Genomic DNA, 72089 nt, shown 5'->3' on the forward strand with positions numbered 1-72089 from the left:
AGCAACATTAGGGTTGGTGCAAGCATCGTAAAGAAGGACCATGAATTGTTCAGTAATTACTTGTAAGGGGTACCTGTATGGGATCTAAATGGTGCAAACCTCCGATTTGAAAGAACTAAAAGAGGAAACTTAGACCAGGGGCAACTAAATTTTTCACAGAGCTTTGCTATTTGGGTCTTAGTCATTCCTTTGGTTCTCGCTACTAGACCAGAAGAGTGAGGGTGATGAGGATGTGCCCCATTTGGGATAGAAGAAAAATTCAACATAGTGCTGGATGACTGGACCAGTGAAAGGAATTCCCCATCACTACTACAACGTGTTTGGTGCACTCCCGGGTTTCATTAGTTTCTTTGCTATCAAGTCTGCTGTACTAACACAATGACAGGGGATGGCTTCTAATCAATGTGCAAACCTAAACGCCATTACTCATACATATTTATACCCATTTGAGGGTGGAAATTAAGAGTTGTCTCTTCAGCCTCATTTCCTGAGTTCAAAGTCTAGTTCTGCCCCCCACATGATCATAGCAAGTGTCTCAATCTCCCTAGGCCTCTGTTTCCTCATCTATAAAACCAAGGACAGTCACAGGGACACATTAACAGAGTTACTCTGAGGATTAACTAAGTTAAAAATGGAACTTAATGCAGAACTAGAATTGGTTTATAAAAAGAGTTCAATCAGAATGCAATATTATTATAAGCCTGAAAATGTCATCATTTTCAGTCACCCTTGATTAGTAGTTCACCTGAAAATAGAATTCTAGATTCAATATAATTTTCTTTTAATATTTTGAGGGAACACAAGTGTTGTGAATGAGGAGTTTAGATGGATTTTCTTTGTAGCTAGCCTGCTGTTTTATTTCTCTTAAAAAAACCCACTACTCAGGAATAGCTTAGCATTTTCTCTTTGTACTCGAATTTCTAAAATTTTACCAGGATATATTCAGGTAATGTTTTTCTCTTTCATACTCATTAGTACTTGGTAAACTCTTTCAATTTGAGGATTCTGCCATGAACAATTTTCCTATAATTATTATTTTTTTCTGGTATGTTGCCTTTTTCTTCTTTTAGGCAGAGATGGAAATGTAGGTATTTATTCTTCATCTCCTCATTATTTTCTTCTGTATTTTCCATATATTTCCTATTTTCTCTGTGTTTTGGGAAAATAACAATAATAATATCTAATATTTCCACAATTTGATTTACAAGGTCACTAATTTGGTCTTTAACCTGTTCATTTCATTCTATTGTCTACTGTGTTAGAGTGAGTAGACTATAAATTGTTAGTCCGGGTTGACTAGAGAAACAAATCCAGAGACACTCATATGTGTGAGAGAAAACTTTATGTCAAAGAACAATTGTAAATTAAGAAAACATCCCAGCCCAGTCCAGATCAAGTCCATAAGTCCTATATTACCCCATATGTCAATATAACTAGTCCATAAATTCCTCTTTAGACTCATGCAGCCATGAAGTGATGTTGAATGCAGGAAGATCACAGGCCAGTGGGTGAAGTCTTGTGGATCCAGTGATGGAGGAAGCACTGGTGTGGGTCTCCACGTGGCTCCTCCAGGTCCAGAGCTCTGGCTGCATCAGTGTAGCTCCATGTGGCTTGTCAGCCGGAAGATGAAACAGAGTGTCTCCCATCTCCAGGAAGGAATATCAGAGTTCCCAGTATCCTCAGAAGAAGCTCATGCCCACACAGAGGCCTCTTAGGCTATGGCCTGATTGACAGGCTAGACGCCACCCCTTTCCAAGTTGACAGATTATGTAACTACCACACCTACCTTTTCTTTCTTCTTGCAGAAAATTAATTTAGAAATCATATGTTAATGCCCCTTTCTTATTCTCAGATTGATTTTTTTTGCAGTGTATTCTGGTTTTCTAGGTGACTCAAATACTGAAACACTCAGCTGTTAGCACTTGAATGTGGCAGTTCAAAGCCACCCAGAGGCTCCTCAGGAACCATGTGTAGTAATCTTCTGAAAGATCACCCCCTGAAAATCCATTCAATGGCACAGTTGTACTCTCTCTCTATGGAGTTACCATGGGTTGGAATCTACTTAATGGCAACAAACAACCAATATCATACTTGTTCTGTCTTCCAATACCCTCTTCAATTGTTGTTTGTTTCTTATTTATCTTATTCTTTACTTCCTCATCTGGTTAGTTTTCCTCAGATGTTTGAAAATACCACGCTGACAGTACAGGTAGGTGGTCTGGGCTTGTTTATAGTAATAAAGATCTGATTGCCTAAAACCCACTTTTCTGACTGGGAGGATTAATTTTGAGTATTTCTATATTGATATTAGACTGACATTTCTGCTTTTAAGAAGAGATAATTTTCTCCTCTTCTACAATTATTGATCTATTGGCTTTCAGATATCCCATCCCAAGTACCCATGAACTTCCTTTTAAGTTTCTAGATCTTGAGGTACAAGTAGGTTTCAGGTGTGTCCACCTCACTACAGACTAAAGCTAGATTCTTTAATACTAGGAAAAGAAAATGTTATGATTACATGATTATAAGCCTTAGTGACCTTTTATTTGCTCTCAATGTCATGACTGTGAATAAGCCATGAGCTAAGACACTTTATGGTAACAAAGACTTCAGTATGCTGATGCCTATCCAGGACTTGCAATTTGATAAAAATTTGGTGAAGCCAAATTGATGTGAAGACTTTGGAAAGGGCTTGTATGCGAGTCCAATGACCTGCAATGACTTGTATGCTGCGTATTAGTCTCACTGAGACCCTCATCTTGTTTTTCCTGTGCATATTTCCCCCTCATTTTGTTAACTATGTTATTATTATATTTGAATCCCATCTTAAAAAGATGTCCAAGAAGACAATATGTAAATATATTTTTTAAAATTTTGTTCTGAAATAGCTCAACTCTTGCCTTAGATGATCATACGGTTAAAATTTGACATTAATAGGTACCTATACTCTCATTCTATACTATACTATGGAATAATATGATGCTAGGGATGTCCAAAACCCACTTCTTTGTAACTGAACCTTATAAAATGGTATAATCAGCATTTTGTGACCCATAGGTGTAAGTTGCTATAGTGCAATTTTGAAAATCAATTGTGTACAATTTTCAGTAATATTGATTTTAACCAGAAGAATTATATATTTAAAGGTATTTGATATATTCTTCCTTACTTGGGGAGTTTATAGAATAGGGATTATAAGTAGAGCTGGTTTTATTTTTAGCCTGGTATCCAGTTAAAATACCTCTAAGGAACATAATTCTCTATTCACTAAAGTTGGCATATATTATAAATAGAATTATAGCATTTTTGTAGCCCAGTTTTATACTTCCAATATTTAAAAAAAATACAGATTCTTTTTTTGGGTGAGAGTATGTGGGACATGTTTGTGAAATTGTTTTTTGAGTAAGGAAATAAAAAATGAATCAAGATAGTGTGTTAGTCTGGGAACTTTAGAGAAACACATCCACAGAAGTCATATGTATGAGAGTTTTATATAAAGGGTAAGTGCACATCAAGAAAACATCCCAACCCAGTGTTGCCCAAGCCCACAAGTCCAACAGTAACCCACATGTCTGACACCAATCCACAAAGTCCTCCTCCATCTCACAAAACACACACTATGACACCGACTGCAGGAGGAAAGCCGAATCACTGAACGTGTACGCATCTCAGCACTGTCAGGGGTCTCCACACGGCTGCTCCAGCACCCAGGGCTGCATCAGGGTAGGTCCTTGCAGCTTCTCCTTGGGGATGTCTTACAGGAAGTGAGCCTTACCAGCTGAAGCAGGGAACTGGCTAAGGCAGCTGCACCCTGGTCTGACCATCGCAAAGCAAGAGTCTTGAGAACTAGAAAGGTGAGGCTCACTAAGCCATTTATCTCTCCACCCTTCGTTTAATCCCACATGTGTTTATTTTCCAGGTTGGCACAATACACTTTAACTAAGATAGATTCTTTGCTCTGAAAAAATTATAGCATGTATTGATATACAAACAACTAATTACAAATATAATGTGATAACTGTATGACTGTACAAAACAGCTTTGGAATATACAGAACACCTATGGTTAGAGCAGAATGAGTCTTTCAGTCTGAGGGTATGTTTTAGCTAAGGCTTAAAGCAGGAGAAGGATTCTCCAATCAGAAGGAACAACATGAGCAAAGGAAGGAAATGTAAGTGCTTAGTGTGTTCTGAAAATACAAGTCATTTTCTTTCGGATAAACTTGGATCGAAGTATATAGAATTGACACACTAGACCTCTCAATACACTTTCCTGAAATTTAAATTTACCTCCTAAACTGAAGTGTCCCTTCTTCAAAGAAGCAGAGCTTGCCTCTGAAAGATTACCGCGCAGATCAGCTGATTCTTTTATGAGCAGCGTTGTTGTCAGTGCCATTGAGCCAAGTCAGAGTCTGTGTACAACAGAACGGAGCACTGCCCAGTCTTGTGCCATCCTCATAATGGCCTTTTGAGCTCATCGTTGTAGCTCCCGTATCAGTCCATCTTGTGGAGAGTCTTACTCTTTTTTCGCTGACCTTCTACTTTACCAAGCATGATGACCTCAAACCTTGGACTGCTAACCACAAGGTCAGATGTTCAAAGCCACTTGGTGCTTCATGGGAGAAAGGCAAAGCTTTCTGCTCCCATAAAGAGTGGCAGTCTCTGAAATCCAGAGGCAGTTCTATGCTGTCCTATAGGATCAGAATGAGCTCAGTGGCAATGCATTTGTTCTTCTGACCAAAGTACTACCAGCAAAGTCTTGTCATTCTTGCTTCTAAGGAGCATTCTGGCTGACTATTCTTTTGGCAGGTTTTTGGTGCTTTTGATATCCTTTGCCATAGCCATAAATCAAATGGATTGATTCTTCCTTGGTTTTCCTTATTCAGTATCCAACTTTCACGTATATATGAAGCAATGGAAAATATATTGTCTTGGGTCAGGCACACCTTAGTCTTCAAAGTAACATCCTTATTTTTCAACACCTTAAGGAGGTCTTGAGCAGCAGATTTACCTGAGGGGATGTGCCATGTGGTCTCCTGACTGCTGCTTCCATGAGCATTGATTATGGATCCAAGCAAGACAAAGTCCTGGACATTGCCAATCTTTTCTCTGTTTATCAGGATGCTAGCCATAGGTTCACTTGTGAGGATTTGGGTTTTCTTTACATTAAGTGCGATCCATATTGAAGGCTGACCACCACTTGTTTGTCACATTGTGGGGGCTTGTGTGTTGCTGGGATGCTGGAGGTATCACTGGTATTTCAAATGCCAGCAGAGTCCCCAAAAATGAACAGGATTCAGCATAGCTTCCCGACTAAGGACAGCCTGGAAAGAAGGAACAGGCTGTCCATTTCTGAGCAATTAGCCTCTGAAAACCCTATTAATAACAGGTACATGCAACATAGTCTCCAAAATTCAACAGGCAAATCATATCAACTTTGATGGGAAGGTGAGTGGGAAGTATGTGGTGAGTTAAAAGGGAACATGTGTTACTGGGACAGAATTCCATTAGATGAAATGTGAAGACTGAATTGAAGGAGGTAAGGTTGAAGGCAGTGATCTCTTCAGAGATTATGCTATTACTCAGAGAGAGAGGATACGAACTGTAATAGGGGCTGCAGAAATATTTAAGAGTAAAATCAGTAGCACCAGTCATTTAATTTGACAAGGAAAATAAGGAAGAAGAAATATCAAGAATGACTTCCATACTTATGGCTTGGGAAACTGATTATCATTCATTGCGATGTGGTTGTTTGTTGTCATGGAGTCAGTTCCTACTTCGGGGACCTCATGTCTAATGGAGCAAATCACTGCCACCGTCTGTGCCCATGCCATGATCCTTCGGCAGGCTGGGTCCATTGTTGCAGGCATTGGGCTAATCTGGCTCACTGAGTATTTCCCGTGTCTTTCACGGACCCTCTCTCTAAGTTAGCAAACAGTAGAGCCTTTCCAGTGATTGGTCACCGAGATAGGAAATGCAACATCAAAGGAAAAGGGCAAGGTGGATTTTGGACACACTCAGTTGATAATGTTGGAAGAAAACCCACGCATCAATATTTATTGGAATTGGATAAATGTACCTGTCAGTTAGGCGTGGGATGTGAGCAAGTGATAGAGATTTGAGGTCATTAGCATTCTGGCCACAGTTAAAGGAAAAGGCATGAATTAAGTAGATTGCAGTGAATTAGAGAGTTGGAAAAGAAGAAGGATTTAGTTCTGCACACATAGTCGGGCTGAGTTGCAATGAATATGGAGTAAAGGTTTTGATCTACCATTCTGTGTACCCTACAGGCTCTCACTCTGCAGAAATGTACTTAGATCATTTAGACCAGACCTCCATCTCAATTTGACAGACATTCCTGTTGTTTCACACAAATCAGCATGTTATCAGAATTAAATTAGACATAATGTTTGAACTGTAGACTAACATAACTAATCCTGACAAAAGTTTTAGCTGTTGTTAACAGACTAAGGTTGCAAATACATATCTATTTGCATATTGAACATAAAGTATTGATATCACTTATGAAGTTATTGCTCTAAGCTTAGTCTATTGGGTCAGACCATAATCCTAAATAATACATTTTTAGTGTGGGCAATAGCCCTCCCTCTATGGCCCTGGTAAGGAGAGAAATATTGGTTCCTGGTGGGGGAATGGCAAAAACCTAGGTCCTTCAAAGCTCAACTCTACAAGACAGAACCTTCTTCCTTAGTATTTCATTTATCTCCTTAGGGAGAATTTAAATTAAATTAATTTTTTCCCTTAAGGAGTCAATTAGAAGAAAAAACTGAAACATTAACCTAGAATTATGAAGAAAATAACTTGTAGAAGAAATTACATCCACTGCTCACTTAACAACATGGTTAGGTTACAAAGGCCAGGTGATTATGCAGAAATTGATGTTAAGGGAAAATGAAGGATGACCACATCATTGCATAACTTCCAAATTTCATTTTAAAATAACTACCAAAGTCCTGAAATTCTGGCCCAGTCATGGTGACACATAATTTTAATCATCATAAACAGTGTTACTCTCACCTCCCACTTTGGCATTCATTAATTCCTGAGAGAGTCTTTAATGTGCAAAATAATTGGATAGTGGATGTTTTACTATTGTAAATGTGAAACGTCAGATAACAAGATAATAAACAATTGCAGAGTAGGTATAATTTTAGGTATTTTCCCCTAAGGTATCTGAGATATATTGACTTATCTGGGTTTTTCTTTTTTTGTTTGGTAAAAAAGTTAGAAAATGATCTCTTGACTTAATAGTGAAAATTTTGCAGTTTCTTGATAAAAAGTTATGGTCGTTACACAATCTGTTGTCAATTTGAGACTTAACAATGAAGGGGTGGAGTTTAGCCTGTCAATCAGGTTGCAACTTGACCTTATTTGGAAGTGCTAAGGAGAAAAATAGCTCGCTGGAGGTGGGATGCATGCTCACTCCTTGCGAGACATTACTGATGATGATGAGCCTGATGGAGCTACACTGATGCAGCCAGAGTCCTGGAGCTGGAAGAGCCAATGGAGACCCACACCAGCGCCGAGATGACCAGATTTTAACATTGGTAAAGTGGGACACGAGAGGGACACCATTGATAAAACTCATATCCTGGCAAAATAGCCACATGGCAGCCGAAAACGGTATACCCTAGCTTGTCGTGCATTCTTTCCAAAAATCGGGACTTTTTTAAAACGCTGCGGGACGCGGGAAAAATTGTTAAAAATCAGGACTGTCCCACCAAAAGTGGGACATCTGGTTACCTTATCACTGTCATTGATTCCACAAGACTTCCCACCCACTGGCCTGTTATCTTCCTGCATTTGGCATCATTGCATGTGTTGTGTGAGTCTGAGGAGGGCTTTATAGACTGGTGTGTTAGTCTGGGTACTTTAGAGAAACAAATCCACAGAAACTCATGTATAAGAGAGAGTTTTATATAAAGGGTAAGTGCACATCAAGAAAACATCCCAACCCAGTGCTGCCCAAGTCCACAAGTCCAACATTAACCTATAAGTCCAACACCAATCACAAAGTCCTCTTCCATATCACAAAACACACACTATGATGCCGACTGCAGAAGGAAAGCTGAGTCAGTGAACATGTAAACATCTCAGCGCTGGCAGGGGTCTCCACACAGGTGCTCCAACACCCAGTGATGCATCAGGGTAGGTCCATGTGGCTTCTTGGGGATGTCTTGCTGGAAGTCAGCCTTACAAGCTGAAGCAGGGAAATGCTAAGGCAGATGCACCCTGATGCAACCATCACAAAGCAAGAGATGTGAGAACTCGAAAGGTGATGTTCACTGAGACATTTATCCCTCCACCCTTCAATCAATCCTACATGTGTTTATCAGCCAGGCTGGCACAATAAACTAACTCAATCACCTACTTCACATATTTTTCCCAGAAAACAACCGAGTAAATACTGTGGCTTAATCTGACCTCTGGCTAGACAAAGAAGAAAAACTACTACGAGGGAGAGGTCAGTCTGGGTACTTTAGAGAAACACATCCACAGAAACGGATGTATAAGAGGGAGTTTTGTATAAAGGTTATGTGAGCATCAAGAAAACATCCCAACCCAGTGCTGCCCAAGCCCACAAGTCCAGCATTAACCCATTAACCCACATGTCCAACACCAATCCACAAAGTCCTCCTTCATCTCACAAAACACACACGTTGTCACTGACTGCAGGAGGAAAGCCGAGTCAGTGAACATGTAAGCATCTCAGTGCTGGCAGGGGTCTCCACAGGGTTTCTCCAGCACCCAGGGCTGCATCGGGGTAGGTCCATGTGGCTTCTCCTTGGGGATGTCTTGCAGGAAGTCAGCCTTGCAAGCAGCTACACCCTGGTACAACCATCAGAAAGCAAGAGACCCGAGAACTCGAAAGGCAAGGCTCATCCCTCCGCCCTTCAATTAATCCCACATGGGTTTATTGGCCAAGTTGGCACAATAAACTAACTAACTCAATTGGTATTGGACATATGGGCTAATATCATTCTTCTGGACTTGATCTGGACTGGGCTGGAATGTTTTCTGAATATTTCATTGCTCTTGCATACAGTGCTCTTTCTTATACACATATGAGCATCTATGAATTTGTTTCTCTAGGTCACCCAGACTAACACAAAAGTTAAGAGGAGATGTGGACATTTAACTATATTATTTCACCATTTGTCTGTCAGTTTGTTGTATTGTAGTGGCTTGTGTACTGCTCTGATGGTAGAAGTTATGTCATTTCAAATACCAACAAGTTCCCCCAAAGAGAACAGGTTTCAGCAGAGCTTTCAGACTATGCAGAAGGAATAGGTTGTCCACTTCAGAGGAATTAACACTGAAAACATTCTGGATGCCATTGAGACATTGTCCGATACTGAAGAACTCACGAATAGCAGCAGGAGTGGCCAGTTATAGTACCAGAAGATGAACTCCTCAGGTTGGAAGGCATTCAAAATAGCACCAAGGAAGAGCTGCCGTCTCAAAGCAGAGTTGACCATAGTGACAGAGCTGGAGTAAAGCCTTTGGAACCTCAGTTGCTCATGGAGTATGACTCAAAATGAGAAGAAACATCTGCAAACATTGACAAATAATTGGAACTTGGAATGTACGAAGTATGAATCTGAAAAATTGGAAGTGATTAAAAATGAAATGTAGCACATAAAACTCTCTATCCTAGGTATCAAATGACCTGAAATGGACTGGTATTAGTCTTTTTGAACTAGAAAATTATATGGTTTAATTATGCAAGGAATCCTACAATCAAGGGGAATGGCATTGCACTTATTGTCAAAAAGAATATTTCAAGATCTATTTTGAAGGACAATGCTGTCTGTAATAGGATAGTATCTATCCACATACAAGAAAACCCAGTCCATACAAGTATTCAAATGTGTTCACCAGCCACTAAAGCTAGTGATGCAAAAATTGAAGAATTTTACCAGTAGCGTCACTTTGAAATTGATAAAACATGCAAGCAATGATAATTATTAGTGATTGGAATGCAAAAGTCGGAACAAAGTGGAAAGAACAGTAGTTGGAAATATGACCTTCATGATATAAATGCAACTGGAGATTGCATAATAGAATTTTGCAAGCCTCAATAGTTCTTTGTCCCAAATACCCATTTTCAACCACACAAAAAGACTATATACATCTGGACTTCTCCAGATGGAGTTCACAGAAATAAAACTGATTATGTCTGTGGCAAGAGACGAGGCCATGGGCTGACTTGAAGCTGAAGAAAACAAAAACAAGTCCAAGAGAGCCAAAAGATGACCTTGAGAATATTACCGTTGAATTTTGAGAACATCCGAAGAATAGATCTGCTGCATCGAACACTTATGACCGAAACCCAAAGAGCTGAAGGATAACATCTAGAATGTCATACATGAAGAAAGCAAGAGATCATTGAGAAGACAGGAAAGAGAACAGGTCAAAGTGGATGTCAGAGGAGACTGTGAAACTTGCTTTTTTTCTTAGAGTAGCTAGGGCATAGGCAAGAAATAATGCAGTCAAAGAGCTGAACAGAGAATGTCAAAGGCAGCTTAAGAAGACAAAGAAAATCTTATAAAGAAATGTGCACAACTCTAGAGTTAGAAATCCAAAAAGGAAGAACATGCCTAGCATATCTTAAACTAAAAGAACTCAAGAAAAAGTTCAAGCCTTAAGCCACAATGTTGCACGGTTCTATATGCAAAATATTGATGGATGCAGGAAACATAAAAGAAAAAAGATAGAAAGAATACACAAAGTCACTGTACCAAAAAGAACTAGCCAACCATTTCAGGAGGTTGCATACGATGAAGAACCAATGGTATTGAACAAAGAAGTCTGAGCTGCACTGCAGGTATTAGCCAAAAAAAAGGTTCCCGAAATCGACAGAATACCAATTAAAATGTTTCAGCAAGCTCATGAAGCACTGGAAGCCCTCACTAATCTACTTCAAGAAATTTAGAAGACAGCTATGTGGGCAACTGACTGGAAGAGGTCCATATGTGGACCCATACCAGAGAAAGGTGACCCAACTGAATGCTCAAATTGTAGAACAATATCATTAATATCACATGCAAGTAAAATGGTTCTGAAGATCATCTAATAATGGTTGCAGCATTACATTGACAGGGAGCTGCCAGAAATTCAGGGTGGATTCAGAAGAGGACGTTGAACAAGGGATATTATTGCTAACATCAGATTAATCTTGGCTCAAAGCAGAGATGACCGCTTTTGTGTTTCATTGACCATGCTAAAGCATTCTATTGTGGGAACCATAACAAACTCCAGAAAGCCTGAGAAAGAATGGGAATCCCAGAGCACTTCGCTGTGCTCATGTGGAACCAGAACATTGATCAATAGGCAGTTTTGAGAACAGACCAAGGGACTACTGCATGGTTTAAAATCAAGAAGTATGGGTTGTATACTCTCATCAGACTTATTCAATGTGTATGCCAAGCAAATCATCAGAGAAGCTGGATTATATGAAGAAGAATGTGACACCAGGATTGGGAGAAGGCTTGCCAACCTGTGATAGGCAGATGACACAACCTTCCTTGCTGAAAGTGAGGAGGAATTGAAGTACTTGCTGATCAAAATCAAGGATTGCAGCCTTCGATAAGGATTACAACTCATTGTAAAGATGACCAAAATCCTCACAACTGGACCAATTGGGTAATATCATGATCAATGGAGAAAAGATGGAAGTTGTCAAGAATTTTGTGTTGCTTGGATCCACAATCATTGCTAATGGAAGCAGCAGTCAAGAGATCAAAGTACCCAGCACTAGGTAAATCTGCTGCACAAGATGTGTTGTAAAGCAAGAATGTTACTTTGCCGCCTATGGTGTGCCTGACGTCACCAAGCCACGATATTTCCAATTGCCTAATACACATGAGCAAGTTGGACACTGAAAAAGGAAGATCAAAGAAGAATAGATCCATTTGAATTATGGTGATAGTGAAAAATATTGAAAGTACTATGGACTACTGAAAGAACCAACAAGTCTATCCTGGAAAAAGGACAGTCAGAATTTTCCTTAGAGTCAAGAATGACGAAAGTTTATCTCACATACTTTGGACATGTTATCAGGAGAGACTACTCTCTGGAAAAGGACATCATGCTTGGTACAGTATATGGGCAGTGAAATGCAGGAAGAGCCACAAGAAGATGGATTGACACAGTATCTACAACAATGGGTTCAAATATAAGAACAATGTGAGGACGCCGTAGGACTAGGGGTCTATGAGTCAGAACTGACTCCATATCACCCAATAACAGCAGCAACAACTACATAATTCACCAACCACTTATCAGTATGTCTTCCTGTGATAGCTTGGTACTGATGAGATACTGAAAGTTAAACAATTAGAATTTAAAATATCTGCAGGGTTGCCCATGGAGACAGATTTCAGCAGAGCTTCTAGTCTCAGACAGAGTAGGAAGAAATACCTGGTAATCTGTTTCTGAGAATTAGTTAGTGAGGATGTTATGGATTACAGCAAACTATAATCCCGGATAATGCTGAAAGATAAGTCCTTAGTTTGAAAGGCAGTACACTACGATAGCTGAAATAATGGGTTTAACTTTCAAACAGCCATCTAAGATACAAGTATTGGTCTGTAGTCATCCATAGCAAATGAGAATGAAGGAAACCAGACTCAACTATTATGCGTCTAATAGTACAGGATGAATAATCAACATGTTTGCCAAAGGGAGTGATACTGCCCCCAGGGTGAGCACTAGAAGAATTGAGGCAGCCTGCAAAAGTAGGTAGCTACAATTTAATCTAAATAATGGGGCATAAACGCAAAAATTTTAAATTTCCAGGAAGCATTGAATAATTTCTGAAATGGGGTTAATAGGCCAAATAAGTTTGTGAATCTCTGATCTACATGAACATGACCTATTCTGAACCATGATGTAGATGGTTGCCTGGTTGCATTATTTATTGGCTGTTCTGATCGAGGAACATAGTAGATGATAAAATGGCAGAACAATGTAGAACAGAACCCCAAACTCCTAAAAGATAAACAAACAAAACAACTCCAAAAGATTCCGACTTATAGGACCAATAGAGACTGGAGGATTCACCTAGATTTGCAATACTTTTAAAACCTTGAGTTAAAGCTGACTCCCGAGGTCACCTCTTGGCTGAATAGAGACCATCACCTGTAAGTGCTGTGCTCCTTTAAAACACCACCAGCATGAGACCCCATAGCCAACAATTACTTTACCACAGAGAGGAGATGGTAAGGGGGCCCAGCCACTAGATTAAGGGGAAGGGAATAGCCAGAATGGCATGTGAGACTAAACTTTCTGTAAAAACTGTTGAATGATCATCGAAACTGTTATGTAAACACAATAAAATATTATTTAAAAAATAACAGACTCAAAATTATAACGGTCATAAATACCACCATAAATAGGTCTGCCACAGGATCAGGCAACATCTGGTTTAGTTAATACATAAGGCTGTCAGGAGTCAGAGTCAAGTCAAGGGTAACTAACTATATGGGTCTGGGTAGACTAGAGAAACAAATTCATGGCCACTCATACATGTATAAGAAAAAGCTTTATATACAAGAGCAATTGAATATTGAGAAAACATTCCAGCCCCGTCCAGATCAAGTTTATTAAGTCTGATATTAGCCCATTTGTCCAAAACCAATCTATAAAATCCTCTTCAGACTCATGCAGCACATGCAATGATGCCAAATGCAGGAAGATCACAGGGCAGTGGGTGGAAAGTCTTGGGGATCCAATGGCGGTGTAAGCATCTCAACGCTGGTGTGAGCTCCATGTGGCTGCTCCAGCTCTAGGGCTCTAGTGTAGCTCCATGTGTCTTGTCAACAAGAATGTCTCTCAGGGAGTGAGTGAGTGTCCTGTCTCCAGTGAACTATTTATCTCCTTAGCGCCCCCAAATGAAGTCATCAAGCTGTGACTTGATTGGCAGGCTAAACTTCACCCTTTCACTCTTAAATTGACAACAGATTATGTAACTACCACACTAACTAATTAACTAACGACATAACACTTGAGTATGAATATTTACTTTGGGAATTGGCTGGAGTTTTTTGTTTGTTTGTTTTTTCTTCCTCGTCTGATATTAAAAGATCTGATCCTTTCGGGTTTTTGCCAATATATTAAGTAACTCAGTATGTATGCATCATTCTACCATTAGCAATTTGAATGTTTGACTGTTGGGTTTAGGGATTCATTCCTTTATGAAGTAGTGTATGTACCAAGTAGGCCATTCTAATTATGAAAGGAGAGGGACAGCAGAGAAGGGGGGAAGGGAGATCCCGAATAGGGCAAGATATGACAAAATAACGAGGTATAAATTACCAAGGGCATATGAGGGAGGGGGGAAAGGGGAGGGAGGGGGGGGGAAAAAAGAGGACCTGATGCAAGGGGCTTAAGTGGAGAGCAAATGCCTTGAGAATGATTGGGGCAGGGAATGTATGGATGTGCTTTATACAATTGATGTATGTATATGTATGGATTGTGGTAAGAGTTGTTGGAGTCCCTAATAAAATGTAAAAGAAGAAAAGAGAAAAAAATGATTAGGGCAAAGACTGTACAGATGTGCTTTATACAATTGATGTATGTATATGTATGAACTGTGAAAAGAATTGTATCAGCCCCAATAAATTGTTAAAAAAAAAAGAAATATGCCAAAGAATAAAATAATACTATACATATTTTAATGTATTATATTTGTAAATTGTACTTATGTTGAAATTAAAAATATATATTACAATGCTAAAAAAAAATGAAAGTAGACACTGCTTCTGCATATCTTAAGCTCATAAAGAATTCAGGGGCAAGGCTGGAGAGTCAGAATTGATAGATTGCAAGCAAGATGAGGCACAGCCAAGATCGCGCTTCCCCTGTTTAGGACAGCACCATTGGAAGAGTCACTATGGACACAGACAGGCATTGCTGATGATGGCCCAAGTGTGCCATCAGAGACTGAAATGCCTCTTTAGATGCTGTTGCAGTGAAGATCTGACTTGGGCTGGCTTATTAAGTTTATTAAGTACAGCAAGGAGCCTATGCTGTGGGCTCTCTTTGCCAAGGAATATCTATTCTTCTAAAGTTCCCATCATGGAATGCAGGGCCCTGAATCACACCTAGCTTGGCATTTCCCCCCAATACAATGGGGGCATCTATGCTGAGAAGCCAGCCATGCCAAGTGCATCATACAGTACTAATAACTAACATTTGAGGGCCACATTGCAGGTTTTGAAATATATCTTCGTACATTGACCCTGTAAGTCTTGATTAGAAAATACTTCCAGATTTGAGATGCGTAAACCAAAGCTCCAAAAGATGGCAAAGCCAGGGTGACACAAATCGCTGTTGGTTTGAGTTCCTGTGTGGAGGTACCTCAGAAGAAAACACTTGGAAATCTACTTCCAAAAAGGTCAGTCATTGGAAACCTTAAGAAGCACAGTTTTCTCTCTCTCTCTCTCTCTCTCTCTCTCTGGCACAGTTCTACTCTTAATATACCTAGGTGTGGTAGTTAGCTTTTATGTCAACTTGAATTTGTATGAAAGTGTAGGGGTGGAGTCAAGCCTATCAGTCAGAACCCACAGATTCTGACTGACACAATCAGTGGGAGCCTGATGTTAGCTCTTGGAGGTGGTGGTGGTGGTGGTGGTGGTGGTGGTGGTGGTGTGTGTGTGTGTGTGTGTGTGTGTGTGTGTGTGACTTTTTCTACAAAGAGACAGTAGAAATTCCTTTTCCTTTGACCTCCCAGGGTTAGTCTGATGTGGACTGCTGACCCTGAGAGCCAACCTGGGCTGTAAGTGCCCACCATGTTTCCACTGTCCTTGGATACATGTGACTTTGCACCCACCAGCCTGTGGATCTCCCTGCATCCCACTTCACCTCTCTGTGTTATTGACCTGCAGCTATGTGAGTCTGAAGAGGGCTTTGGCTAGCATCAGACCAATGGACTTGAACTGGACTTGGTGGGGATGCTTTATTGATATAGAATTACTTCTTGATATTAAGTTCTTTCTTAATCTATATATGAATGTCACTGGTTTTGCTTCTCTAGACAACCTCACCTAATGAACACAATGAGGTTGCCATTGGTTGGAGTCACTGGAAGACAAGCGGTTTGGTTGTCTCCTCCATGTGTTAAGTGTAATCTGAATGCTTTCATGCACAGTGTATTATTTGGGTTTCACAAAACTCCATGACAGTAAAAACAAACCCTATGGCCAGCCTTCAATTAGCAGCCCAAGGCTTCCTCTCCAGCGTCACCAGGATTCTTCTGATCCCATGAGCATGCTGTCAGTGAGTAGCCTAGATGCTTCAGTGGGTTCTGTGACAAACTGCTAACCTCAATGTCAGTAACTGGACCCCACAGCCACCCTCAGGCAGAAAGAGGAGCCTTTCTGTTCTCAAAGATTCACAGCCTCAGAAACCCCACAGGGCAGTGACACTCGGTCCTCCAGGGTCACTAGGAGTCAGAATAGACGATAACAGTGAGTGAGATCTCCAATATGCTTCAGAGAGTAAACAGAAGCACCAGTAAGTGACAGAACAAATTTGTTCTTAAATCTTTGGACTCCAAATGGTATGCCCATCGCAGTGCCCAGTGAGGATGTCTTCCTGAGTGCCAGCTCTCCCTCTGTCTTACAACTCTTGGTTTCCTCGAGCGGGGACGTGGCACCAACAGATTATTTGGTTTTCTTTTTTTGTACCAGCTCCTATTGGCTGGAAGCACCTGGTAGCCTAGTGGGCTACAACTTGGACTGCTAGCTACTTGGTCAGTCATTTGAAACCACTAGCTGCTCCACCAGGGAAGAGTAAGACTTTCTACTTCCGTAAAGGTGTATGGTCCCAGAAATCCACAGGGGGCAGTTCTACTCTGCCCTATAAGATGGCTAGGAGTCGGAATTGACTCAATCGCAGTGAGTTTGGTTTTGGACTACTCTACGCGTGGGGAAGATGAGGCGTTCCAAATGGACTTGATGGTAGTGAATTTACTATTGTACTGCTCTTAGTAGTACAGACATATTTATTGAATACATTCACTTCAGTAATGTACCCCTAAATATGCTTGATACAAATATGTATGGATTGTTATAAAAGCTGTAAGAGCCCCCAATAAAATGATCCTTTAATAATTAAAAGAAGAAAAAGAAAAAAATGTACCCCTAGGCACTTGCCATGACAGGATTGTTCTTAAAGTTATTTATGGCAGTTTTCCTCTATAGCATTGGTCAATATGAAAATGCAACATGGGAGCAGATTTGTTCCTATAGAATAAATATTTTTTAATTATAGCTATTTTTGTATTTAATATGGCATAGAAATGTAAACATTGCCAAATGCTGAAGACACTCAAAGTGCCATATCTCAGTCACCTGCCACTCATTACTGCAGCTTCAACTCCAACTTCTGTACCCATGAGCCTCGGGAGACTTGTGAAGTCACTTAGGTGACTTCTGTTTGGGGTAGGCCATCTGGAGGACAGTAACCTCCGGAACAGGCAAAGTGCTTACCTGGAGTTACCTATCCTCTTTTTATAGGAGTCGGAAATGCTGTGAGGCCAGGAGGGCCTCTTCCGGAGGAACACCACTTATGCCCCAGGCACAGAAGTGAACTTTCTTGTTTACCGTGCTCTTCCTGACCACTGCCTTCCCGACTGTCACCACCACCACTAATTGCCATCAAGTAGCTTCTGACTCATGGCCGCCCCAAGTGGGTCAGAGTTGAACTGAATGGAAGTAGTTCACCCAAGCCCTTTCCGAGGTGCCTCTGGGTGGGTTAGAACTGCCAGCCTGATGGTTAGCAGCCAAGCATGTTAAACAACTTGCATTTCAGACGTTAGTCCAAAGGGATGGGGCCTTCTGGACTTCCGTGCTTCCCTGGTTTCGTTTATCTGTCTGGATTGGATCGCTGCCTGCCTTCATCTCTTGGATTACTCGTCGTTCTTTGTTCAGACACTTTTGCTCACTCAGGTTATCTTGTCAGCTTTCTCTTAGAGGTTCTCTGTTTCTAGAAGTTTGCGTTCAATAAGCCGGCACAATTGGATGTCTATTATCAGCTGGGAGAGAAGACATCGGATGATGCCAACACTGGAGTAGGATAAGGGCTCATCCGGAGCTTTAGACAAAAGCTAGGCAGACCTTCATTTGACTTCTTTTACTTTTGTTTCTAGCACTTCACTTTCATTTTATTTCAATTACATTGTTATTTCCTCATGACCAAGCAAAACCAAACCAAAACCCAGGGTTACCAAATCTATTCCCTATATAGATGTCCAAGACTACAAATCTTTTTTTTAATTAGTTGGGATTTACTACATATAACACATCATTCCATATTTCAATCACATCTAGTAGAGTTGTACAACTGCTACTACAATCAGCTTCCACCCATTCTTTCTCTCCAAGGACTCCTTGACATCATAAGACGACATGTCTTCACAGAGCAGACCCCCTCATCTTTCATGGCAGTGACTGGTGGATTTGAACCATAGCCTTGTGGTTAGCAGTCAAACAATTAACCCACACTTAACCAGTACAGCTCTTTCTGCAGGTCAGGACCAGAAAGTGCTCCATTCTGGGTGGAAGTGACTGACCAGCATTTAACAACAAGGGAAAGATATGTAATGTTGGAATAATGGTTAAGTTGACACGATCGTGAAGGCTCTCGAAACAGACACCATTGAGGGCTTCTATCTTTGATGTTTTCCTGGAAAACAGGCACACGTACTGTCAGCAAGTCTGTGGTCTGGTTGGTTTCCTGGGAGCAGATGCCGGGATGCAGAGAGACGTCTTCCCACCGCCGTCACTCGATTGGGTGGCCTCATGGCTTCTGTGCCTGTGGCTTGAGCAGCAGCTCACAAAGAAGCCAGAGCCCTACCAGAAGTGTACTTAGGCTCTGGCAGGTATGACACGCGCAATTGCGGGTTCATCACTGAGCACTTTCTTGTAACCACGGCAGTTTCCACTGCCAGCTGTGGGAGATCATTAAGCAGTTGAAAACTAATTGCTCTTTTCCATAGACACATCTTTGAGTCCTTATAAAGCCAAACTTTAGGGACCCAGCAGAAGGGAGAGGTTTGAGTGCTGGGTTAAATTGCCACTTGGAAAGAGGACTGCCAGAGCACTTTCAAGCTTTCATTCACTCATCAAATGTTCACTGAGTCCTGCCATGTGTCCGACTTCCAAATAAACAGGAACACGGCTCTGTCTTCATTTTAGCTAGTTGACATTGACTCTGTGAGTCACAATGTGATGTGACAAGAGCTATAACAGAATGTCAGGGCTGGATTACCCAGTAAGCAAGGTCAGAGCAGGCTTACTTGTGCTTACTTACCAATCACATGGGTTTCATCAGGTGATATAAGTAAGCAAGCACAAGTAAGCCAGTGCTTAGTACCTTGCTTATTGGGTAAGCCAATACTGCAGGACACGATAACTTATAGGGAGATGACACTTGGAAACAGCAGACTTCTCAGTCTCCGAGTTCACGTTTCCCTTGCCGATTCAGTCAAGCATTTGTCCTCAGGCAACACCAGAGCTTCAGCTGATGCTGGTACAGCCAAAGCCTGGAGTGCGGGTGGGAAGGAGGCTCTTGGAGAAGATTCTGGGACCAAGTCTGTGTTAAAGTGAAGTTTTGATGGCTGAATACATATTTTTATTTACAAAGAAATATTTTAACTAGTTTTATTTTGAACCATCAATATCTCCACTATTTAGACTAAGAGCAATATTCTATATACTTCTATATATGCACACGCACATATATTTGTGTACACACCCACCCACCCACCCACATTCACACCACATATACAAAAATATATGTAGTTTCAACCCTGAAACTTCCTTTTTACAGCATTGCTAAATGTGCAAGTACCAATTAGCTTAAATTATTATAAGAATGCCAATTAGAAAAACAACACTGCTATACTTGAATGTTTGTCTGTCTATGGCAGAAAGGTTGTAATTTAAGATATTGTGAAGCTTTGCCCCCTGAGTTAGAAGATACCCAAAATACAGGATGACTAATTAAAGAAATCTCCTAGAAAATGGTTTTTGTATGGGCTGGAAAGTTTTTGAAATTCAAACAGAATGAAAGATATTCTTTTACCATCTACTCATGACTTTAAATATATAGTTTGACCTATTTAGTTGGGGGATTAAATGCCTTAATGATCTATACATGCTAACAAAATAATTATTTTTCTTCAAAATTGAGTACCAGAATTATCTGGGCATTTAAAAAATATGCTTTCTTGGGAGGAGAAAGATGGCGGCATCCGCGGTAGCTGCTCCAGAATTGGGGCTTGCCTCGGCCTGGGGGCCGCAGGCCCTCACCCTCGATTGGGGAAACCGAGAAGTCTCCACAGGGACCACTATCATGGCTGTGCAGTTCGACGGGGGCGTGGTTCTGGGCGCCGACTCCAGAACGACCACTGGGTCCTACATCGCCAATCGAGTGACTGACAAGCTGACCCCGATTCACGATCGAATATTCTGCTGCTGCTCAGGTTCAGCTGCTGATACCCAGGCTGTAGCTGATGCTGTCACTTAGCAGCTAGGCTTCCACAGCATCGAGCTCAATGAGCCTCTACTGGTACACGCAGCAGCCAGCCTCTTTAAGGAGATGTGTTACCGATACCGGGAAGACCTGATGGCAGGAATCATCATCGGGGCTGGGACCCCCAGGAAGGAGGGCAGGTGTACTCAGTGCCCATGGGGGGTATGATGGTGCGGCAGTCCTTTGCCATCGGAGGCTCCGGGAGCTCCTATATCTATGGTTATGTCGATGCCACCTACAAGGAGGGCATGACCAAAGAGGAATGCCTACAATTCACTGCCAATGCTCTCGCTCTGGCCATGGAGCGGGACGGCTCCAGTGGAGCGGTGATCCGCCTGGCAGCCATTGCAGAATCGGGGGGTAGAGCGACAGGTTCTCTTGGGAGACCAGATCCCCAAATTCACCATTGCCACTTTACCACCCCCCTGAAGCCTGCAATCATGGAATATAAGAGACCTGCGCCCCACCCCCCACCCCCCAACAATGGAGAATTCAGTAAAGTGTGACAAAAAGAAAAAAAACACGTTTTCTTGGGCCCTTTTAAGACCCAGTGAATCAGATCACCAGGGGCAGGGGCAGGGGCAGATGCTTGTGGATTTTCAGACACATCTCCTTATGTAAAATCACATTGCTGGTGGAGTTAGATGTTATTAACATTTAATTCTATCAGGTCACGAGTGTGTTTGTATTGTTCATTTTGTCCCAAGCACCTGACGTATAATAAGTAGTCAACATTTGCCGGATGGATGGGTAGATGGATTGATGGATGAAAGGATAAATGGATGGATGGATAAAAGGCTCTGCTTCAAAGTTATTTAATGTTTTTTTCCCTCCATTAACTGCAGACCCAGTAACAAGAGGACATTTTTATTCTGCCATCAGGAAAGGGTTTCTATTCTTTGCGTCTGGCTGGCTTGTGCCCTTGTGAGATTCTTCTCATATTCTGGTGCGGCATAGCTGTCCCTGCATTCCCTTCTTTATAAAAATTGTTTTTAACTCTTCCATGAAGCAGAACGTTTCTGCCTCAGAAAATTTTCTCATTGGGGTTTTAGGAGTTTTATTCTCAATGTACATGCTCTCTCTTTAGCCTCCTGTACACAGCTGCAGAAAGGACTTTCTTCCTCTTTCTCTGTGGTAGGAAGCCACCTTTTGCCAGTCCTTCATCTTCCTACTCCGTGGCTTATGAAAAACGCCTTGCACTCATCCCCCAAACTTGTCCACAAAGGGCAAGGATAATTCACCTTCTCACCAGCCAAAAGCCGATGTCGCACGGCAAGAAGTCAGACATGCCTCCCCCCTCCATCTTTTTTACACTGTTCTGATACCAGAGAATTCAAAGACCAGCAATGGGAAACTTCTGCAAAAATAAAAACAGACAAAACCCCCTCAACAACCAAACCAACTAACCACCAAAATACATTCTCTCTCAAATGTTTGGTTTGTACATTTCTGTGATAGTCTGGGTACTTTAGAGAAACAAATCCACAGAAACTCATGGAAAAGAGAGTTTTATATAAAGGTTAAGTCGAACATTAACCCATATTGTCCAACACCAATCCACAAAGTTCTTCTCTGTCTCACAAAACACACACGTCGTCACCGACTGCAGCAGGAAAGCCGAATCAGTGCACGTGTAAGCATCCCAGTGCTGGCAGGGTCTCCACACAGCTGCTCCCTCCAGCCCCCAGGGCTGCATCGGGGTAGGTCCATGTGGCTTCTCCTCAAGGATGTCTTGCAGAAAGTCAGCCTTGCCAGCTGAACCAGGGAACTGGCTAAGGCAGCTGCATCCTGGTCTGACCATCAGAAAGCAAGAGACCTGAGAACTTGAAGGGTGAGGCTCACCGAGTCATTTATCCCTCCGCCCTTCAATTAATCCCATGTGTTGGCACAATAAACTACCTCAATTTAAAACCAAATTTTTATGACTTTTTCTTGACTATGAATTATTTGAAAGTATATTTTCAAAATGAAAGCTAGAAAATGATTGCATTGTTTTTAGAACCTTGTTGGTCAAATCAGGGTCCACTTTGAGCGGCAGCATCACAACCTACCCAGGGAACTTGTTCAAATGGCAGAGGCTCCTGCCACACCACACCTGCTGAAGGACAAGTGTCACTTAAACAAGAGGCCCTGTGTGCAGATTAAAATGCGAGATATAGCCATTCTTGGATGATTTTTGCTCTATTCCTGAAATACCATCTTAGCTCCAGTGGAGAGAGAGCAGCAGACTTACTGGAAATCAAAAATACATCCCCAAATTAAATGTATCTTAGCGCAAAGCCAACCTCTTACTTAATTTGACAATAGCTGTCAAATTCAGGAACAGAACAGGTTGGTCAATATGGCATTACTATTTAAAGCCATTTTGAAATGCTCATCCAGTGCTGTTAAACAGATGTGCAGGAATTAGAAAGTAAGAGGAAGTATAATCTCTACTAAGAGATTATATTATTACTTATTTGGGAAACTAAAACAAACAAACACTAAAATGAGCAAAAATCCTAAGGCATTTAGTTGGGTAATAGATTATAAAGTCAATATATAGAGAGCCATTATCTTCACATAGAAAAATAATAACTCGTTGGAAGAGATAAAGGCCCCTTTTACAATTGCAAACAACAAAACTGTAAGCAGCAGTTTGTAACAACAAAAGCCTGTAGACATAAGTTTAATAAGAAATGTCCAAAACATACACAAAGAAAATTGTAAAACACCCAGTAATGTAAAAGTAGACACAAATAATGAAAGAGGCCATGAGCTTGGTTAAGAAGACTCATCATTACAAAGCTATCTCTTCTGATAACATACACATATCAGTTCTTTTCTTAAAGCTGAACAAATTCATTATATATTTAATTCTGAAAAGCAGTTAAATTGAAATAGCCTGGGGAATTAAAAATAGAAAAACAATGAAGGGTGCCATATCTTAAACCAGATGCAAAAGCATATCACAAAATCTCTATATTTAGAAGGTGATCATTTTGACAAGTAACTAAACAGACAAACTAATGGAACTAAAAAGAAAAATCCAGAAAGAAATCTAAACAGGGAAATTTAGACCATGATAAAGGCAGCATCTAAACTTGGAGTGTGGGGACATTGGGTTTTAAATATGTGATGGATCAAAAATGGCCTCATTCTGGACACCACCTATTGATGTAAAGTCCAAAATGTATAAGACATCTAAATTGAAACATGAAACTGTACAAATACAAGAAGAGAATATCAGTGGATTCCTTTATAACCTGTGAATTAAAATTTCCCAAATTAACAGGAAAGTTTATAACTTTTGGCTACATTAAAAATATTCTGGGTGGTTAAAAACAAAGTAGAAAACCACGGAAAACAAAGTAAAAATACAAGTAACCTCAGGAGAAAATATGTTCAACTTCTAGCATATAAAATTGGGTAATACTCAGTACTTCCCACTTTTGCCTTGTCAATTAGCTCCCCAGATCACTCCTTTGAAAATGAGATTATAACCACAGGCACAGAGGCGTGGCTGTTAGGGACGGTCAAGTTGGTTCTGACTCATAGCGACACTGTTCACAGAGGCTAGAATTTACAATACAGCAGAAAAGGAATTATGGATGGAAGAGCCATATTCAGAAAATTCATTCATCACAAGGCAATTCATAGGAGCACTATGTGTAACAGCCAAATAGAAAATAACCCTTGTATTCACCAGTAAGAGACTAGTTGAATTATTCTGTGACATATTGACACAATGGTGGACTATGCTGGGGTCAAAAATATTAAGATGATCTCTATATACTGCTATAGATCTTATTAAGTAAAAAAAATAACAGCAGAGCATGTCTATAATATATTACCTTTTCTATAAATAGAGGATGGGGATATGAATTATGTCTTAATATTTGCATATATTAATAAAACAATGGAAGGATAAACACAAAAAGATGGCATCTGGTGGGAAGTAGGTAGGAAGGGAATAGGGTGGTAAGGATGCTAGAATTCTATGAACACTGACATTTTGACCTTAGAACCATGTAATGTTTTTAATCAATCTTAAATAAAAATGAAAACAACAACAAAAGTAACACTAACAAAAGCATCACTAAGAATTGAAAGCAAAATAAAACAAATGGATTTAAAGTTTCTGGATTTGCGTCTTAATCATATTGCTACTGCTGAGGGAAGAATTATATTATGTGTCTCATAAATGTGCAGGAGTCATTTGAGAATCCTGCGCTGGATACAATGATCCAATCACAAAAGGACAGAGACAAACAGTACACGTCTCCCTTATACAAAATGTCTGGAGCAGGCAACTGTATCGAGAAGAGTTGAACAGTGGCTGTGAGGGAGGCTGGAGTGAGGGAGCGCTTGCTTCAGGCGCACTGTTTTTCTGTTAAGGATGATGGAAAATGTGGAAGTGGATCATGGTGATGTTTAACAGCATGATAAACATAAATAACATCACTGAATCGAATACATAAACCATGTTTAAATGTAAAATGTGTTGTTATATATGTTTTTACTGCAATAAAATAAACAAGTCAACTAAAAACACTACACGTAATCTGAAAACATTTCTTAGGAAAATTCAATCTGTTCCCCTTATTTGTGGTGGTTATGGTCTTTAAACTAACTGCCAACATTGAATCAATCAATACTGAACTATTGATCCTAGGAGAGGTACCTGTGAGTCTTTGGTTACCACATTTTCATCACAATCAGTAAGTAAAGCCCCAATCCTACTGCTATCAAGTGGATTCCACCTCATAGGGACCCGATGTGCGATGTGCGGTTTTTTTCTATGGGAACAACAAGCCTCCTCTTTCCTCTTGAGAGCTTCTGGTTTGTTTGAACTATTAACGCTGTGATTAGCAGCCCAATGCATAACCCACTATGCCACCAGAGCTCCTTATTAATGCATGGCCCTGTTTACTTGTTTAAAGACACATTTAATATATGAGGATAACACAACAAGTATTGCTGAAAAACCACAGAAACCATTATTAAACAAAAAACCCCACCATGTAAAGTTATTTTTTAAGACATATGTATATCTTTATGTATGTGGGGTTTGAAGGCTGTGTTTCCATCTCATTAATACTTCTTTGAAAAGTTCTGTATGCTCTTGATTGACAACATGTCAAAATAGCAACTTGGGCAATTTCAAGGGACTCGAATCATGTTTGGTTTTCAGTGTTCTTTGAGTTTGGGAATAAAAAGAAGTCTGAAGGGGCAAGACCAGGCCTATCAGATGGACAGACTAGAGAAACAAATTCATAGAGACTCATGTGAATAATAAAGAGGTTTATATACAAGGGCAGGTAAATATTGAGGAAACATCCCAGCCTAGTCCAGATCAAGTCCCTAAGTCTGATATTATTAGCCCATATGCCCCACACTACACTATAAAGTCCTCTTCAGCCTCATGAAACACATGCAATGACACCAAATGCAGAATGATCACAGGCCAGTGGGCTGGAAGTCTTCTGGGTCCTGTGGCGTTGTAAGCATCTCATTGCTGGCAGGGGTGTCCATGTGGCTTCTTTAGCACCCAAGGCTGCATCAGGGCAGGTCCATGTGACTTCTCCGGGTCAGGACCCTAGGTAGTTCCATGTGCCTTGTCAGCTGCAATGTCTCCCAGGGAGTGAACAGAGAAGAATCTTCCAGAATTCTCAGGAGAAAGCCATGCCCACAGAGAGGCTTCATTGGCTATGATCTGATTGACAGATCAGACTCCACCACTTCAATTTTAATCCTCAAATTGGCAAACGATTCTATAACAACCACAAACGGGGGCGAGATATGGTTCCCAACAACAGTTCTTGCTATGCTCAAAATCAGCAGATACATTTGTATGACAGGGAAAATTTTCTTTGGCACAAATTCCTGGCCAAAACAGTTTTCTTAAAACTCCTTCATGCTAACTCCTGGGATCATCCTGTGTCCTTTGAGAAAAATATACCAACATTACCCCTTTGGAATTAAAACAAACAAACACACAAACAAGAACCATTTACTTTCTGCTTGCAATTCAACTAGCCTAGCATTGGTCCCCTGAGAAGGCCTTGTTTTGATTGGACCTCATTGTTGAAGGTATCCTAACAAAAAAAAGACATGCATATGTCTTACTGAGAGAATTTGTCCGCAGCCATCCACTGATCACAGATATGTTTAAGCACATTTTGTTCAAAGTGGACCCTTATAGGCAATACTCATATATTGTTGATTCATATACATTGAACTCAAGGCCAACAGAAGTATTATTCATACCTAAAAATAGCTTATCAGATCCACATAGTTTCTGTGTAAGGCGTCATACTCTTCTTGCTCCTCGAAGCACTAGATAGCAATCAGCACTACTCTTTAGGCCATTTTAGTTAGTGAAATCACAAACATATCAAAAATATGGTACAAAAAAGGACAGTTGCTTACAGTATGAGAGCTGAAACAAGAAGGTAGAGTCTTATCTGTTTGACTTCAGTTGGGAACATGTGTCAGGTGGTGAATCAAAATTTTCACCACTCTGAGCACAGCTGTGAATGACTGACAGTGGTTCTCAACCTTCTGCATGCCACAACCCTTTAATACAGTTCCTCATGTTGTGGTGACCCCCCGAAACATGCAATTATCTTTGTTGCTACTTCATAACTGTCATTATGAACTAGGAAAATCTTGTGAAAGGGTCATTCGACACCCAAAGGGGTCATGATCCACAGGTTGAGAACAGCTGCTGTAGAAGGATTTAAATTATGGGCTTGGGAACCCCAATTTGAGAAGCCAATTTTAGCAAGTAGGTCAATGTGCAAGTATTAAATCTACAAATGGGAAAGATGGACTATATATTCTAAAGAAAAAGAACTACAAAGAAACATTGTACTTAGTAAGCATGGTATTAGTATTAATATGTGTGTTTTAGGCTGAGTTATCTAGAGAAGCCAAACTAGAGAAGCATATATATAGAGAGGATTGGATTAAGAAAATGGTTCACATAGTTGCAGAAGTAAGCGGCTCCAAGTCCATGGGCTTGATTGGCTGAGGAACCTAAGATCAGTAGGCTGATGGCAGGTTTCTAGCTGCAGAGGTTGGATAAATACATCCAGGGTTGGCAGGAAAATATGCAGGATGTTGACTCTCAGCATTAGCAAGCAATATGCCAACTGCTGACTCAAGTCCAACAAATCTTAGGTCAACAAGACAGACGTTAAGATCCCAACTCTGTAAAAATCAAGGAAGTTTTTCTTTTTCTAATAGTTTCATTGGGATATAATTTCATATCTTTTAAAATTTAATTGTTCAAACATATTCAGAAGGGTTGTGCCATCATCACTGCAATCAATTTCAAAACCTTTTCTCGTTTCTCATACACATTTGAGGTAGTTAGTTTATGGTGCCAACCTGGCCAATAAACACATGTGGGGTTAACCGAAGGGTGGAGGGATAAATGGCTCAGTGAGCCTCACCTTTCGAATTCTCGGGGCTCTTGCTTTGTGATGGTCGGACCAGGGTGCAGCTGCCTTAACCAGTTCCCTGCTTCAGCTGGCAAGGCTTACTTTCTGCAAGGCACCCCTGAGGGGAAGCCACATGGACCTACCCCGATGCAGCCCTGGGTGCTGGAGCAACCATGTGGAGACCCCTGCCAGTGCTGAGATGATTACATATCCACTGACTTGGCTTTCTGCGTGCAGTTGGCATCATTGCATCTGCTTTGTGAGATGGAGGAGGACTTTGTGGATTGGTGTTGGACATATGGGTTAACGTTGGACTTGTGGGTTTGGGCAGCACTGGGTTGGGATGTTTTCTTGATGCGCACTTAACCTTTACATAAAACTCTCTCTTATTCATGAGTTTCTGTGGATTTGTTTCTCTAAGGTACCCAGACTAACACAATGTTTTTCACTACCAATTTCCCTCAATCTCCTTGCCATACTCCTACATAATTATTAATCCAGTTAGTCTCTATAGATTTACCTATATTGGATTTCATATACAGAAAATCATACAAAACACAAACAAGAAACAAAAGAAAGCAAAACATCCAGCAACAATGACAGAAAACACCTCAATAAAAAAGAAAGCAGAAAACATTAAAAACTGAAACCATTTTAAAAGGGGTTAAATGGGACATCAAATGGTGTTACATTTTAATCTAACTACATCTGCCATAATTAACTTTACAATTTTCTCTGTCATATAGCAAGGGTATTCACAGCTCTGGACTGTGGTGAGTGGATTCCCTGGAGGCTTAGTTCATGTGGGGATATTGCAAATGGATTCTGGGCTTCCAATGTCATGCATAGTCTTCCGCAAACTAGGTGTTCAGAATTTAAGCTCTGTTGCTGTTCTGTCCTCTGGATTAAAAAAAAATCATTTTATTGGGGGCTCTTATAACTCTGATAACATTCTATACATCAATTGTATCAAGTGTATTTGTACATATGTTGCCATCATCATTTTCTAAGCATTTACTTTCTACCTGAGCTCTGGGTATCAGCTCCTCTTTTTCAAACCACCCCCCTGCCCTTGTGACCCCTCATAAATTATAAATTATTATTGTTTTCATATCATACACCAACCACTGTCTCATTTCACCCACATTTCTATTGTTTATCTCCCTGGTGGGGTGGTGGTGGTGGTGGATTATGTGTCAATCATTAGGATTGGTTTCCCCTTCCTCCTCTTCTCCACCCACCTTCCCGCTTCTCTCTTAGTATCTCTACTCTCATTTCTGTTCCTGAGGGGCTTATCTGACCTGGATTCCACATGTCGTGAGCTTTTATCTTTACCAGTGTACATGCTCCAGTCTAGCCAGAACTGAAAGGCAGGACCAATGTCATGATAGTGGGTGGGGGGGGGGGGACGCCTCAAAGAACCAAAGGAATATTGTGTGTTTCATTAGTGCTCTACTGCGCCCTGGTGGACTCACCCCTTCCTTATGACCCTTCTGTGAGGGGCTATCCTATTGTCTACAGATGGGTTTTGGGTCTCTGCTTTGACCCTACCCCCCACTCCATTCTCAAAAATATATTTTGTTTGTTTGTTTGGGGTCTTCTGGTGCTTGTTACCTGATTCCGTTGTCACTTCATGATCGCACAGGCTGATGTGCTTCTTCCATGTGGGTTTGTTGCTTCTGAGCTAGATGGATGCTTGTTTACAAACTTCAAGCCTTTAAGACCTCAGACCCTATATCTTTTGATAGCCAGGCACCATCAGCTTTCTTCATCACCTTTGCTTATGTACCCATTTGTATTCAGCGATCTTGTTGGGAGGGTGAACACCACAGAATGCTAGGCTGTCAGAACAAAGTGTTCCTGTGGTGAAGGAAGGCTTGAGCAGAGGCCCAAAGTCTATTCACTTCCTCAATAATTACCTTATAAATATATGTACATAGGTCACTACCTCTATTTTTATGAATTAATATGTTTACACATATCAACACCTATGTTTATACCTCTGTACATAGCTTTGCTTCCTGGCTCTTTCCTCTGTCCTCTGGATTTTGATTTATTACTTATAATCCATGGGTCACACAAGCTGCTGTGCTTCTTCCATGTGGATTTAGTTGATGCCTCACTTAGATGGATGCTTATTTGAAGATAAGCTTTTAAGACCCCAGATGCTGTTCTTTCTCATCTGAACACCATCTGAGTTTTTCACCACACTTGCAAACAAACTTTCCAATCATTTTCGTTTATCTTGGACGTAGGTCACATCCTTGAGGAGATTCCGCATGGGGACAACTAGTTGTTAGCTGCCAAACCACAGAGAGCCTGGCCTAGCCAAGCTGACCCAAAGTCTTAATTATCACCATTGTTACTATTTTGTAACAATAGTGTATCCTTAATAAAATAAAGCAGTTATGCTAACAGCATTAGAAACCCAAATATCAGCATAAAGGGACTATTAATATAAACTTAAAACAAAACCCTATAATCAAGAAGGTGATATGAACTCACGATATATTTTTCTCTGTTAACAAACAAACAAAGCAATAAAACTCATTTTCTAGTTCTGGATGCTTGAAGAGTTTAGAAGCAATGATGTCTTAGTAGTAAATAGCATCTCAACCTCCATATTGTGTTCTTTAAATACTATTTTCTAAGGCTCTTTGGAGAAGTGACTCATTCCAAGTATGAAGCAGGACATATAAAGACTACTGGGATTTTATTACAAAAACAAACAAACAAAAAAATACAAGAACTAATTTGAAGGGGCTCACACTGGCCATAGGTAGGACATCTGCACATTAAAAAAGGAAAACGAATATTTTAAATTGGAAAAAAGTTAAGAAGCAAGTTTAAAAACAAAATGAGGACCAAACTAGTCGGTTAGTTTTTCAAATTGATAGGCACCAACCTGTTATTCTGAAAACCAATAAATGAATTATGTACTTTCTCTGTTCTGAACAAACTATATCAGTTACTAAATACTTTTCATGAAAGCATAACTTTTTTTAAAATTTATTTTTCTCATGCTCCAGGAGGTAGTCCTCTCTAAAAAGCATAACTTTTTTTTAATGACAAATTTATTACTTTTATTTTAAAACTTTACTAGGTGAGTGTTTACAGAGCAGATCATCAGTTTTATATTCTTGATTCAGGTCTTTCAGCTTGAGAAATGGTAAGTGTGTTTTTGCTCTTTGCATATTTCATTATAATACTCTTTTTCAGCTGCCCTTTGACATCTTCTGTTCAGTTATTTTAAGTCATCATTTCAAGATTGAAGTTTTAGAAGATGTTGTAAAACCTAGTTTGGTCTTTCAAATGACCTTTGCTTTGCTTTCTTCCACACGATATTTTTGATATCATCCCATAACTCACTTTGTGATAGCATAACTTTCATAGAGGAATCCCAACTAATGAGTGCTGGTACAATGATAAGATTAGGAAATCACCATTTTGCATCCAATAATAGAATAATAGAATTCTAATTCATCAGTGATCATCAACTGCTACTTTCATGGGGTAAAAAGTTAAGAATTTTACAATGGATGGCACAAGCTGACAACTTCTGAATGCACTTAACAAGCTTATCCCCAAAAAGAAAGACAACAAAATAATCAGTGCTTCCTGTTGTGATGCGATAGGAAGAACACGGCTTCACTTCGGAAGTAGGATTGCCAGAAAAAACCTGAACTTGAATCTAGCTCTAGCCACCAGGCACCAGAAATACAGGAAACAGAGCATGGCTTGGCAGCAAGAAAGCAGCCAAATGAGAATGTGGGAAGTTTAAAAAACTAGACAGCTTGGTTCTTTCAAAAATAAAAAGCACTAAAGGAGACGAGTGAGAAGGAATTGCTTTCAGTATCAAGAGACTATCATGGTTTGAAGTGTGCTCCTACAAGATAGGTGTGGTGAGCCCTAACCTCTGTGCCTGTGGTTACAGTCTCATTTGGGAATGAATTGTCTTTGTGATCTTAATGGAAGGATGAGTGTATGTTGTGTCTGAAATCAATTTCTTCTGAGATATGAAGGAGGGTAAACAAACAATTGAGAAAGAGAGAGGGCAGAAGCAAGAAGCCGAACTATATGAAGATTACCTAGAAACAAAGGTTCAAAGAGAGAAGAACTTTCTTCCAAGTCTGGTAGAGACAGACTCTTGTCCTAGAAATCAGCACCCTGAGTTTGAATGTCTAGCCGCCTAAACTATGAAAAAATAAACTTGTTTGTTAAACAGAACTGTGTCTATTTGTGGTACAGGCTGTCCCTGGATTGTGAGCACGATCCATCTGTAGCTGTGTTTTTAAGAATTTGTAGAGCAGCCAAAAAAGGTGGATTCGTTTCTTACTTAGCCTTTCCTTAGTGCACAAAGGGAGTGGAGGATTTCTCCATTATTTAAAATCTGTATGTATAACAAGTCAAAGGGATTCTGATGAAGCACTTGTTGATGGCGGGGGGGGGGGGTTGGTTCAATCATTTCAAAGTGAGGGAAAATTTATATAGTATTAAAGGGTAAGCAAAGTTGTCCATAAATCAGACGTTCATAATGAAACTTCCTGTACTTCTATTATAGGTGCATTAGATAAATAAGGAAGAATTCAATGAACCCAGTGTGATGTATAGACTTTAGCTGGATTCCTTGTCAAACAAACCAACTGTAAAAAGACATTTATGAAACAACAGGAAACTTAGGAACAAAGAATTAGTAGTAAATGCTGTGAAGAATTAATGTTGAATTTATTAGGTTTGATAAGGGTACTATGGATAGTAAGAGGCATGTTCATCTGACATGTATATTATATGTACATATATATCATCAAAAGTTTATAGGTAAAATGGTATATCTGATAATTATTCTAAATATGACATCAGGGAAAGGAAGGTGGTAGGTAGGGACAATTGTGTGTGAGGATAAAGGTGAAATATGATTGGCCAATCATTAATAGTGGCTGAAGATGGATTTTGGGTACATGGGGGTTTATTATATTAGTTTCTTTTCCTTGGCGCATATTTAAAATGATTTTGAAATGAACGTTAAAATGTGCAGGAAGACATACGTAAAATTATAGCCTTGCTCTAGATGCCTACTGGGCAAACTTCCTGTGTCCTTGTCCCTGCCTTTCAAACCTACTCCTTCACTCCCTATTCATCTTCTAAAACAATGGACTTCAGCACCTGATGGTTAGGGTCAAGTTGTGGGGGCAGCTGTGATTTCCCTCACACTTCACACTACATTACCAGCAAATTCCTCTTGACTTTATGTCCCCAAGCATTTCTCAATATTTTGGCTGCTATCTTGCTGGCTCAATATCACCATCAACTCTCAGTTGGACAATTTCAATAGCTCTAAGTTTCTATTTTGCTTCCATTCTTGTACTCTGTCTCCTCTGAACAGCCCCTATCCCTGCAAAAAGAAAAAAAACAACACACCCACAGCTATTGAGATAATTCCCCAGCCCACTACAATCCATTCTCCACAATTGGAATAAATTCTGATTCCCATGAGCTCCTCTGTGAGCTAGCCCTAGCTGATCCTTCCCCAACATTCTAGTTCCTCTTCCTGAAATGTACTGACCAAACAAGCAGATCTTCAATCAGATCGCAGGCCCGGATTGTTCCTTCATCCCAAATGCAATACCTCAATCTAGTGTTCGTTCACAAGACAAACGAGTGGATAGGACAGAGTACAACTGGTCCTTAACGTTCTTGAGACTGTAAACCTTTACAGGAGCAGACAGCCTCAGCATCCTCCGGAGGCGTGACCGGGGGATTTATCTGCACTCCTTTGGCTAGCAACCCAACACTAAATTGTTCATTTTCTTCTTCACGTGTGCAGTCACGTGTGTATTGTGTGTTGTTGCCCACTGGAATGTAAGCTCCTGGAGAGCAGGGACCGAGTTTTATCTACGCCCGATTCCGCAGGGCCAAGCACAGTGTCTGGGACAGGAGCCCAACGCATTTGCGCTGACTGAGTGAATTTGCTGCCAGAAGATTGCTGCCAGTGTGTGAAAGACTTGGAGAGGGAACCAGTCAGAAATTAAAAAGCTGAAAGGCTCCTAGAGAAGTCTACGTGAGAAGTTGCATGGGCAATTTTAGGCTCAGCTCAGCAGGAGAGGAGGCTAGAGAGACAGACAAGGGGGGGGGGGGGGGAACCTAAAGATCCGAGCAACGGATTGAGAGGACCAGGAGGAGCCAAGAGCTTTCAACTCTAAATAAGATGGGGTGGGTGGTGATACCACGGACAGTAATGGAAGCAGGAAGCTGTGTGGGATCGTGGGTTCTGTTTCTCCTATACGGGGATGGAGCGTGAGCAGGGCAGGTGATAGGAGGCATGTAGCCCAGGAGGGAGGTTACCCCTGGAGATGCTGACTTGGGAACAGTCTGCAGGAAAGTGTTAATTAAACCCGTGGGGCTCAGCGAAGCTCTCACAGGAGAGCGCGTGCTGCAGACCCGGAGGAAGCCAAGAGTACACAAGGTAGCGGACTGGCCCAAAGCTGGGGAGGGCGGGCTAATAAGGAACCATGAAGCCATAGCATCTTTGCTTTTTCTCAGTGAAAAGCTGCTCTTGGTTCTGTCTAGTCAGTCCAGCTACAGGACCTTGCTGCTCCACACCCTGCTTTCCCCTCTCTCTGGAGTCCCTGCAAGGTGCCTGGTGGCCTGGTGGGTGATGAGTTGGGTGGCCAACTGCAAAGTCAGCCATTTGCACCCACCAGCTGCTCCAGGGGAGAAAGCTGGGGCTGTCTGCTCCCATAAAGATCCACAGGGGCAGCTCTAGTCTGTCCTATAGGGCCCCCGGAAGTCAGAACTGACTCCAGGGCAGTGGGTTTGGGTCTCACTCTAACACCATCCTTCACTGAGTCTCCCCTTCTCACACACTGAGGCCTTTTCATAACTCAGTTCTCAGTGTGTTTTGCGAATTTGTCCTTGGTCGCTTAACAGGAAGAAGGTGGATCCTTAAGCGATACACAGCCATGGAGGTGGACATATCCGACCTCCTGGAACCTCCCTCGTGCTGTGAGTCAGGGGCAGACATGCCCCCAGAGTCCATCCTTCCTGGCCTGCTCTGACCCCAACTGTTCCGCACTGCTGTCCGTCTGTGCTGAGTTTATAGCTCGATGCAACGGCCACACAGAATGGACAGATCCTGCTCAGGGGGCTTTGTTAGGGATGTTCATAGGTCACCACACGTGAGGAGCAGCAAACAGTCAGGATACAGTCATTAGTGTCCTCAGCCAGCAGCCAAGTCTCTTTCAGATTCTCAGCCTCTCAGACCAGTGGTCCCTTGGCCTTTGTCCCCCTGCGCCAGAAAGCCAGCCCGTGACTCAGAGCTCCATAGTGTTGGACCAGATGAGCTGACCCTTCCTAGTCTCATCCCTGCTCCTCCGGGCCTGTTTCTGCAGCCTCTGGTCTCTGTGGCTCCACCCCAGGCAGAGCTTTTGCACGTGCTCTCCCTTTGGTCCTCAGCTGTGACTGCACACGAGGAATGGCTGTGGTGGAGGAGTAGGTCATCTTGTAGCAGACCAGATCCTCAAGGAAAACAAAGGATGGAGCCCAAAGTCAAGCCCTTCACAAGTGAAGTCTTAAAGATGCCCCCAAGGAAGCAAAGGGTGTGGCTTGGGTCATAACCCCTATATAAATCAGGTCTTGATCTCTCCCTAATCCTGTCCTGTAGCACGCAGAGATGTTGTTAGGTGATGGAGAGCCATCTCTGACTCATAGTGACTACATGGACCACAGAAGCAAACACTGCCTGGTCCTGCACCATCCTCACACCTGTCCTGTGCTTGAGCCCCTTGTTGAAGGCCTGCTGTCGATCCACCTCCTGGAAGGTCTTCCTCTTTTTCGCTGCCCCGTTACTTAGCAAACGTCCTTCTCTAGGGACTGATGTCTCCTGACATGTCCAAAGTATATAAGATGAAGTCCCAGCATCCTTGCCTCTAAGGCACACAATAGCCTATTAAGGAGCACCATTTCCTCTAAGACAGATGTGTTTATCCTTTGAGCAGTCCACGGTGCTTCTCCAGCACCACCATGGAAATGCGTGGATTCTTGTTCGTTCTTCTTTATTCAATGTCTATATATATATATATATATATATATATATATATAAAAGAATGCCCTCCAAAATGGAATCTTACTGCAGACATAGACCTATACGAGGGGTTATGGCTAAAAAAGGCCCTCTTAAGTGATCACATCTCACCTCATATAAAAGAAAGGCCTCCAATATTTTCTGCTGTTGTTTTTAACTATACAAATGATAAATTCATGATTAAAAAGGTAGACAATTTAGAAGTATGGGTTAAAAAGTTAGATTTCCCTCAGAATCAACCAACACCCCTCTCTGAAGGTGACTGCTGTTTATTGTTTGGGGTGTTTGGTGAGTATCCTTCCGAGCATCCTTCCAGATGTGGGTAGTATATTTTAAGCTACAGCCTCAGGGGTATGGTGAAATATTATAATTTTATTTTTCTGTAAATGAATTTGTGATTTCAGTCTCTGTTATGCTACACTCTACAAGCATTGAGTTGATTCTGACTCATATAGAAACCATTCATTTGTATGAGTAAATTTAACTAATATGACCTTAACTGAGCAATCTTATTATTCTGTCTTTTTAATATATGTATACACAATGTACAGAAATCAAATGCCTTAGAGGACAGCAGGTAACTTTGAGATTGCGAGAAAAAACAGCTGCGATCTGCAGAGGGCTAGGTTTAAAGACAACTTGCATGTCACGGTGTTGATGTGAAATAGTTTGCCTTGCCAGTGACCATAAGGATGAACGGTCTTGCCTAATTGTCCAGGATGACTGGGGAGCGGTAGCTGTGGGTACAATTCCCAAACTCTGGGCCAACTCTTCTCCACATTTCCGCTGTGGTGGAGAGGGCACGTTCCTGCTTCTGGGAGGTTCATTCATTTCTTTCTGCATTTATTTTACTCTCTTCTTGGTATGGCTCCTCAGAGTACCATCGTGAATCAAGGGAAAGTCCCACCAGTGTGATTTGCCAGGACATGGTTTGGTTTGTGGTGACGAGTTGGACTGTGGTTTGCACGGTCAGCAGTTGAGGCCACCAGGAGCTCCTCAGAAGACTGGGCTTTCTTCTCCTGTCAACAGCTGTAGTCTCAGAGACCCCCAGGGGGTCGCTATGAGGCAGCACTGACTCCATGGTAGCGAGTTCATTTTTTTGTTCCCCTCCAATACTGACTTAACTGTGTGTGTGAAGGCTTGCTAAAGCTGGAACAGTGATGATTAGCCAGTTAAGGGAGAAGCAGCCTGACTCAGGCCCACCGTGGGGTTACAGTAGAACGGTGTTCCATACCACTTTCCGAGACTGGTTTTTTATTTTTGAGAAATAGACTTCAGGCCCTTTTTTGGAGAGGCCTCTGGGTGGATTTGAGAAGTCAGTCTTTTGGTTAGTGGCGGAGTGTGCTAGCTGTCTGCACTATCCAGAGAGTGCTTCCATCCTAAGGATAGGGCCGATAGAGGGCACTGCTAGGTCCGTTCTGGCAGCTGGAGGTAGGTTCAAATGCAATCTCACTTGCCATGCGATCTCCCTTTGCACTCATTTTAAAGTTGTTTCTGTTTTTTAACATTTTCTGCTCACTTTTTTGATTGAGGTTTTCCACTGTTTTGTCATTGCTTGTCTGTGTTTTGTATGGTTTTCTGCTTATGAAATTCAGGGTATGTAAATCTATCGAGACAATCATGGGAGTAATAATTACGTCGGGTCATAACAGGGGCAGTCAGGGGAGACTGCAAGCTGAGAACAATGAGTCTGAGAAAGAAGAAAATGAACAGAGGCTGATGGTGGTGACAGTTGTACTGTTTGATGGTGTTTACACGATCCTTAATATGGTTGAACTATTAAGTTGTATTATATGTGAATTATATGCTATTACAATGATTTAAAATAATGGGTGAGATTAATTGAAAGCTTGTTATGTGCTTTTGTTGTTCTCAGTGCTTTACCAAATCCAAACCCAGTGCCATCTGTGGATTCCAACCCAGATACACCCAGCTCATGGAGACCCTATATATAGTGTTTCTGAGGCTGTAAATTGTTACAGGAGTCGGTAGCCCCACTCTCTGCTGTGGACCCTCTGGTGGATTTAACATACCAACCTTGAAACTAGCCACCTAACCCTTACCCATCCGAGTTCTTTCACATGCACAGAATCATCAAATCCAACCATCACCCCACAAAGTGGGTGTTATTATTGTGGCAGTTACATAATCTCCTGTCAACTTGAGTGAAGGGGTGGAGTCTAGTCTGTCAATCACGTTGCAGCTTGATGACCTCATTTGGAGGCCAGACCCACTCTCTCTGTTACACCTTCCTGTTGACAAACCACATGGAGCTACACTGATGGAGCCAGAGCCTTGGAGCTGGAGGAGTCATGCGGAGACCTATGCCAGCGCTGAGATGCTTCCACTGCCACTGGATCCACAAAACTTTCCACCCACTGGTCTGTGGGCTTCCTGCATTTGGCATCAGTGCATGTGTTGAGTGAGTCTGAAGAGGAAGTTATAGACTGGTATCAGACATATTGGTTAATATTGGATTTATGGACTTGATCTGGATCGGGTTGGGATGTGTTAATATACAACTACTCTTTGATATAAAGCTCCTTTGAATACACAGATGAGTGTCTATGAATTTGCTTCTCTAGTCAACCCAGACTAACCCAAAGATTTACAGATAAAAAAGCTGAGTTACACAGAACTTGCCCAAGCCATTCAGCTGTAAGGTATGAACCCAAGTGGTTTGCTTTTAGAAAATTCACTCATCCCCACGATGGCATTTTACTGTCTTTTGCTAAGAAAAGTACTAATATTGCTGTGTGAGTTAATATTTTATGATACTTATAAATAGAGAAAACATACCTTTACTATGAAAATCACAAATCTGAAAAAATCCCCCCAAACATAACATTTGCTAAGTGGTTGTTCATTTAAATAAATGATTAGGTTGCTTTCAGAAACCTAGCTCACACTAGAAAATTCAAAAAGAGTGACTTCTTACTTATCCATTGTGTCAAGCACTTTTGTACATATGTTGCCATGATCCTTTTCCAAACATTTTCTTTCTACTTGAACCCTTGCTATCAGCTCATTTTTCCTCCCTTCCCCACCCTCCGACCCTCATGAACCCTTCATAAATTATAAATTATTATTATTTTCATATCTTACACTGTTCACTGTCTCCTGCTATCCATGTTTCTGTTGTTCATCACACTGGGTGGGGGGAGGGTTTTTTTACATAGATCATTGACATTGGGTCCCCTTTTCTCCCCCCACCTTTCCCCTACCCTCATGGTATGGCTACTCCCATTATTGTTCTTAAGGGGGTTATTTGTCCTGGATTCTGTGTGTCAAGGGCTCTTATCTGTACCAGTGCACATGCTCTGGTCTATCCAGATTTGTAAGGTAGAACTGGCGTCAGGATAGTGGGGGGTGAGGGAGTATTAAAGGACTAGAGGAAAATTGTGTTTCCTTGGTGCTATACTGCACTCTGGCTGACTCATCCCTTTCTTGTGACCCTTCTTAGAGAGGATGGCCAATTGTGTACAGATGGGCTTTGGGTCTTCATTTTGCCTGCCTCATTCACATCTATATGATTGTTTATTTTGGGTCTTCTGATTCCTTTACCTGATCCTGTCAATACCTGATGAACGCACAGGCTGGTGTGCTTCTTCCATGTTGCTTCCCAGCTAGATGGCCACTTGTTTATCTTCAAGACTTTAAGACCCCAGATGCTATATCTTTTAACAGAGAGCACCATCAGCTTTTTTTTTTAAACCACATTTGCTTATGCACCCTTTTTGTCTTCAGCAATCATGTCAGGGAAGGTGAGCATCACAGAATCCCAGGTTGTTAGAACAAAGTGTTCTTGCATTGAGGGGATATTTGAGTAGAGGCTAATGTCTGTTTGCTATCTTAATAATTAACATATAAATATATGTACATAGACCTATATCCCTATCATTATATATTAATATACTTACATATATATGTGCCTATATTTATACTTCTATAATTGTCCTTTGCCTCCTAGTTGTTTCCTCTATTTTCTTTTACTTTCCTCCTGTCCTGCTGTCACGTTTGACCTTCATTCAGCTCTCAGTAATTCCTCTTGGCTACATTGCACTTGATTAAGTCCCACCAGGCATTCTACACCTTCCTTGCCATTGATTTTAGATCACTTGTTGTTCCCTTGTCCCTGGGTTTGCATTTTTATTGATTTAGTTTTCTTTCTTTAACAGTTTTATTGGAACTTCATCCGCATGTCATATGGTTCAATAAGTCAATCATATCAAGAAGAGTTATACAATCATCACCACAATTAATTCTAGAATATTTTATTCTTCCTTGTACTCATAATTAATCAGGTAATTATTATTATTTTTAATTGTGGCAAAATTATGCGTAAAAAGTTCTCCAATTCAACAACTTTGACATGTATAATTCAGTGCCATTGATTATACTCTTTGTGCTATACAACAACAATTGATATTCTTTTCCAAATTATTCCACAACCATTAACATAAGCTCAATGCCACCTAAGCAAAAACTCTTTCTCCTTCACCCATGGAAACCATGGGTCAAGTTTGTTTGCTTGTTTTGTAGTTTTCTTGATATAGTATTCACATATCATATACGTCCATAGTTAGATCACTTTAAAAAAGAGTTGTATATACACTATCACAATGACTTCTAATGTTCCCTCTCCTCTCCTGCATTCATTGCTTGTTCTCCAAGACCCTTCACTCCCCCACCCCCATGGATAAATCATTGCAACCGTTGTTGACACAGTGGCTTCTAGTTTAATGAATGCGTCAATACTTCCCCCAAACGTCTTAGCTCTTACATTGCCTCTTTTACTGCCAAGTCCCTGTACTGTAGGTCCCAGGAAAGCAGAGGCTCTATAACTTTTTCTAGTTACCTTGTCCTCTCAACTAAAACAGAGCCTGGACTCTGTCAATGCTCCACTACACACAAATATACAGACATAAGAAGATGTGTTAGTCTGGGTAGACTAGAGAAACAAATCCATGGCCACACATATGTGTTTAAGAAAGAGAGTTAGATACAAGAGCAATTGAACATTGAGAAAACATCCCAGACCAGATCAAGTCTATGAGTCCAATGTTAGCCCATATTTCTGATATCAATCTATAAAATCCTCTTCAGACTCACAAAACACATGCACAGAGAGGGAAATGTCTCTCGCCTCCAAGGAGGAAGTACCAGATTCCCCAGAATTCTCAGGAGAAGGCCATGCCCAAAGAAGTCTCATTGGCTATCTCCAGATTGACAGCCTAGACTCCACCCCTACACTCTTAATCCTTAAATCGACACCAGACTAGGTGACTCTCACAGAAAACAATTCCAAAAGGATTGCTCCTGTAAATTGAATGATGCAGAATTCTTTGGGGGAAAGGTTAGCGTGATGGAAACCCCACCTTCTGAGGTACACAGACCTAGATGGAGGACAGGCCAAGAAACAACAGCTTCACTTTTTGACATTTTCTTATACCAATACTTTTCTTACATACCCTCAGACAGCCTGTCTACTAATACTTGTTAAATTGAATGCTTATGCTCTGGAATGAGTCTGCACTGCCTGTGAGTGTCAGCAAGATGCTGGCTTGACTTTTACAGGTCATGTTCCAGCACTAAACGTCTTGCAGCACGTGAAGCGTGGTCAACAGTGTCAGCAATATTTGGCACACAAAGGCTGTTGTACTTTAATAAGGACACCAGATGTGCTTCTAATAAAGACTGTCGTTACCTTGTCTTCCTCCCTGAGCCAATCCAGCAGCCCCAGAACATTCCAGGTCAGACTTCCCTCCTTTTCTTCTGAGGGAATTCCTGCTTTATCTTCAGGGTCTTGCTTGAATGTGATACACCATAAAGACTTTCCAGCACCTTCCTCTTAATTTGGCCATTTCTCATTTACATGCCTGTGTCATGCTTCCCTAGGGGGAAGGATTATGGGTCATTCACTTTGGTAGCGCTGGTATCTGGCAGGTGGAGCCTGTGACACTGTTGAAGCATTTGACTGTTATACTAAAAGTTGCTGGTTCAAAACTTCTAGAGAAAGATGTGACAAGCCACTTATATAAAGTGTATCCTCTTGGAAACCCAATGGGTCAGTCCTAGAGGGTCAATATGAGTCTGACTAGGCAGAATAGCAATGGGTTTGATTTGGTACCCGGCACATAATAGCTACTTAGCAAACATTGCTTAAATCTCTACCAATCCAGATGAAATATTGTGATGGGATGCCAGACAACTTAATCAGTAAGTGAGGTAGATGGAGATAATGCTTTTTACTATAATGGAGTATATTCAAAAGATGTTGTATAGCGTTACATTTTAAGTGCTGGGATGCTGGGCTCAAACGGTCCTTAAAATATTTTTAAAAGTTGTCAGTCAGAGAAATTAGCTAACACCTCCAAAAGATTACTCATTGAGGTCTGTTCGTTGAAGCGAAGCTGAAAGGCTAGCATTGTTGGGCTGGTGGAAGCCCTTTTCAGGGTCAAAAGTACATAGGTGACCTCATTCTGGACAGCTGATGGGACACATGGATGATGAAGGATAAAATGCATCTCTCTCCCTACTTTACATATAGAGGCGAAAACCTTATCCGGCACAGAAAACAAGATAAAAATAACTGTCATGTATTTAGAAGCAACTACAGTTATCAACTGGTGCATTCCCCTTTGGAGAAAATCGGGTAAATTCCAAGCGTGGGTGGTTGCTTGATTAGGGAGATCTGTCATCTGCTTTCAGATACATTTCAAGAGAAGCACTGAACTAATTAAATTTATTATTCATCTTCCTCCTTCGAGGGAAAGCCTATGCAATTTGGCCATTTCAGAGGCACAAGCAGCACAGTCTGAGTTGGCCCCAGCCCATGAATCCTTTCTGGTAATAGAAACACAGGTGAACTGGGAGGAAAATGTCTGCGCAGAATTTTCACCTGGCAAGGGGGGGAGCGGGGGGGGGGGGGGGCATGTATTCTACAGTCTTCTCTCCCTTAGCAAAGTTGGGCATCTCTGAAGCTTTTAAATGGAAGGAAAGTCACATTTCTCTTGCCGTCAAAAGGAACTCTGGTCCTTGTCTCGGTTGCATTGCTTAGTAATGAAGTCACCAGCCACTGCTCTGTGCGATCCTCCTGGAGTTAAACAGTCATGCACATCTGGTTGGGAAATGGAGCATTCTCCCTCGTTTAGGGGAACTGCAAGAATGAAATCAGAAAGGTAAATCAGCCATCTGCTGAAGAGCTCGCTCACCAGGCTGCAGGGTGGGCAGCACCGACTTTTCAGAAAATCTGGGTTTCCAAAAGTAACATGGCTGTCTTCCGGATGCCATCCTGCCCTCCTGAGCCTGGCTAATGATCTGCTAAACATATGGCTGCCTTTGCTTTCCCTTTTCATTCTGTGTTGAGCTTCTGGATGGCAGCGCCGCGCACTGCTCTTCAAGCGTGTGGTCGCGCCACACCTGGGATATTATGTGCTCCATCGTGAGCGATAACTCAGGTGATGAGTGTTGGGTTGGCCTTTAGCAAATCCATGGAACGGGGTGAGTTTCCTGCCACACCCAAATCACTGTCGATTGTGCTTGTTGGCTTGTTTTTGTTAACGGAGCCCGACTTGTGAGGAAGTCACGGCATCTGGTACTGCTTCGTTCTCTTGTGCCTAGCGTTGTCGCCCTGGGTCGGAACCCAGCCCGTGGCACTTAATAACAACAGGAAGTGGTGTTGTGAGCTAGCCATTAGGCTACTGGCCTAAAGGTCAATGGCTCAAACCCACCAACTGCTCCTCGGGAGAAAGGCGAGGCTGTCTGCTTCCAGAAAGACTTACAATCTCAAGAATCACAGCGTCGCTAGGCCATAATTGTTAATACAAGCAGTCCTGGTGGCACAGTGGGCTCAACTGCTAACAGAAAGGTTGGCGGGTCGGGTCCACTAGCTACTCCACAGGAGGAGGAGGAGGCAATCAGTGTCTGCACAGATTCATGGCTTTGGAAACCCTCGGGACTCGGTCTGTTCCTTTTCATAAAGCCATTCATAAAGGATCATCAGGATCAAATCGATGGTAAGTGGGTTTGGTTTTGGTTACTGTTAATACAAACGATAGCGTGTTAAAGTTTACAATACAGGAAATTGAATATGAACATTGTTAATATTAAAAATCTCCTAGGTGGTCTCTGAAGTTTTACACATCAGGAAAAACAAACATTGTTGGTTACTAGGGAAGGTGCGTACATTTTTATAAGAATATGTTTACAATACTTCTTGGTACTTTGAAACTTGTAATTAAAAGCCTGTGTACCTTGAATACATCTAACATTAATAATGAGATTGTGGCATAAACACATACATTGCTGATAAATTAAAATAAGCAAATAAAAGACTAAATTGTCCAGGTGTATCTTATTTCATCTGTTGTTAACTTTCTATTTACGGGCTGCAATTGAAGTTTGAGTTTTGCTGAATAAATTTCAGATAGTTTTAGAATAGTGGCCAATGCTATTGCTACTAAAAACTACATTTTTTATGTTGTTCTTTTGGAAGAAGTTTATTAGAAGTCTACCTTCTAATAGAGACATTGGCCAAAAAGAAGACTCCGGGAATTGAAGGGACAAAAATGGAAATGTTTCAAGAGGCTGAGGAAGCACTGGAAGCACTCACTCATCTAGGCCAAGAAATTTGGGAGACAGCTACTTGACCAACCGACTGGAAGAGCTCCATATTTGTCCCCATGCCAAAGAAAGGTGACTCAACTGAATGCACAATTTATAGAACAATTTCATTAATATATGCAAATAAAATTTTGCTAAAGATCCTCCAGCAGAGGTTGCAGCAGTCCATTGACAGAGAGCTTCCAGAGGTTCAGGCCAGATTCAAAAGAGGATGTGGAACAAGGCATGCCATTGCTGATGCCAGGTAGATCTTGACTGAAAGTAGAGAATATCAGAGAGATGTTTACCTATGTTTTAATGACTATGAAAAGTCATTAGACTCTGTGGACTATAGCAAACTGTAGATAGAGTTGAGAAGAATGGAATTCGAGAACATCTTATTGTGCTCACGTGGCTATATAAGGCACTGCGCAGATAGAACAAGGGCATGCTATATGATCTAAACTCAGGAAAGGTGTGACTCAGGGTTACATCCCCTCACCATACTCATTCCATCTTTACGCTGAGCAAATGGTCAGGGACCCTGCATTACATGAAGAAGAACATGGCATCAAGATCAGAAGAAGGCATACTAACAACCTGCAATATGCAGATGACACAACCTTGCTTTCTGAAAGCAAGGAGGGCTTGGAAGATTTACTGATGAAAAGAAAAGACTATAGCTTTCAGTATGGATGACACACCTAAATGTAAATAAAAAACCCCAAATCCTCACAACTGGAAGAATTTCATCCTGCTTAGATGCACAATTAATGCTCACGGAAGCAGTAGTCTAGAGATCAAATGACACCTTGCATTGGGTCAATCTGCTACACAAGACCTCTCTGAAGTGTTGAAAAGCAAGGACGTTACTTTGAGGACTAAGGTGCACCTCACCCAAGCCATGGTCTTTTCAATCATCTTATGCATGTGAAAGTTGGACATCAAATAAGGAAGACTGAAGAAGAATCAGTGCATTTGAATTATAGTACTGGTGAAGAATATTTTAAATACCATAGACTGCCAAATTAACAAATGTATTGGAAAAAGTACAGCCAGTGTGCTCCTTAGAAGCCAGACTACATCTTACATACTTTGGACATGTTGTCAGGAGAGCCCAGTCCCTGGAAAAGGACATCACTAGCAAAGTAGAGGACAGGGAAAAATAGGAAGGCCCTCAATGAGGTGGATTGACACAATGGCTGCAACAATGGGCTCAAACACAAGACAAATGTGAGCAAGGCTTAGGACCGGGTGGTGTTTTGTTCTGTTGCACATACCATCATGATAAGTCAGAATTGACTGGATGGCACCAAACAACAACAACAACATTTTGTAAAGAGAAAGCCTGGCCCAGCTGAAAGGTTTCAAATTTTGATAATGCCCTAGTTCTAATCTCAACTGCATGGCTTCTCATGAAGGAGTGGAGAAAAAGATCCTTAACTCCTTATTTATAAAGGGTTAAACCACTCAACCTATATAAGGTGTCTCATACCAAGTGGCGTGGGAGTAAACTCTTATCAATGAGTAACTGTCAATAAAAATAACAGAGACATTAAAGAGCTCTTAGAGATAGCAACAATCCATCCAGGGGTGTAGTATGCTTTTGTAGGTTGGTGTGGAGTCAGTTCTGAAGCCAGGTGCACAGTGCAGAACTGCAGATGTTCCATCACCTTTTTCAAGGCTGTCACCTTTGGAAAACTTGCTGTCAGAGCTGCCTCCTGACACACTGTTGGGTGAGTTTAAGTTGCCAATCTTTGACTATTAGTCCAGTGGCCATGTGCACCACCCAAAGCCTTCTTTTCAGAGGACAGGAACAATGAAGGTTATCTCATGTACATTTTGAAAAAGATATAGTTTTGGGTCACCATGGAAAATTCTTGAACTTTTTCTTTTTCAAAAATACTTGAAGACAGTTCACATTAATTTGCAACTTAACCTTCTTCCTAAAAGTGCAGCAAGGGTGTTATGATCCTGTTTTTTATTATAAATAGCTGAAGACTACATGTTTATTTCTTTCTTCTATTTATTCTTTGAGTCCAGGTATTTGAATATTTGCTTTGGCTTATTCTTCATTCTGACCACATGGAAATCAACACTCTCCAGATGACAGAAGTGAGAGGGCTGGGAGCAGGGCAGGGACAATAAAAACGAGGGGTGAGTTCCATTTCCTGAACTTGGTGTTTTCTGAGCACCTGAGCTAACTGTAAACATTACCTATCTGTAATGTTTTCTTGATTTATAAAAGGGAAACCAATTAACCCTATCGGATGAGATTCCTATGATATGCAATTGAGATGGGGCATGTAAAACATTTTAGAAATAATAAAGTACTATAGACATAGAAGGATCCCTGAGAATGCAGTGGTTCTGGTGCTTAGCAGCTAACCAAAGAGCAGGTAGTTCAACCAACCAGCCACTTGACAGGAGAAAGATGGGGCTGTTTGTTTCCATGGAGATTTACAGCCCAGGAACCCTTATGACATGATGGCACTGTGTTTTTTTTGAATAGAAATATAAGGTATTCATTATTTGTATTGTCAACAATAATAGGTGCATTAGGCCTCAGCATTCTTTTGAAAAATTATTTCCCAAGAGTCTCACATCTGTGCATTTGGTTGCCTATGAATTTCAGCAATAAATTGTGAGTCTCTTACAACATGTTGGCAATTTTCTTTTCTCTTAGGCCAGTTAAGATTGTGGTTTTGATTACACACCTGTAGACTTTAGAATTTAGGTGCATGTTTAGTTTTGGTTCAATCAGAAACCACCTTTTTGGTAAATGGGGAAGTTGTGACATCTATGTATGTAGTCGTGGATACCTTTATACTTTAAAGACCCCCTTGAGTTCACCTTTGGGTAGGATTTATAAAGCAAACACTTCGATTGCCTTATGATTTACCTAAAATGTATTACAATTTTTTCATTGGCATTTGCATAATCTGCCCTCCGGTTTCCAAAATGTGTCTGGGGAGTGTCCTAGACAGTCCAAGAAGCTCATCCACCTCTTGTTGTTAGCTGCCATGGAACTGGCTCCAACACACGGTAATCTTATGCACACCAGAGACACTATTCAGTCCCGTACTATCCTCACAATCATGGCTCTGTGTGAGCCCACTGCTACAGCCACTGTGCCAGCCACTGACCCCTACTTCACGAAGCCTGGCATCCTTCTCCAGGGACTAGCTCCTCCCGACAACTTTACCAATGCTCAACTCGGCTTTCCTGGCAGGGAAGGGCAGAGCTTTCGAGCAGCAAATTGGACATCTTTTATATAGCACATTGCATCGACAAGGACAGAAGTGAAAGAACTCTCTTACTGAGGATCTTGTGGGATCTCCATGTGGTTGGACCTAAGTGCAGCAGAGTACTCATTCTGAATGTGATGATACGGGGAATTACAAGCACTTTGTTTCAAATATCATTTTACCGAGGTGTAAAAAGTTTTGAAATGTCATCACTCAGAGAAGTAACACATGGCTCCTCAGGGGGTTCCACATGCAACTTTAGCTGCAAAAACAATCCCTTCACAAATAACATGTATACTATATCTCTAGCATCCAAACAACAACAACAAAAAGCCACAGAAAGTTTCAGGAACAGAGAGTTTTAAATGACTAATAAAGCAGATTGAACCCCTTTCTCCTTCCTTTGTAGCGGACATGATTCAGGGATAGCTGACCCGACCTCAAGCTCCTGGGCTGTGTTTTAAATAAACCATGGGTAGCCCAGTGACCTTGCCAATGACGGGTCCAGAATGGAAGGCTTAAACCAATCACACACAGCATTAAGATTGGTACCTGTGGGTGCCATGAAAAAATGGGTTTTTCACTGCATGGTTAGAGGATAGCTTTCTTTCTTGCCAGACGTAACCAGAAGAGCATGTTGTCCTAGTTGTTGCTGCTTTCCCCAGAGGCTGTTTGAGGACAAAGATAGCACTCGGATGAGGGCAGATGGCCATGCATGGCAGACAAACAGTACCAGAGCCCCGTGTCTGCAGTGTCCTCATCCTGTGACAAGAAATAAAAATTGTCCATAAGTTTAAAGTTTGGGAGGGGGTGTGTCACAGTTTTTGCTTTGTTTTTTAAGCTCAACTCATTCAAATACACCTACTGCTGTCAAGTCAATTCTGTCTTATCACATTCTAATATGTTGCTGTTGTTGTTGTCAGGAACCAGGGTTATTTTTGACCCAGTGCCCCTATAGAGGACAGAACGAACCATGCCCCGCCCTCACCATCCTCAATATCATTATATTTGAGCCCATTGTTAGAGCTAGAGTACCAAGCACGATATCCTTTCCCAAGGACTGGTGTCTCCTGATCACATGTCCAGAATACCTGCCATCCTTGTTTCCAAGGAGTATCCTGGCTGTGCGGCTTCCATTTTGGTGGGCAGATTTATTTGTTCTTCTAGCCGTTCACGGTTCTTTTCAATATTTTCCCCACCAACCTCCTAATCCAAATGCCACAAGTCTTCTACAGCTTCCCTTACTCATTGTCCAACTTTTACATGCACGTGAAGGTACTAAAGATACCATGGCTTGAGTCAGGCACGTTAGTCCTCAAAGAGATACCCTGGCTCTTCATCGCTTTAAAAGGTCTTGTGCAGCAGAATTCCCCACGTTCTTCACTCTTATTCCCATGAGTATTTGTTGTGGAGCCAAGCAATCCTTGGATGAAATCCTTGAAAATGTCTTTTCTTTGTTTATCTTAATGCTGTTTTTGATCCAATTGTGAGGATTTGAGGTTTTTCAAAATTTTCACATTGAGTTCCAAGCCATCCTGAATGCTACAGTCCTTGATCTTCATCAGCAAGTGCCTCAAGCTCTCCTTGCTTTCAGTAAGCAAGGTTGTGCCATCTTCCTATCACGGTTGTCAATAAACCTTCTCATCTCAATGCTATGTATATTCTTCTTCATATAATGCAGCTTCTCAGAGTATTTGTTCAGCATACAGACTGAATGAATATGGTGAAAGGATACAACCCTGACTGATACCTTTCCTTATTTTCAATCAGGCAATTCCTTTGTTCTTTTTCAATGACTGCTTCTTGCTTCGTGTACAGTTTCTGTACGAGCACAGCGAAGGGCTCTGGAATTCCCATTCTTCTCAGTGTTATCGATAGTTCGTTATAATCCACAGAGTTGAATGCTTTTGCCTAATCAATAAAACACAACTACACATCTTTCGAGCATGCTGTGCTTTCAGTCAAGATCCATCTGACAGCAGCTATGGTACGAGTATATCTTGTGCGGCATCCTCTTCTGAATCCACCATGAATTCCTGGAAACTTCTTGTCTATGTACAGCTACAACCATTGTTAAATTATCTTCAGCAAAATTTTACTTGCATGTAATATCAGGGATATCGTTTGATAATTTCTGCACTCTTTTGGGTCACTATTCTTTGGAATGGCCATCATTGTAACATAGCCCTTAGGAGATTTTTGTCAAAGCATTTTCTATGAAAATTTGTTTACAGGTCTTTGTATGGACAGGCTTTCAATTACTTTGACTATTTATCTTGGAGTGGAATTGCTGTATCTCATAGTCTGTGATTCATATTTTGAGAAACATACAAACTACTTTTCAATGTTACTGTACCATTTCACATTCCCACCACCAATGTACGAGGGTTACAATTTCTCAATCTTTCTTTGTCTTTTGGTAATCATATATTTTATTGAATATCTATTAATCTATAATTAATATCTTTAAGTAAATATCTATTAATTGAGTAATTACCCCCTTTAAAATTTTATTTAAAATCATTTTATTGAGGGCTTGTACAACTCTTATCACAATCCATCTATTCATTGTATCAAGCACATTTGTACATTTGTTGCCATCATCATTTTCAAAATATTTTCTTTCTACTTGAGCCTTTGGTATCAGCTTCTCATTTTTCCTCCTCCCTCCCTCGTGAACCCTTGATAATTTATAAATTATTGTTATTTTTTCATGTCTTATACTGACTGATGTCTCCTTTCACCCACTTTTCTGTTGTCCATCCCCCTGGGAGGGGGCTATAGGTATATCATCGTGATAGGTCCTCCCTTTCTCCCCCCACCATCTCCTTACCCTCCTGGTATGGCTACTCTCAATATTGGTCCTGAGGGGTTTATCTGCCCCGGATTCCCTATGTTTCCAGATCTTAACTGTACCCGTGTACATACTCTGGTCTAGCCAGATTTTTAAGGTAGAATTGGGGTCACAACAGCAGGGGAAGGAAGCATTAAAGAACTAGAGGAAAGTTGTATGATTCATCAGTGCTATACTGCACCCTGACTGGTTTGTCTCCTCCCCAAGATTCTTCTGTAAGGGAATGTCCAGTTGTCTACAGATGGGTTTTGGGTCTCCACTCTGCACTCCCCCTCACTCACAATGATATGATTTTCTGTTCTGGGTCTCTGATGTCTGATACCTGATCCCTTTGGTACCTTGTGATCACACAGGCTGGTGTGTTTCATCCATGTGGACTTTGTTGCTTCTCAGATAGATGCCCACTTGTTTATCTTCAAGTCTTTAAGACCCCAGATGCTTATTTTTTGATAGTTGGGCACCAACAGCTATTCTCACTACATTTGCTTATGTACCCATTTTGTCTTCAGTGATCATATCAGGAAGGGGAGCATCATGGAATGTCAGGTTAATATAACAAAGTGTTCTCGCATTGAGGGAGTACTTGAGTAGAGGCCCAATGTCCCATCTGCTACCTTAATACTAAACCTATAGATATATGCACATAGATCTATTTCCCCATTGTTATATATACATGTATTTACATATGTACATGCCTGTATTTAGACCTCTGTAAATGCCCATTGCCTCCTAATTGCTTCCTCTATTTCCTTTTACTTCTTTCTTGTCTAAGGTGACCAGATTTTAACATTGTAAAGCGGGACACCACTGATAAAACTCATATCCTGGCAAAATAGCCACATGGCAACCGAAAACCGTATACCCTAGCTTGCTGTGCATTCTTTCCAAAAATTGGGACTTTTTAAAAATGCATGGGAAAATTTTTAAAAATCGGGACTGTCCCATCAAAAGTGGAATGTCTGGTCACCTTACTCTTGTCCCACTATCATGTTCAGCCTTCATTTGCGTTTCAGCAATTCCTCTCTGTTACATTGTCTTGATCAAGCCCTACCAGGCCTCCTACACCCTTCTTGCTATTGATTTTAGACCACTGTTGTTCCTTTGTCCCTGGGTTTGTTACCACCAACTTCCTTTCCCCCACTTCCCTCTCTCCCATGTCCCCCCTGAACTGTCAGTCCTGTTGTTTTCTCCTCCAGATTGTTTATCCCACCTATCTTATCTAGATTGACATGCAGAGATAATAATATGCACACACAAAAATGAGAGCAAAACAGCAACAAAAGAAAACAAAACAACAACAAACCGTGACCCCCAAAAAGCCTATAAATAGATCACAGTGTGTTTGTTGACCTATAAGTGTGTTTTCTGACTGAGTCTGATGGGATGCCATGCCCTGGCCCCAAAGTCTATTTTTGGTATTCCCTGGTGACTTTGTCGCTCTGTTCCCCTTGCTGTTCTGTTGTATACCCTTAGTGTTTTACCTCGGTGTGGTGGGGTCAGACGGGGCACAATTCCCACACCGTGTCTCCAGTGTTGTTCCCTGTAGCTCTATGTTTCAGTAAGGACATTGTGTCTCATAGTGGGGCTGGCCCTATGGTCCTCCCTGTGCATTGGCTTCTCAGAGCAAGAATATCATTCTCAGGGCTAGGTAGGCCAGGATGTGCTCCACTCTCTCTTCCTCCCCGTTCATTTGCTCCTGTGTGCTCTGATCAGACCTGTCCCTTTCCCTGAGCTGTAGCTTCAGTGCTGGCCTCTGAAGTGAATTCTTCTGGGGGGAGGCCAATTTCTCTATATCTTACCAACACTTGTGACTACCTGCCTTTTACATTGTAGTGGATGTTCAGACATACTTCATTGTGTTTTTTTGAGATACATATTTTTAAAAAAGAGTGAATACATTTGGAACAAGAACCTTACATGTCATATGCCATGAGGTTTGGTGCTGCCACTATGTGGCTACCCTATAAGGACGCCTCCCTGAACACTAGCAAGACAAATAGAGGATCAAAGGTGATCCCTGGAAACCTAGGGTAGGGGCTTGGGTCTGAGAGCCTCAATGCAAAAGACAGTGGTTTTCCTCCAGGGGTGCCTGGCTCTGTGTGTGGGAGCAGTACAAAATGGAAGGCATGGCTAACAACAGGCCAAGAGATTAGGATCTTCTCTGAGTCTCATGAGAGACCAGGAAGAAGAAGAAGCTCTCCTGGAGGTGTGAGTAACGGTCAGATGGGAGGTACCGTGTCTGTCCTATATCTCTGCTCTTTTTTAGCAACCATCTGGGGAGACAGGTTCTCAGCCAGGGCACTCTTAATACTTCCTTGGGTAAGACTGTTCCACGAAGAGAAGGGTATTTATTATCCCTGGCCTTTGCCCATTAAATGCCACTACCTTTACCAGCAGCTGCCTCTCCCAACTCACACAATCATTGTCACAACCAAAAATGTTCCTGCCCAATTTCCAAACACCCTATAAGGTCATGGTAATCCCCTGCCCTCGAGAACCACTGATGGAAGCACTGAAAGCAGGAACACAGAACTATATAATCAGCCGACATGTAGATTGTAGGTCTGCTGGAGAAGTAACTTAAATGGTTTAGCTCTAACAATTTATGGAACTGTATATAGCCTTGGTGACGTAGTGGCTACACATTGGGTTGGAGTCATGACAACCCTACAGGACAGAGTCGAACTGCCCCTCTGGGTTCCTGAGACTATGACTCTTTATGGGGTAGAAAACTCCATCTTTCTCCCTTGGAGCAGGTTGTGGTTTTGAACTGCTGACCTTGAAGTTAACAGCCCAACTCTTAACCACTATGCCACCAGGAGCACTCAAAACACTTAAAACAAAACAAAAAAAAGACTTACTACAATTGAGTCATTGCTGCCTCCTAGTGACCCCCTGTGGGTTTCTGAGACTATTCCTGTTTGAGAGTAGAAAGCCTAGCCTGCTGGTGCTTTTGAACTGCCAATCATGTGACACGGATCGCAGCCCAGTACATAAGCACCAAGCCACCAGGGCAACATAACAGATGGAAGCAGACCAGGGGCCCTGAAGACGCTACAGCTTCTGAAGATGGCAACACGCGGTTCTCTTACCTGTGGGGTTCACCATGTGTCTGAGGCAATGCAATGGTAACGAACAACAAAAACGGCCATGGCTGTAACCCCTCATTTTAGAAATGAAGATGTAAGAACTCACTGAAATCACAGCCAAGCTCCAAGTGGACTCAGGAACATATTCCTAGACCTCTGCATTCTTCCATTCTACCATCTTGCCTCTTTGAGTAAGAAGTCCGTACAACATAGGAGGTACTGGACATACCTTCTTTCTCCTGTCACTCGTTCTGTATTCAATTCCATCAGAAAAAGGAAAGACTTTGGTGGGGAGAGATGGCTTCTTCATCACAAGCTAGCTACTCTTTTGTGCTTAAATATCTTGAGACTGTCAGCTCTCTGGACATCCCTCAAGGTTGGGCAATGGGTAGTCAGAGTTTGGCCTCACCAATTCCGAGAAAGAAATGAAGTAGGTTAAAGACTGTCAGATGTTTTCAAATGTCGCCCGGGTTCCCCATGTTGTCCCTGGGCTCCTAGAATTAATGAAATAATCACGTCAACGGTTCACATGGATTGCTACTGGGCTGTAATCAGTTCTGCGGCTTTGATTGTCATGTTTAAAGAGAGTCTGTGTGGAATTTAGCCTGTGTCCCTAATACTCTCTGTGTGTGTGATTTTATTGGGGGCTCCTACAATCCATCCATCCATCCATTGTGTCAAGCACATCTTTACATATGTTGCCATCATCATTTTCTTAATCTTGATGAAAAGAGAAAGTGGCATTGCACTTCAGATCATGAACCAGAGTGAAGATGGTCCTTCGGGAGAGGCTTGCTCTAGGATAATGAGGAATGCCCAGTTGCCCCCTTCTCTGGGAACCCTTTCCCATGCCTCTTCTTAGGAGCTGGAGGGCAGACCAGATCACTGACGGAATCCTTTGTGATTCCGATTCCCGGCAGGCAGGAATACTTTGCATCACAACCCAGTACACACTTTCATGCTGAGATTTAGGAAAGAATTTTTATCCAGAGGAAAGACATTCTGATTTTTATTCTAGTATTTAAAACATACTGATTGTGATCCACAAGTAGACTCTGTGGTTGCATGCGTCCAACCCACCACCCACCCACAGTTAGCACAGAAGAGAATGGCCCATTGTATTCCCCAGGATGTCATCGTAACCCAGTACAACTCCAGGTTTTTTGGCCCTTCTGCTTTATCTTGGTCTACAATTGAAAACACCTTGTTCCTTGGATTGTGGCGTCTCCCCTTTAGTGCTGCCACCATTAAAAACAACCTCCCCCTGCCCCCCACCCCAAACCAACTGACGTTGAGTTGGTTCTAACTGATAGCAGGTCCATATTTTACAGCGTGGCACTGAGTTCCATTGGGTTTTCTTGGCTGTAATTTGTATGGAAGCAGATTACCAGTCTTTTCTTCTGTAGCACTGCTGGGTGGCTTTAAACCACCGTTTAGGTTCAGAGTCAAGGGCAAACTGTTTATGCCATCCAGAGAAGGTTTAAATAACTTTTTAAAGTTAGAATATTAAGAATACAAATTGAGAGCCTTCACCCTCCACCCTTCCTTTCATTTTATTTTTAAAAATAAGTGTATTGGGGGCTCTTGCAGCTCTCCATCCTTCATTGTGAAAGGCTGAAGACTCACAGGTGTGGGAGGGCACTACAACAGGGACGGCACCAGCTCTTGGCCCAGCGTTACTTCCTTCTGTCGCTTATTCCAACCTCAAAATTGATGGGAGGTAATGGTTTCACAAGAAGTAAATATTAAGTGCTAATTAAACTGTTTTTTAAAAATCTGGCTAGACCAGAGCATGTACACTGGTACAGATAAGAGCTTACAACACAGGGAATCCAGGAGAGGTAAACCCCTCAGGACCAATAATGAGAGTAGCCATACCAGTGGGAGAGGGAGAAAGTGGGACCCGATCACAATGATCAACATATAACCCCTTCCCAGGGGGACGAACTACAGAAAAGTGGGTGAAGGGAGACAGTGGTCAATGCAAGACATGAAAAAAAATAATGATTTATAAATTATCAAGGGTTCATGAAGGAAGGACTGGGGTGAAATGAACTGGTACCAAGGGCTCAAGTAGAAAGAAAATGTTTAGAAAATGATGATGGCAACATATATAAAAATATGCTTGACACAATGTATGTATGTAAGAATTGTGATAAGAGCTGTAAGAGTCCCCAATAAGATGATTAAAAAAAAAGAATTTTGATGAGGTATACTCATAAATTACATAATCTCTTATAAGAGTACCACCATATATACTGCCGAGCAGAACTTTAGCATGAGCCAAGATCACTAAACTACCTCCTTAAACCCTACATATCTTGTGGAGAGGATATGAGTATCATTGTCTTGGCTCTCTTCCAGATCAAATATATTTTGTCTACAAGTTTGCTTTTTTTTTTAAAAAAAGAAGTGGATGTTAGGGATATGCTTTGTGTGTATCACTCACTAGCAATAAATGTTAAGTATTAGAAGATACCTCAATTTTAGTGTTTACTATATAAATTTTGAGCACAGAAATTCATCATTAAAAAAACATATATATATGTATATATATATGCTATTTAAATGAAAAAGGAACACTGGTGGCATAGTACTTAAAGTTAGACTGTTAACTACAGTCAGCAGCTCAAAACCACCAGCTGCTGTGTGGGGGAAACAGGGCTTTCTACTCCTGTAAAGAGTTACAGTCTCAGAAACTCACAGGGGCAGTCTGCTCTGACCTATAGGGTCACTGTGGCTTGAAATAGATTCGATGGCAGGGAGAAATTTAAATTAATAAAAGCAAGTTGGAAAGCAGTCTTTATTTTCTAATACCATTTGTATTTTATAAAACTCTAAGTCTATGGTTATATTTATATAGCTTTTTCTTGCAAAAGAAACTTGATAGTAGTTGTTTTATGGGGAGGGGGATAGGAGCATCAGAGACACTGAGAAGAAATCTTATTTTGGTGGCAGACACTTTAATATAATTTTTAGAAAAATGCTACATTAACTTTAAGTCACTGCCCTCAAGCACTGTCCGACGCCTCCCTTCACACACTTTTCTGTTGTCTGTCCCCCAGGAAGGGGGTTTTATGTAGTTCCTTGTAATTGGTTCCCCCTTTCTACCCCACCTACCCTTCACCCTCCCGGTATCGCTACTCTCAGCACGGGTCCTGAAGGGTTCATCTGTCCTGGATTCACTGTGTTTCCAGTTCCTATCTGTACCAGTGTACATTCTCTAGTCTAGTCAGATTTGTAAGGTAGAATTGGGATCATGATAGTTGGGGGGAGGAAACATTTAAGAACTAGAGGAAAGTTCTATATTTCATCATTGCTACATTGCAACCACCTCCACATGATCCTTCTGTAAGGGGATGTCCAGTTGCCTACAGATGGGCTTTGGGTCCCCACTTCGCACTCCCCCTCATTCACAATGATATGGGACACAGTGTGGGAATTGTACCTGATCTAACCCCACCAAACCGAAGCAAAACACTAAAGGCGTGCAACCTCACATGGATTTATCATCCTTTTGTGAGGCCCTTCTGAGAAGGAATGCCCAATTATCTTACAGGTGGGTTTTGGGTCTCCACTACATCCACATCCCTGCACATCAATGTGGTTGCTTGTTTTTGAACTTCTGATACCTCTTCCCTTTGACACCTCATGATCACACAGACTGGTGAGCTTCTTCCATGTGGGCTTTGCTGCTTCCCTGCTAGATGGCTGTTTGTTTAACTATAGGCCTTTATGATCCCAGATGCTATATCTTTTAATAGTCGGGCACCATTAGCTTTCTTCTCACTTGCTTATGCATCTATTCTGTCTTCAGTGATTGTGTCAGGAAGGTATCATACAGCACCACATTATTAGAACAAACTGTTCTTGTACTGAGGAGAGGCCCAAAGTCTACCTATTTCCTTGTTGCATTTGCATATAAACACCTATATTTACTTATATACATGTTTTTCCATCTTTCCTCTTTTCCTCTATTTCTCTTTTTCCTCCTGCCCCACTATCATGTTTACCCATCATTCACTTCTCAGTCATTCTTTTCAGATATAACCCAATTGATCAAACAGGACCAGAAAAACTACACCCTCCTTGCCATCAATTTTATAACACTTACTTTTCCCCTGTACTCATCATTGTTGACTCCCTGCTCCCCTCCCCACCCTCCCCTCCCATGCCCCGCAGGAACCACTGGACCAGCTTCCCTCTCCCTGTAAAATTTCCTATCCTGCCTATCTTGAATAGATAAACACCAGCAACACCCCCTGCCCACCACCAAATACCAAACATACAGACAGTCACAAGACTATCAGGGATCCTGACAGAGCAGATGAGTATCCCTGTGTTAAATCAAGAGACGGGCAGGATATAAACCATCAGTCCAGTCCCCCCTTCTTCCAGAACTGCACATCCTAGGTCCCGCTTGCCCAGCAACTCAGACACCCTTTTAGTCTTCAGCATTCCTGTCCAAAAGGCGAGCATCCTAAATATCCCCATTGCTATTCCTGCAGTCAGGGATGGAGAGGTCTAGTGCAACCCCCCCCCCAGTTATGCCTTTAGATATTTAGTTTGCCCCCCTTATGAGTAATCCCCAATCAGTTCAGTTCAGATGGGGGGGCCAAGTGCTGCCACCTAGTCAAAGTGTATGATCCGGATACTTTGGGAACGTGGTGGCTTTGTTCCCATCACTGGTCTGTTGCGCTCCCCTTTAGATTTGCCTCCATGTCACACTGGCAGCTCTCCCTGACCCAAGATGTATCTTCAGGGCTGCCCTCTCCAGCGCTGTCATCCAGGGAGAGGACATCATGTCCCATGCTGGGGCCAACCCTATGGTCATCTCTGGGAACAAGCTGCTATGAGCAGGAACATCGCCCTGGGGTATTGGCACCCGGATGGGTTCTACTCTCACTCTCCCTTTCCCACACAGAAAGTTTTAATACACACAGTTGATGTTTTGTAAAATAAATGGGACTAGAAGGCTCAATTTCATCCTGTCTGTTTAGATAGCCAAAGCAAATTGAACAAGCCAGCCCTTGTTGTTGAGGAATTCATATTCTAAAAGGATGACTATTGTTATGTACACAGCAAGGGGGACATGGGTGATAAATGATCATGTATAGAAAAATGTAACTATCATTTGCAGATGAAGTGATTCGAACCAGTCTTTATTTTAAAATGAGTTTTAACTATTTTAACCAATAAAAATATTAAAAATATGATCAACCTATCTAATATCTATTATATATTTGTCTAAAACACCCCAAACCAAACTCAGTGCCATGGAATTGATAATGACTTTTAGTCACCCTACAGGGTAAAATTGTTCCTTTGTGTTTCAGAGACTGTAATTTCTTTTTTTGTCCCAGCAGTTTTATTGGCAAAAAATTGACATATCATATAATTCAATAGTTCAATCTCTTAATCAAATCATGGATAATTGTACGATCGCCCCACATCAAGTTTAGCGCATTCCCCCTCCCCCATGGTCAAATTGCCTTTAAGATGATTCATGCAATCACAACCCATTCTAGTGCTCCCTCCCTATACTATCTTCATTAGCTACTCCCAAATCCCCTTTCCCTTCCTATCTCTGCACCCCCCAACCCCCACCCATTATTATCATTATGCATCCACTCCTGTGCTTCACAGCGTAGAGGCATAACAGAAAACAATAGTAAACAAAATTGCAATAAGGTGGTAAGGGTAACAATATAATAGTACACAGACAAAAATACTAATAATGTGTAAAACTGAAAAGACACCCCAACAATAATGAAAAAGCCAGGGAAGACTTTCTGTCATGGAACTAGTAAGAGTTACTTGCACCCAGACCAAATCTAGGTCTTGTCTCTAGAGTGATCAACTGACCACGTGTTGAGTTGGGTTCAGCATCATCAGGACTATAAGGCTCTCTGCCTGATAGGCTGAGGGAGACTCTTGCCTCTGGCTAGAGCAGATCTGCCAGTTGCTCAGAGATTGTAGTTTCTAACAGGAATAGACAGCCCTGTCTTTCTCCCAGGTATTTGTCTACGTGACTCATAAACAACATGAATACAATGAACGTGTAACCAGGGTGAGCTCAACTATGAATTAGACTGTGTGCGGTACAAGTTTCTCTTCATGTATGGCCTTTTGAGTTTGGGGTTTATAGTTCTGCTAAAAAGGGATGGTGGGGGCCATAATCTTGCAAGGGATTGCTCAACTGTTTTAGAAATTAGTGTATGTAAACCCACCCAATACGTTGACATGACCTTGTAGGGGGATTGGTCAGTTTGTGACCTGCCTAGGAAGGTCATGCCTTGAAATGATAAGAAACTTGCTTATATGTAGCCAACTGAGCTGAGCTTTTGAGAGTTGCATGGAGAGAGAGCAGAGAACCTCTTCAAAGAGCTGTAAAAGGGGTCAATAGCGACAAGACAAGATGGCTCGAGACAGCGGCGGCACACGGGCAGCAGCGGTGGAAGTGGGACTCAGGACTGACATGCTACAGTACAGTGTTTCCAGGCCTACGGAGAGAGCTGAGCACCTTTGGGGCGGAGGCTTGCTCACAGAGCAGGGTACTTCCTGGTACTTGTTAGCAGAGTCAAAGGACTTTGACACTTGCCTGAGCAGGGGGAGACCCAGCAAGGCCCCCGAGGCAGAGAGGCTCTGGGAGCCATGGAAACCCCCAGGAGCTGAGAAGGCTATCCGTGTTGGAAACTGTATTGATTGAGAGACTGCATCCTGTCCCCTGAGTTGTATCCAGTAACTTCCAAGTTGATCTTGAGCCTTGTTGGTTCCTAATAAATCACGTACCTGTAAGCATAATTTGTGAGTTCTGTGAGATACTGCAATGAATTACCAAACCCAATTCAGTGAAGGAGAATACTGAAGGGATGGAAAAGGGTTGGTGTCAGAGATGATCGGGTGGGACGGCGGCTCAGAAAAGTTAAAAATCTCAGGTATTTTGCATTTTGTGTTGCTTTTATGAAAGAAATTATCCACTGCACGAACTAGACTGGAGTGGGTGCGCGGTTGTTTTGCCCAGTGAATCGTTACAGTGCATTTGAGAGGCATAGGATTGTTGCTCTCAAATTTGGTGATGTCACTCTGCTGTTCTTTTTAGTAGAGTTCCATTTTTCCCAGCACCTCTAGAAATAACACTGTTGACACCTGTCACAACGTTGACCTGGAGGAAGGGACCCTTTGCTTCATTTCTAGTTCACTGTCCTGGTAGGTTAGATTTAGAAACAGCTAAAAGTGTTTTTGTTTTGTTTTGTTAGCTATGTGCAAAGTTCAAAAGTAAGGCCTAAACTCAGAGCCCATTTGAACTGTGCACATGAACTCATTGCTATTGAGTCAATGCCCACTATATATATGGGGTCCCATGAGTCCACATGGACTCGATGGTGGCGAGTTTATGTGCAACGTGAGAATGGGCTCTGAGTTTAAGCCTTCCTTTGAACAGCCCAGATACATTTTAATAGATTGACTTTGCAATCATTACTTCAGCTGCTCTTGTCTGTGCTTCTGAAGGATGAGACTATCTAATGGCTTGAAACACGACCTATAAATAGTTAAAGAATGTGCAAAAATGGCAAGAAATGGAGAGACACAATCAGTGATAGATAAAAAAAAGTGGAAAGCCCAAGTAGTGTTTAAATATTCACAAAATATTTAAATATGAAATATTCTGTCAAGAAATATGCAAATTTACGATGAACTATTTCAAATAATAGTTATAGTTTCATTATTCTTGTTCAAGAAAAGATTAATATGAGAGAAATTTTTCAATAGGAGATGGAAAGAAAAAAATTCCTATCTGTGTAACAAATGGTCCTTTAAAAAAAAAAGGAACATTAGATCAAATAGCTTTATTTTTTTTCTCTTTAAAAGTATTTCCCCCATTTGAAGGAGAGAAGAATGAAGTCAATCAAAGATGCATGGAAACAATTAGTTCAACAGACTAATGCACCATATGAACATCAGCCACTGTGCTCCTGCGACCAGAAGAACTAGATGGTGCCCAGCTACAATGACTGATTGCTCTGAAAGGGATCCCCTTAGAAAGTACTGGAAAGAGTAGGAGAAAAATGTAGAACACTCAAAAGCATAAAAGGTTTAATGGCTACATAAAGACTGGTGAATCCCCCAAGGCAATCCTCATGGCTCAATTTTCAGCCAAACAATAGACAGGTTTAAAAGGAAGCACAAATACTAGTGAGGTAAACATGCCTTAAATAATCAACCATTTGAGAGCAAAAGGACAAATTTTGCATCAGGACAAAGTTCAGAAAGATTAAGAGGGTGAGAGGAATGGAAAATACAAGGAGCAAGTGGGGTCAGTGATGTTATAGAAGCGGTAATCAATGAAACAAAATGTGCATGCAGTTGAATAGAAAACTGATCTGCTCTGTAAAGCTCTACCCAATTCACAATCAAAACTGGAAAACTTCACATTATATATTTATATAAGTGATCTCATTTGATTCTCATAAACTCATCTGGGCTATCATTTTAGTACCTAAAGGTCCAGAACACCTCCAGGATGGCTAGCGTTAGAGAGCACCATTCACAGTGTGTTGGGGTAAGAGACATCAATCATAGACTAAATGATTCTCCAAAGCAGCAGCTGGTGGGTTCAGGCTTCTGGCCTTGTGGTTATCAGCCCAGTACTTAACCCCATATGCCACCAGGGAAGCAACAGAAAATACAGTGTGAATCACGTCCCTGGACAGGGGCACATGGCTCCTGACTACCCACTCAAGTCTTTCTTTATCCAGAGACAGGCCCCATTTTTGTGAGAGAGTGGAGCGGAAGTTAGAGTTAAAATGTGAAGGAAATCATCACGGATCAGATTGGCCTCTCCCAAACATGCCAACCTGGCTAGACTGTGATTCCAGTGTTTAATAATTATCTTTCATTTTATGATCTGTGAATCCTAACCTCTGCCTGTTGCTAATGAGGTAGGGCTGCTGTTAGGTGCTACAGCTCAGGTCATAGCCTTGCTTCACTGTCAGGGGCTGTGGTAGTTACATAATCTGGTGTCAATTTGGCACTTGAGAGGATTAAGAGTGAAGGGGTGGAGTTTGGTTTGTCAATTCTGATATAACCAATGAGGGATCTGTGTGGGCATGGCCTTCTCCTGAGAATTCTGGGAACTCCTGTATTTTTTCCTTGGAGGTGGGAGACACTTCTCTCTCTCTGCTCACTTCCTGCGAGACATCCCTGAGGAGAAGCCTCATGGACCTACCCTGATGCAGCCCTGAGAACTGGAGGAACCACATGAGACCCCTGCCAGTACCGAGATGCTTACAACACCACTGGATCCAAAGACTTTCTACCCACTGGCCTGTGATCATCCTGCATTCAGTGTCATTGCATGTGTTTTGTGAGTCTGAAGAGGACTTTATAGACTGGAATTGGACATATGGGCTAATGTTGGACTTATGGGCTTGGGCTGGACTGGGTTGAGATGCTTTCTTAATGTATAATTACCCTTTATATAAAATTCTGCCTTATACACATATGAGTTTCTATGGGTTTATTTCTCTAGTCTACCTGGACTAACACAGGGGCATGTCCCTTCGACAACTTATACCACCTTTTATCTCATAAGAGATAAAAGGAGAGAGAAGGAACCCAGTTTTCATCAGAAAAAAAAAAAGAGCGGGGAGAAGCCTGCCATTTGGATTGGGGTCCCTGGGGAGAACCTCTTCGACTCAAGGGATGTTGATACCCAAACACATGAAGATCTCCAAGGGACATCAAGCCCACAGATGCGCAAAGGAGAAAAGGACCTCCCCCCCGAGCCCACAGATCACACCTTTCTTTTAGAACTGGTCTCCTGAGTTGGACTTCTGGCTTTCTAAAGCATGAGAGAGTAACATTTTGCTTGTCAATAAATACTTATGTTGGTATTTCTGTTATAACAGCACTAGATAACTAAGAATTCCTGGGAGAGGAAATGATATGAAAGAAACATTAAGCGAAGTTACAGGGTTAAATTCCTCACCCTTCCTACCCATCCTGGCAGCTGGGCAGGGGGCTTTCCTCTGTCGGGTGAAGGAACACCAACAGACTCCTGACCCCCACTGCACGGACCTCACTAGAGCATTTCAGAACGTGGATGAACTGAAACAGGTGCTTGAGAAATACGTGGGGCTCTAGGGAACCCCCTTGGATGAGCACTTGGCACCACTCAAATGCATCACATCGAGTAACAGTAGCCTCCGAAAGGAGGTTGCTCTCAGCACCACACGAAAAGCTCAAAGAGTCTGCAGAAGAAGTCTGATCAAGACAGGGAGATACAGATCAGAATTTCAAATTGTCATGGAATCCAGAGTTTCTGGATCCAGAGAGGTTGGGCGACCCCCCAAATCTACGGCCAAGGTTATCTTGAAAACTTAAATAAAAAATATTCCTGGAAGTCATCATAAAACCAATGTTTTTCGTAAATTAGTAAGAAAATGTTTGCCTTGGACATTTTGCTTTCAAACTCTGTCTATATGGGATTAAAATATGCTAACAACTCGTAATAGCTAGTAGATAAGGAGCTTAGAGGGTAGCGAGTTTACATCAGTGGGGGAAGGAAAGCTCAGAGGAGGAGGAGGGGCATGGCCTCACAACTTGTAGGACATAGACAAGGGCATTGAATTGTACGTGTAGAAAATGTTGAATTGGTATAGGTTCTGCTGTGTCTATTCCCAACCAAAAAAATAAATTATACTAAAAAACTAATCAAAGCCAAGGTCAATTTAAAGTATGCAATAAAAATTAGCCCACACCACACACCCAAATCCCCATGAAGCCAAGTCAGATTTCACATAGGTTTATTCATCGAGGAGAAGTGGGCTAGTGACAATCACCGGGCATTTGCATGAAATTCAGACTTAAGCAAAATCTTTCAGTCGGCACAATGGGCACTTGTGCTCCGTTTTGTCCACACAATATTGCAGCTGATGAAGGACTGAAAGAGCATCTGGAAAGGGTCAAAACAGTGGCAAGTATGTCGTTCTTGAGGGTCTGTCACTTAGTGGGCCACCGTGACGTGCACTAATTAATAATTTAATAATCTGAAAGGATTGAGCAGAATGCTAATGACAGTTGCTGGGGCTACTAAACGGGAGGTGTTACAAGCTTTGGCAAATAGCCAGGGTATGAAGAGTAACATGGTTCCAAAAAGGCAAAGGAAGCTTGCAATGGGAGAGAGAAAAAAGCAAGATTGCCCTTTCAAAGATGCACACAAAATGTCTGTCGAAAATCACATCCGCAGAGTTTAGTGGAGACGCGAATCTGGAGAAGTGGATTGCTAACAGTAATCTAAGAACCAGCGGGCCTGGGAGAAGTGATGGCAAGTTTCTCTGGTACTTTAATGAGGAGTAGAGAGCTCTATTGTCTGAGGTGGTGTTGCAGTGCAGATGGGAAGAAAGGTTATTATTTGTACCTCACACTCTGAAACAACTGTATCCAATTTTGAGCATCTAAATAAATAAGCAGTGCTGACAGCCTTAGATGGAGCCCAGAGGTAAATAACAAAAATGATTAATGGAAGGGAGGGATTGATTTATGAAGAAAGATTTATGGAAGTTATCGGGTGGTAGGTGAGAGCCAAAAAGACAACATGATATAATCTAGAGATGATAACAAAACTTGCACTTCCCATTTAGATATAGAAATAAACAGCAGTAGGGGTGGGGAAGGAAGAGAACACAGCAGATAAAATAGGGTAGAATTAATGAGAGGAGAAACAGATTTATTTTGTAAACAGTGCTGATGGAATGAACACTAAAATCATAACTGTATAAAGTCAATGAGTCAGGGGTGACATCTGACCTCTTCCAGCTATGTAAGGGGGGGAAGAAAATCACCAACATCGCTGACCAATGCCAGTTTCTGAGTGTGATCTCAGATATGCCCCACCCTTTGACCTTCCTGACTCAATTGGCCCTCTCCCAGCACTTTGCCTTTTCAGCTGGGTTTGATAATTCACTGCAAAAACAAGGAACTCACAGACAATACTCATGATTATGTGGTTATTCCGGGAGTTCACAGATTAAAAATCCTCAGGAGAAAAGCATTCCGACAAAGACAGACTCTGTACCCACAGGCAGGGCTCTCTGCCTTTTGACCTTTCAGCCATCCAGTCCATTGGCCTCTGCCCTGCTTCTGCGATGTGACACAGCTCTTTTAGGGCTGCCAATAAATTCCCTAGGGACATGCTACTCTGCATCAGCCTCCACCGGAAGATACCCAGCTCCATTTACGTAGGGCCTCAAACCTAGTGTCTGGAGGCATCCTCATTCTACAAGCCTCCTGCCTGAAGGCCCTCGGCTTTATTTGCTCTGTGGTCTGGGAAGTCCACCATTCCGTCTCCTGCTTTGGCTCCTGGTTCAGTTGTTGCTGCAGCTCCCCTGGTGTCACAGACATGGCCTGGATTCAGGAGGTTCAGTGGGCAGGGATTTCAAGGTCCTGTTGTTCTCCCACAGGGGCTGGTGGTTTCGACCTTGCAGATTACTGCCTAATGTGTACCCACTATGCCACCTGGGCTCCTGAAGACTACCCATATTAAATAATTCACTGCACAGCAATGTTCTATTTTGATGAACTGCTCGCTTGAGTTTTTCTTTTTCTTTGGAAGCATTTACCTGAAAGTACTGAAATTACAACATCTATGCCAGCATTGTCACTGGCTTAGTTAAAGTTTATTGTACCAACCTGGCCAATAAACATGTGGGGTTAATTGAAGGGCATAGAGATAAATGGCTCGGTGAGCCTCGCCCTTCTAGTTCTCGGGTCTCTTGCTTTCTGATGATCAGACCAGGGTGCAGCTGCCTTAGCCAGTTCCCTGCTTCAGCTGGCAAGGCTCACTTCCTGCAAGACATCCCTGAGGAGAAGCCACATGGACCTACCCCGATGCAGCCCTGGGTGCTGGAGCAGCTGTGTGGAGACTCCTGCCAGTGCTGAGACACTTACATGCTCACTGACTCAGCTTGTCTCCTGAAGTCAGCATCATTGCATGTGTTTTGTGAGGAGAAGGACATTGTGGATTGGTCTCAGACATATGGGTTAATGTTGGACTTGTGGGCTTGGGCAGCACTGGGTTGGGATGTTTTCTTGATGTGCACTTACCCTTTATATAAAACTCTCTCTTATTCATGAGTTTCTGTGGATGTGTTTCTCTGATGTACCCAGGCTGATACAGCCACTAAAGGGGAGGATACTACAGGAATATTGATGGAACAAATATTTTACGTCTAATTGTTCTGTTTCTCTTCTATGAACTATAAGCAAACAAGCTTACATTAAACAGAATTTTTAATGGGTGCTCTTGTCAGTTATTTATTTTAAAGATTATTTTATTGCGGGCACTTACAACTCTTATAAAATCCATACATCAATTGTATCAAGCATATTTATACATATGTTGCCATCATTATTTTCTAAGCATTTACTTCCTATTAAGCCCTTAGTATCAGCTCCTCTTTTTTCTTTACCTCCCCCCACCTTCGTGACCTCTTAATAAATGATAAATTATTATTATTTTCATATCTTACACCAATGCTGTCTCCCTTCCCCTATAGTTTCTGTTGTTTGTCCCCTGGGGGCAGGAGGGGGTAATAGGTTGATCACTGCCATCGGTACCCGGTTCCTCCCCCCCCCTCCCCACTTTCCCCCTACCTTCCTGGTATACCTGCTCCCATTCCTATTGCTGGATTCTGTATGTTGTGTGCTTTTTAAAAAAATCATTTTATTGGGGGCTCATACAACTCTTATCACAATCCATACCTACATCCATTCTGTCAAGCACATTTGTTGCCATCATTATTCTCAAAACATTTTCTTTCTACTTGAGCCCTTGGTATCAGCTCCTCATTTTTTCCTGTCCTGCGCAAAAAAAAAAAAACAAATCAAACCAAGACAACACAAAAATTTATATCTCATGCAAGTCTTTATTCACATCATTCTCTAGATTCACATCTTATTGAATGACTTTCCTGATCCAGAAATTATGTGTAAATTCAAAAGAAAGAAGTGAAAGGCTTTGAACTAGCTTTCAAAGAATCTGCCTCCCTATCTCAATTTTAGTGGATGGAATAAATAGCGGGGTTTGTTGTTGTTTTAAAAAACTAGGTTTTAATATAATTTTATTGTTCGGATACAGTGCAAATTAATTACATCCATACTTTAACTGAAACATCCGTCCACTCTGTGTAACTTATGTAATGCAGGAGAATGCCTGCCTTGCATAGGCTCTGGCCAGAGTTCATTTGACGCCAGTGTGGGTGCAAAGCGTGTGTGTACACAAACAACTTGCACATGCTTTGATACTTGATTGAAAACGTTCCTATGGTACATAAAGTATTCTGTGCGGTGGATTTCAGCTTTGTGCACACCAATTTCTGAGAGTTTGGGTTTTCTCCACTCAAGGACTGCTTAATTGCTGCTTGTTTTCTTTCAGGGTGCTTTCATATGCGATCCTATTTCTAATTCCTTCTCTAGCAATTCATTCCTGGAATCTTCGCTTTGCATAATTATACCTACAATGGAGCCAGAAGCCTAAAACCAAATCAAACAAAACAAAACAAGTTCACTGCCATCAAATCGATTCTGACTCATAGTGAGCCTCCACTGCCGAGTAGAATTAACTGCTCCTGTGGGTGCTGAAGAATGTTACTCTTTACAGGAGTAGAAAGCCTCAGCTCTCCTCCGGAGGGGCTGGCTGGTGGTTTTGAACCGCTGACCTTGAGATTAGCTGTCCCACATGCATCCACCAAAATAAATCCAACATCACAATGTCTTCTAATCCTGCTAGTCAGTAATAAATGTACATGGCCAGCCACAACTGATCCTACTGAACCCTATAATACTGAAGCCCTAGCACAAGGAATGCTTTCAACATCTAAAATTCCTCCACCGGCGTGAAGAGGAGTCCACATGTCCAGCCCTGCCACCAAGGGCCCCGAGTGGAATTCACTGCCAAACCAGTCGAACTGTTATGTTTTTCAAAAATGTAACACTTACTGGGATTGTCTCTGTCACTGATGGAAAAGACATTGCTTTATAAACTATGTGAGTGGTCACTTTCAGTTTGATATTTTAAGGCTGAGAATGCGAGATAGATCAATACTTACCCCACTTTCTCTTCATCATTTTATGAGTAGATATCATTTGAAGGAAAACAAGACAGCCAGCAATAAGATCAAGTCCTCTAAAAGATAAGCACCCTGCCTGTGGTAGGCTATGTTGGCAACAGAAATAAATCTAGTATACTCATAAATGTATAAGAAAGAGCTTTATATCAAGAAGTAATTATGTATCAAGAAAGCATCCCAGCCCAATCCAACTTAGTCCATAAATCCAATCCTAGTTCATAAGTTCCTCTTCAGACTCACATACCCACATGCAATGATGCAGAAAGCAAGAAGATCACCAGCTGGTGGGTGTCTAGTTGCAAGGCTGGTGGAAACATGGCAGGACTCCAGCAGCTCTCAAGGTCAGGGCCCCAGGCCCAGCAGGCAGGGAGGCAATGGAGGACAGAAAGAGCAGTTCCCAACATCTCACTCTCTCATACCAGCTAGGGATCATCAGGCTGTGACTTGGAAAGGTTTGACTTCATAGCGACACTTTCATACAGCTTCAAGGTGACAAAGATTATCTACCTACCATACTATCAAAGGGTCTCTAGAGTATGATGTGAAACCCTTAGGGAAATGAGGCTCATTGCTGGATAATTTTACGTGGCCCTTTGTAGGTTACTGGCAAAGTGAGAGAATGAAGCCAGAATCTTTAGAAGATCTGTTGTGCATCAAATACAAACTAAACTCTTGTGTCTTAAGGACAATAAGGTTACAGCTGACCCTTGAACCAAGTGGGAGTCAGGGGTACTGACCCCTGCACAGTCAAAAATCCATGTTTCACTTTTGACTCCCCCAATTTTAGCTACGAATAGCTTACTATTTACTGAAAGCCTAATAACAAGAATAGCTGATTAATACATATTTTGTATGTTATTTGTATTATGTACTAACCACACATAAAAGCTGCACTTTCAATATAAGATAAAAAGGTAATTTTGTAAAAAGTGCAAGATTTGCGCACCTGCTGATAATGTTGCAATTACAGCTTCATGCATTTCCTTTTTTTTTTAGTGCTGACCTCTATGCGAAAATCATTTATCTCCAAATCTTGGTCAATCATAGCTGCAGTACATTTCAAGAAATTCAACTTTTCTTGTAGTGTCATGACTTTTCTCTGCTTCTTAGGAGCACTTCCAGCATTACTAGTGGCACTTCACATGGGTCCCACGGTGGTATTCAGGATTTATGGTATTGCACTAAACATGATGAAAAACAACCCTCAGACAGCACTTTATTTTAGTGAGATACATGGGCTCTTCATGGGATAGATGAACTGCTCATGATTAGTGGGCGTGATGAATGTCACATGGTGTATTAAAAATAATCTGAGCATAAGTGGACCCACACAGTTCAAACCCACATTGTTTTAGGATTGCACATAGTTAATGGCTGTAATGGTTAATAAGGTTGTGTGTCAACTTGGTTGGGCCAGGATTCTCACTGGTTTGTAATCACTTCCGGGCTGAGATCCCCTATGAGCAGTCAGTCAGTGTTGGAAGAGAGTTTCCTCAGAGGCGTGGCCTGCTTTTAATATAAATGGGCATTCTGGTAAAGCTCACTTGCTTTTAGCTGAATCTGGATCCTGTGTTTCTGGCTCATTATTATTTGACTTTTGGTTCTTTGGACTTGAGTCGTGGCCTGTCATATTGCCTGCCTATCTTGGGTTGCATTAGCTTGTGCAGCTTATGAGCCAATAGCCTACTATCTTACCTGCTGTCTATTATTCATCAGTTTCCACAGCCCATGAATCAGCAGTCTGATGTCTACCCTGACAATATTGAGGTCATCAGCCCCTGTAGCTACATGAGTCAGGAGAAGTCCCCAACCTGATATCCAATCTACTGATGTGGGACTTGCCAAAGTCTCCAACTGTGTTAGTCATTTCCTTGATCTACATTTCGCTCTCTCTCTCTAGTGTAAGCTTTGCTGGTTTTACTTCTCTAGAGAACCCAGCCCAAAAGAGTGGCAAATATATTTACATGGTAAAATAAAAATTCTTCATGAGTTAGCATGAGTTTAAATGGGAAGTTCAAGCCCGACTTTTTGTTGGCATGTTTGCAATGAAATAGGACACATTCCAGTGACTCCAGTCTTCAAGCTATAAGCCCCTGTCTTACCTGGTGGTTGCCTACATGCCATTGACCCCCAGCAGATCTATTTAAAATGATGAATGAGTGCAGGAAATGAGTGATCCAAGTGGGATAAGTGTTCAATAGCTGACCCTAGACGTATCCATGGGTTCCATCCACCTATGACCAGCTCTCACTTCCACAAGATCATGGAGTATGGCTGCCTTTCCTCTGCCCCATTCCACATGTCGTTCTCATTCAAACCACATATGAGAGGGCTTCAAAATTTTGTGGTAAAATGGAATAGAAAGATGTGGAATTCTTCCACGAAATCTCTGAAGTCCCTCATATCATTTTCAATACCAATTTAATTTTATTAAGCATCTCTGAAACACCTACACAGTGCTAGGTACTGATAAGTTGGCAGTGTTCAGTGCTGGGGATACAATAAATGCTTTGTTAGGTACTAGGGAGACAAGGTGAACTAAGACAATTTCTCAAGGAGTTTACAGTCTGATTTGGGTGACAACAAATAAACGATTATAACTCATTGAGATGCAGGAATGTCATAGTGGGGATTCAGGTCAGCCTCAGAAGCCCAGAGAAGGGAATGTTTAATTCCAGCGTGTAACAAAAATGGGAACCAAGTGTTGGGACTTCTGTCTCCCTCTCAAGGATTCGCCTGACCCTCACTGTAACCTGTCTCTGTGATTATATGCAGACGATGATTTACCCAGACTCATGCTTTTCTGCCTTATTACTTCAATCACACACAGGACAGGGCTTTTCAAGGGGGAGTTTGATTTTTTAATGCTTCTGCAATTACTTGCTGGAAAGACAAAGCATTTTCTTAAAAGTCATTTGTAAATTCTCTATGCCATGTTAACTTGTTTGTGTTGGTCCTCAGAAATGATTTCCAACAAAATCAGTTTACAGGAATGGTTCCTTTCCTTTCATGTGTCAAATAAAAAGACCCACTAGAAACTGTTTCTTCTCCACAGGATTGTGAAATTGCTGGTTTGCAAAATTCATTTTAGTCTA

General features: G+C 41.6%; 1 pseudogene; it reads left to right on the top strand.

Moving 5' to 3' along the window:
• The first annotated feature begins 20264 nt into the window (after window positions 1-20264).
• LOC142451087 (proteasome subunit beta type-6 pseudogene) lies at window positions 20265-21018 on the top strand (annotated as a pseudogene).
• Window positions 21019-72089: the final 51071 nt, after the last annotated feature.

The sequence above is a fragment of the Tenrec ecaudatus genome, chromosome 6 (genome assembly GCF_050624435.1).
Source record: "Tenrec ecaudatus isolate mTenEca1 chromosome 6, mTenEca1.hap1, whole genome shotgun sequence".
Taxonomy (NCBI): domain Eukaryota; kingdom Metazoa; phylum Chordata; class Mammalia; order Afrosoricida; family Tenrecidae; genus Tenrec; species Tenrec ecaudatus.